This window comes from Rhamphochromis sp. 'chilingali' (genome assembly GCF_963969265.1).
Source record: "Rhamphochromis sp. 'chilingali' genome assembly, chromosome: 11".
NCBI lineage: Eukaryota > Metazoa > Chordata > Actinopteri > Cichliformes > Cichlidae > Rhamphochromis > Rhamphochromis sp. 'chilingali'.
Window position 1 is genome coordinate 792,024 of NC_137938.1, and position 67,084 is coordinate 859,107.

General features: G+C 44.6%; 2 protein-coding genes across 8 annotated transcripts in view; both read right to left on the bottom strand.

Annotated features, from left to right (window-relative positions):
- The window catches only part of ascc3 (activating signal cointegrator 1 complex subunit 3), a 153,694-nt gene extending 132,001 nt beyond the window's left edge, over positions 1–21,693 (bottom strand). Inside the window, exons 1-5 of one of the 7 annotated variants that reach the window (XM_080895958.1) lie at positions 21,586–21,678; positions 21,194–21,252; positions 20,859–21,024; positions 15,609–15,759; positions 12,843–13,420 (exon numbers count right to left, since the gene is read on the bottom strand). In XM_080895958.1, coding sequence (XP_080752084.1) covers positions 12,843–13,420; positions 15,609–15,759; positions 20,859–20,948 — 819 coding nt within the window. In that variant the 5' untranslated portion in view covers positions 20,949–21,024; positions 21,194–21,252; positions 21,586–21,678. Of the gene's footprint in view, positions 1–12,842; positions 13,421–15,608; positions 15,760–20,858; positions 21,025–21,193; positions 21,482–21,506; positions 21,526–21,585 lie in introns of those variants that run through there. The other 6 variants (XM_080895963.1, XM_080895960.1, XM_080895959.1 and 3 more) reach the window with 6 other exon arrangements.
- Positions 21,694–40,816: 19,123 nt separating this feature from the next.
- On the bottom strand, positions 40,817–60,388 carry LOC308405512 (uncharacterized protein; the record flags this gene model as incomplete). Its single annotated transcript, XM_080896184.1, has 3 exons — positions 58,674–60,388; positions 43,491–44,523; positions 40,817–40,883 (listed from the first exon to the last, which is right to left on the bottom strand). Exons 2-3 carry the CDS (start codon positions 44,288–44,290, stop codon positions 40,817–40,819), a joined length of 867 nt encoding a protein of 288 aa, XP_080752310.1. The 5' UTR covers positions 44,291–44,523; positions 58,674–60,388.
- Positions 60,389–67,084: the final 6,696 nt, after the last annotated feature.

The window sequence follows — 67,084 nt, forward strand, 5'->3', positions numbered from 1 at the left end:
GCACATTTACTGAGAAAGGCAAACATCCTAATATGATTGAAAGCTTTTTGAAACTCTCAGATATGCTATGAACGATAGGATGATAGGATGAACGATCAGGTCTGAACACAGGTCAACTGAACAGTCCTCTGACTCTTGTTTTGGACCTGATCACTGCCAGATACACTTCTCAAAACAGATCTGACTGCATCCAACCAGAAATAATAGGAAGTGAGATCATTAGGTTATGGATTAGCACCAGTATCGGTACCAGTACCCGTGCCAGTATCAGTACCAGTGCCAGTGATAGTATCAGTATCAGTACCAGAAAAGCAACATTTAACGAGTATAGTCCAACTGCTTGTGGTAAACACAGAAGGGTTGGTCATGATTTCCAAATTTCCAGATGTAAATAAATAAATAAAGTCATACATAAACACATAGTAGGCATAACATAACAACATAATATTTAATAACTACACCCTTTTTGGCTCCTACCTCAAAGCACACTGTGCGCTGTAAATCTTACGTGCTGCATAATAATAATATTTAGTGTTATATACACAATCACGATGGTGTTGTGTTTATTATATTGCTGGTTTTGTTTGCTTATTTTCTCTTTTTTTCTCTCAACAGGTGATCCAGGTGATATATATAAAAATGTGGTTTTTTTGCCCCCCGTCTTTTCTTTTCCCTTTTCTTTGTCCTTCATCACTATTCCTCTTCCCCGCTGTCTTTGTTTCCCTCCCTCCCCCCTGTCATGTCTGTCCCATCTGTAACAACTGAAAATAAAATAACATAAATAATAACAACATCCAACATGTGGCGGGACTTCTGCTGGAAGAACATTATACGCTATTTCATAACGCCTAAACAGAAGTCTAAATTCAGTGCTACACCTGCGTTTTGCTGGAGGAATTGTGGGGAAGACGTGGCTGATTACGGTCATATATTCTGGTCCTGCCCACTCATACAACCCTTCTGGACGGAAGTTATAAAGATAATTACAGAGGTGTTGGGATTCCACGTGTCTTGTACATTTACCTCATTGTATCTGGGATGTTTTACAGACGATTTAGTTACAGATGATGTTTACCTTCTGAAAGTTCTCTTGGCTTCTGCGAAGAAGGCCATAACAAAACGCTGGCTCTGTAGAGATCCTCCCACTGTAACACTTTTTACCTCTATAGTGGAAGACGTCAAATTGATGGAATGTATGACTTTCACTCTGCGACTGCAGGGAGATTTGGGAAGGAGACGATGGAGAAAATGGCTGGACTTTACAGCTTGTGGCAGCACCCTTTGATGCATAGAATTAGTAATGCAGACTTGTTGACGTATGTATGTGTGGATGTGCAGATGTATGTACAGGTGTATGTTATCTTCCCATGACCTCATACTGTTTCTGTTTTTTCTTTTTTTCTTTTATCTTGCTGCATAAAAATGTTCCTAAACAAATAAAAAGTGTTAAAAAAATAATAATAATAACAACAAAGGTCAATCAAATGGACCAACACAGCAAGGCAGGGATGGTAAAGTAAATCCGTTGGGCTTCTCTCTTTGCCTTCAGACAATAATTCTGATGGCAAAAGAACCAGACGGGACAGGCGGCCAAAAAAACAAAAAAACACAACAACTTTTTTATCAGTAACAGTTTGGATTTATGTTTCTCATTGAATCCTGGCAGCAGAGAATGAATTTGTCCCCCTTAATGAGCTCTGCCTGGTCGGCTGTCACTTCATCGGGACTCCGCGTTTGGACCATCGTGGTGGTGGACGTGGCACCGTTTACTGGGACAGTTTGTCCTGCAGAGTTATGGACTCTGAGACTTTCCCCTCCTTTGAGTCACAACTTCATACGGTTGGTTCATCAAATATACTTTACTGTGTTTTATTTTACCATCCTCTCAACCCTGCTGGTGTTTTTATTCAGGATTTTACAGACTTTTTATCTTCCACTATTCAACTGGAGAAAGTCTTAATGATCAGGGATTTCAGCCTGCACGTGGATGATCAGGATGCGGACGATCAGGATACGGACGATCAGGATACGGATGATGCTTGCTCTGAAATGTTCTGATTTGTTGGACCCTCATGCGATCACTGATGCTGATGTTGCTACTCAGGGTTTTAACAATCATTGTCTGGAGATATTAAATTCGGTGGCACCTATGAAGTCTGTCATTGCTGCCCGGAAAGAGCTCATCCGTGGATAAATGATGACATAAGGAAAGTCAGAAGAATCTGTAGGAAAGTAGAACGCCTTTGGAAAATCAACTAAACCTGAAGTTCACAGGCTCCACCTTAGGAAACTTTGGGTTTCCCTTCACGAAAACATAAAAACAGCCAGATCAGGATATTTCAGCTCAGCTAATCTCATCAAATAAGAGAAATTTGGAGGTGCAATTTGAAACCATAAACTCTATTGTTTTCCCCGTGGTCCACCCAGTACCCGTGACCTCTAAATCTGAGAGTGATGACTTTCTAAATTTCTTCGTGGATAAAGTTAATAATGTCCGTAAGAGCATTGGTTCTTCAATACTGTCTGTTTGTGTCTCTGGTCCACCTCCCCCTCATTTACTGTCAGTGTTTAACCCAATGACCATACATGACCTTTCACTCCTGCTGGATACAATGAAAATCGAATAGTTATGCCTATAACTTCTGTTCCCTGAAGGAGATGAACGAGGTACAACACATAAGTACGGGATATCACGCCCTCGCGTGTCCTGGCTGAAGAAACTTTATTCATGCCTTTAAGGCAGATGACGTGTGATGACACGCGCATGGCCCCGCCTGCACATATAGCCGCTGTCATCACAGTCATCCCTCAGTTCGATAGCCGCTCTTCACCGAGCCAAACTGCTCAGTGGGGCCACCTTGTGTTGTACCTCGTTCCTCTCCTTCAGGGAACAGAAGTAGACATACATGTTCCCTTTCAGTCGATTCACTCAGTACAACACATCACCACATCCTTAGTGAGCGGTAGACCCAGCAGAAAGGACAGCATGAGCCACCAAAGGGGCTGTAACGTCCAACCGATAAAACCGCGCAAAAGTGTCCAGTGATGCTGCACAAATATCAGCTACAGGCACCCCTTTAAAAAGAGCCCATGAGGTTGCCACCCCCCTGGTGGAATGAGCTTTCACCCCGTGGGGCAAAGCAAGACCTCTGGTGCCATATGCCAGTGAGACAGAGCTCTATTTGGATTAGCGAAGCAGACAAACAGCTGGTCACATAAACGCACACTCTGAGTGCGCTCAATGTAGGTGCGTAGCACACGCACTGGACAAAGAGAATGCATCCTCCTCTGCTCCTCAGATGCAAAAGGAGGGGAGCAAAAGCTCAGCAACTCAAACTCCACTGAGCTATAAGACGCAGGCATGATCTTGGGAAAATAGGCAGCATTTGGACGCAATACAACCTTGAGACCATCAGGAGAGAACTGTGTGCAGGAGGGATGCACAGAGAGCGCATGAAGGTCACCCACTCGCTTTGCTGAAGCCAAAGCGAGAAGTAATGCAGTCTTATATGAAATTTCATAGCCACAGACTCAGTGGGTTCAAACGGGGGCTATAAAGGGCCCCCAGCACCAAAGACAAGTCCCAAGCAGGGACACTGGACTTAAGCACAGGTCTCAGCCGGTGAACCCCTTTCAGAAAATGTATGGCAAGGGGATGTGCACGTGGTGTCACCTCATCAAAGCCAATATGACAAGCAGATATAGCTGCTAAATAAACCTTAACTGTCGAAAATGAAAGGCCCTTATCCAGCAGCTCCTGCAGGAATGTCAAAACATCCACAATAGAGCACTGAAATGGGAGAGTGTGGCAGTCCTGGCACCATGTAAAGTGTAAAGTGTGCGTGTTAGTCCCCATAGGGAAATAGTTCCTCTGCATTTAACCCATTCACCCAGTGAAGCAGTGGGCAGCCGCCAGTGCAGCGCCCGGGGAGCAGTGTGTAGGGACGGTACCTTGCTCAGGGGTACCTCAGGGTAGCCGTTCAGTGGAGTCGAACCCCCGACCTTCCGATCATGGGGCCACCACTCTACCTACTGAGCTATCCCTGCCATTGCTCGAAGGCTCACCATTTGTAAGCATACAAGCCTCTAGTAGATGAGGCCCTAGCGCTCTGAATTGTCGCTTTCACACTAGGTGGCAAACCCTTAGCAATCAAGTTTAACCTCTCAGCAGGTAAGCATGAAGGCGCCACAGATCCGGGCGCAAATGAACCACTTCTCCGCCCGCCTGAGAGAGGAGGTCCCTACGGAGAGGAAGCTGCCAAGGACTTGCTGCTACCAGGCTGATTATCTCTGCATACCACGACCGTGTGGGCCACCAAGGGGCCACTAGAATCAGAGAGAGGGAATGCCGACGCACTCTCTCTAGAAGTGGAGATATCATTTCCACTGGGGGAAATGCATACAGGAGCACGTCTGGCCATTGGTGCGCTAGCGCGTCCAAGCCCAAGGGTGCATCGTGGTCGATTATGGAGAAGAACAGGGGGCAGTGAAGCAAAAAGATCTATTTGCCCCTTGCCAAATAGGTCCCAAATCTGAGCCACTATTAAAGGGTGTAACCTCCATTCTCTCACCAGAGGACCCCCTGGAGAGAAGGTCCGGCCCCAGGTTCAGGTGGCCCGGGACATGGGTGGCTCTTAGAGACAGAAAATGAACACCATAACAGCAGAGAGTGAGACAGCTTCAACAGGGGAGGAGAGTGTGTTTCTCCCTGCCTGTTTATGTAAGACACCACTGTTGAATTGTCCGTCCTGACTAAGACATGCTGGCCCTTCAGGACTGGACAGAAATGCTTTAGAGCTAAGAACACTGCTAACAGCTCTAAGTGCGGACCAGATCCCTCGCACCCTTGCACAGCGCTCCCCACCCTCTTAGGGAAGCATCTGTGGACACCACCTTGCGAAACAACACCCTCCCGATCCGAGAGCCCTGATGCAGCAGCCTGGGCTCCCTCCAAGGACGGAGAGCTAGCATGCAAGACGCGGTTACCTGCAGCCTCCTCCGGAGGTGACGCGATGCACACAGGCGGTGAGAGAGAGTCCAGTGTTGAAACGCTCTCATTTTTAACAGTCCAAGTGGCACTACGGCGATCATAGATGCCATCATGCCCAACAAACGTAATAGCGTCTGGAAACGCAGTCTGCGTCCCAACTGAAATTGAGCGAGGCAGCGATGAAACGCGGCCACTCTGTGCTCCGACAAACGTGCGCGACTGGAAAGCGAGCATATTTCCAAACTGAGAAAAGAAATCTGCTGACTCGGGATTAGCGAGCTCTTTTGAACGTTCACAGAGAACCCCAGTGTCTGAATGTGTGACAGAACCAGCGACAGCTGTGTCTCCGCCTGCTCTCTGGAGCAAGCTACGAGAGCCCAGTCGTCTAGGTAGACTAAGATGCGGATGCCTCTCTCTCTGAGGGGCGCTAGCGCTGCTTTGGCACATTTCGCAAAGGTGCAAGGAGCGAGCGACAGCCCGAACGGCAGCACTAGGTATCCGTAGGCTACGCCCTTGAATGCAAACCTCAGAAACTGCCTGTATTTCGGGTGTATAGCCACATGAAAAAAAAGCATCTGTTAGATCGATTGTTGCAAACCAATCTCCCGGGCCGACCGCATTCAAGAGCTGTTAGCATCTTGAACCTGTACGTTTGTAGATACGTGTTCAAGACTCACAGGTCGAGGATGGAACGAAGCCCTCCCCCTTTTTTCGGAACAACAAAATAACGGCTGTACCAACCTTTGTCTGCTTCCGAAGTGGGGACCACTCGTATTGCTCTTTTCTGCAATAGTGCCTTTATTTCCTCTCTGAGTATCATCACCGCCTCGGTGTTGACAGTCGTGTTTACGACTCTCTGGAAACGAGGCGGCTTGACCCGGAACTGGAACCGGTAACCCATGGCAACAGTTCGCAGCACCCACGGAGAGGGGGCGCAAGCACGCAACTGAGGGAAGTGAGCAGCCAGCCGGCTGACCTGCAGCACCGTCGGCAGGGCGTTGTCGCCCCCCAGTGTGTCTGCAGGGGACTGCATCACCTGCCCGACCTGGCTCATTCTGCCTGCAGGCTGAGCATTTGTGATTGTTTGAGAATAAACAACACTCTTTATTGATTGTAACATGGGAACATGTACATTCATACATTTTGTTGGAGGCACCTTTTCTGGGGCACAACAATGAAAAACAGCGGGAACACTCGATGTGGTCGCCTGAACATTTAACACACCTGAACAGGGAGTTACCTGAGGCATTTTGTGTGCAGGGGTTTTGTGCTTGGGAGACAGTGTTAGGAAAGTGCAGCGCCTTCTGGGGCTGACAACCTGAACAAAACTTAAGCGGCACCTCTTGGGTGGCAACAGAGGGGTAAAAGCAGCATCTCCCTGCTGCTGGACCCCTTCTCCACTCGAAACCACAGCTAGGAGGGCTGAGGCTTCTTCCTCCTGGGCGTCGGTTCCCGCCGGGGGCCCGAGGGTGGACCTTTGCTCCAGGCTGACTGGCGTGGAGCTCGGGCCGGAGGATGTGCTCTCGCTGGCGGCACACCCACTTCAGCAGTGGGCACCAGTCTCTTGCCAGTCGGCAGAGGAGCGGCGGGCCTGTGAGAGCTGGCTGCGGGCTTGGGCTGACGTCTGGGGATGATGTCGCGCAGAGCTTCCGTCTGCTTCTTCCTTCAGATCGAATCTAGCCTGAATGGCTTCAAGTGAATGTCTGAATATCCCAGCTGCAGACACTGGTGCGTCCAGATATACAGCCCTGTCCCTATCTGGGACGTCAGAGAGGGTCAGCCACAGGTGCCTCTGCGCCACTACTGTCGAAGCCATCCCTCTGCCAAGGGAGAGTGCTGCACAGCGAGACGCACGGAGGATGTGATCTGTGGCAACTCTGACCTCGTTAAGAAGAGGTGCCAGCGGGCTGTCATCAGGAATCAGCGATCTGAGCTCCGTCAGGCACATCGCCTGGTACATCTGGAGCATGGTGACGGAGCTCATGGCGCGAGTAGTGCCGGCATGAGCCCGATAAATCTTCTCCAGCTGCAAAGCAGAGAATCTGCCGTACTTGGACAGCAGAGTTGCGGGGCCGCCGACACCATGGTTATGGGACGGGGTCAGATAAGCAGCCAGAGACGGCTCCATAAGGAGTGGGTTAGCTAAGCCAGCCCCCTCGGCGCCGTCCAATTCCATGGACTGTCCATAGCCGGGCATAGTGACGCAGGTAGACAGAGGTTTGTCCCATGATGCTGTTAGCTCGCACACAAAGTCTGGGAACATGAGCTGGCGGAGGAGAGGGCCAGTCACATGCAGCTTCTCAGCAGCACGGCGAAACAGGGAGAAAAGAGTGGCATCATCGTGGCCGACCGGCGCAGCAGCAGCGGCACATTGGGCCGACAATGAGCTCTCCTGCTCATCCTCTGACAAACCATGGATGTCCAGGCCGATGTCCAGCACATCATCGTCTTACTGGGGAGCGCTGCAGAGTTCAACCCAGGCTGAAGCCCGTCAGCGCTCCTGCATGGTTCCGGCTCGTCATCGGCTAACCCATCAACATATTCCATGTGGTCAGCCCAGCTAATTGCGGGGACATCAACCAGATAATCCTCGTCTTCAGACTCGGACGAAGCCAGGGCTCCAGACTTGGAAAGGAGAGGGTCATGCTGTGCGACAGCCCAACACTTTTTCCACAAACATCAACCGTCTTTCCAGGGTCGAGATTCTTACTCTGGATGGCATTACCTTGGCCTCCAGTAACGCTGTGAGGAACCTTGGAGTCATTTTTGACCAGGACATGTCCTTCAACGCACATATTAAACAAATATGTAAGACTGCTTTCTTCCATTTGTGCAACATCTCTAAAGTTAGAAATATCCTGTCTCAGAGTGACGCTGAAAAACTAGTTCATGCATTTATTACTTCCAGGCTGGACGACTGTAATTCATTATTATCAGGAAGTCCTAAAAACTCCCTGAAAAGCCTTCAGCTGATCCAAAATGCTGCAGCAAGAGTCCTGACAGGGACTAGAAAGAGAGAGCAGATTTCTCCTGTTTTGGCTTCCTGTTAAATCCAGAATTCAAAATCCTGCTCCTCACATACAAGGTCTTAAATAATCAGGCCCCATCTTATCTTAATGACCTTGTAGTACCATATCACCCTATTAGAGCTCTTCGCTCTCGCTCTGCAGGCCTACTTGTTTTCCATTAGTACCTACTCGGATCGACTGTTCACAGTTTTCGGGGTTTTCATTAGGTCATAGTACTTGGTACCGGGTACTAAAATAGTTCCTGCACAGCCAGGATTCCAAGCGATCCGAGCAGGTACTAAAATGTGATGTTGTCAGACCGCATGCTAGCAACTGGCTCGTCAGTGGCGTCACTCGATGAGACATGAGAGAGTCTCATGCACAAAAATCAAAACCACCATTTTTGAAACCCGGCGATGAGGGAGATGGCTACAAAACCAACGGCGTGGTCCCCGAGTGTGACGAAAAGCCACAGAGCGAGCAGCAGGTGTATCATCGCCTCCACCTCCATCTTTGTTCTATGGTTTGTGTCGTATACCAATTACGTCACAGGACACTCGGCCGCGTTGCTATGACGATGACCACGCATATTAGGTGGTAATCAGCTGTAATGGAAAACCAGTTGATAATGGAAGAAGTCAACATAAGCTTAAAATTATAAAGATGTAAAGTTTCTGAGATATCTCCCTGCTACTGTACTGAACTCCCCTCACTATGAAATGACATGACCAAATCTGTATGTAACTAAATGGCTTTGCAGTCCGCGGTTCCCGCCTGCACTCAGCACCCACCACAAAATGTCAGCAATCCAAGGTCACCAATGAGAAATAATAAGAAGTGAGTTTCTCCATTGTTGGCTTTAATGCCACAGAGTGCAAAGCCTTTAAACTTTAGTGTTGACTTTGGAGTCACACAGAGGTAGATGCATAGAGAGCCTGCAGGTGCACTCTCACAGTGTGTTTCCGTGTGTGTCTCTGCTCACACACACACACACAGCAGTCTACAGCTGAGGATGTCTGTGGGAAAGTTGGCTTCCAAATGTCAACTACATGAGAAACATTGGAAGCAACTGGAACCAGCTGAAGTTGTACAATTCTGACTCTGTGCTAAATTGATAGAAGGGCTGTGGGGTAGGGGCAGATGAAAGCCTGGACATATAAGTGAAGTGTTGAAAATCCACAGGCACAAAATGGTTTCCTGCTTCATATGAGAATGTGAAGAATAGCAAATTAGAGGTTCAAATAGGGTGAGAAACAGACCCGTGCAACGAGCAGCCTAATCTGCTTTACACAGGAAGATGTAGATCCAAACAAACCCCAAAGCTGCACAGCAAATCCCTCACACAAAAACTTACACTCCAGTGTTTGGACATTTAAACAGCTGTCACTCTTCAGGGCTGCTGTTTCACCACGTCATACAACGCTTACGTCAAAAATATAAAATACAAATATAAAAACACGTGCTGGCTAGTCACAGGAGCACGCTCAGTGAGAGACTGAGATTACCCATAATGCACCACAGAATGACACAGCAAATCAGCTCAGTATTCTTGATATTTATTTATAATCACCTCTGTTAGTCCTTGATATTTATTATTGAGTGATCTGTAAATATTGGTGCGATTTCTTACATTTGAAAATTCTGTAACATATTGCATTGTTTAAATAGTTCGTCTGTTACTGTCCTGGAGCAACTGTAACCCACATAATGTGCTTAGAGATTAATAAAGTATTCTGATCCTGGTTCACTGAAGTTCACTGAGAGACAACAGTTCCCACTTAGACTGAGGTGGAGCTGTCTGTCAGCGGCAGAGCTAAAAACTAACTGAGGGCAGTCTTGATGCTCAATCATCCAGGCAAGAAAGCCCACAAAGGTTGATTCTGTTCATCTGGACGTGGAGCTTTCAGACTGCAGAGAGCTGAGGAACCATTCCCCAGCTCTCTGTGATCACTGGTCATGACAGTTATACAATTATTGCATATTATGATCCTGAACCTCACAGCCACTGCTGCTGGTTTCAGTCATTGTTTAAATGTCCTGCTTATAAGGCTGGAAACCTGCAGTCAGCTGGGACTGAAGAAGTCAGCTGAACGTTACTCCAGATGAACAGAATCAACTTTGTGGGTAAATGAAGGTTAAAACAGTTTAGCAGACACAGCTGTGGTGTCGAGCTCAAGTTACTGCACTCACAAACCTCGTGTCCACTCTATGCTTTATGCTGTGCTGCACTTTATGCTTAAAGAACATCAGCTATGCTGATTATTTTGTGACTGTATGCTTTCCAGGATGTGGATAATGTTTCCATGGAGCAGACGTTCAGCACAACAAGCTGCTCGGTCAAAGTCTAAACTCTACACAATAGCACACAAAGTCTTTGCAGTACAAATTTAGTCACATCCAGATGTTACTGGTCTGACAATGAGACTCAGAAAAGAAAGAAGCACATGACTGAGGCGGACACACAGCTCCGCCGCTCACTAACAGCTCCTTCATGTTCATGTTAGGAGGAATTTAAACGTGTCCGTAGAGCTTCAGTTTCATCAACACTGAAGTATTAAACAGTTTTGTCCAAGATAAGCAATGACCTGAGAGCCTCCATCGTTTATCATTAACACAGTGGCTGTAAAATACTGAACCAAGGCAAAGTGGATTACAGACACACAGAGAACCAGATGTGCAGAGCAGAACCAGATGTGCAGAGCAGTGGGTGCACCACAGCTGAGTCCAGAGCATGAGATAAAGTGAACAGCAGACCAACAGGACGGGCTTCAGGCCTGCACAGCACAGCTGAGGATGCAGAGCTGCAGGCTGATGTGTCGTCTGGTTGTAGCCAGCTGCACGGCTGACAGTGACGTTTCTATATTTTAACTTTCTTAACTCTTGTTCTACAATAATGAAAATATGTGCATGTTAGGTATTGTGCTGTTTGCTCACCCATTCATTTATTAGTAGGTTGTAAAATGTATCACCACGATCGATGGTGAAAATGAACAAGTTGACTAAGAAAGGACTTCTTCACCAACACTGGTGTAGCTGCAGAGGTAAACATCTTCCCTGTGATGCAGCCGAGTTTGAAATTCTACTGTGGTGACGACCCTGAGGCAAATATGAAGAGGCGCAGCAGCACGCAGTGATCATTCAGCTGCTGACAGAAGAAACACAGCTGATGGCAGTCACTGCTTTTACACTCATCCTGCTTTTCCCGAGGAACACTTTGCTTTTGTTCCTTAAACTGTGAATATAAGTTCATCACTATCTCTAAATACCTTTGTATTGATGCAACACTTTTCCTTCTCTTGGCTTCAGAATAGACAGCTGATGGCTAACAGCACGGCAACAAGTGCACCCCTGCCACACTGAACACACCAGCACATCATCTGCATCACCGCTGAGCTCAGGTTTCATTTCCACTCTTTGTTTTCATCATCGTTAAATCACAGAATTCCAAAAATATACGTTTGATTTGACAAAGTGAATATTTACAGCCATTTTCACACCTACAGTGTGTTTACTGTGGTCATGTTCACGATATGAAGGAACAGCACTGGAGTTAAACTGGAGCCGACACTACGTCTCCAAAGGGTGTTTGTGTCTGCACTCAACGAAGAGGAAGAACAGACCACACAGCCCTGGTGTGAACACGCGTATTCATTATACTAATCATTTAGATGATTTCACTGCAGAATCTACTAAAAAACAAACACCACCAAACGTGCACTGAATGCATCGTTTCTTTGGCACCACAGTCAAAGATGTGTTCAAATACCTGTGGACAGAGAGGGACTGAAATGTCCTCGACCTGTGACCAAAGAGAACAGCAACACAACGAAAACCTTACAACAACAAACACAATCAAACCTTGAAATCCCTTTGACACCTACAGCTAAAGCTCCGTGTGTTCACAGCTCATATCCAAGCACACACCAGCAGCCCCAGTAAGAGCCTTGATATGGGCAAAGGATCAAAGCAGTTATCAGGAAAATTATGGATACAAGTGAAAGACAAAAGGGTCCACATCCTGTTACCTGGTGAATTTACTGTAACACTGTTGCTATCATTTTCTAATAGTTCTAATCAGTGTCCCAGGTCACACGGTGGGAAAAACAAACCCTAGTCAGGCACTGGCAGCACTGGTACATCTCTCCTTATGGTCTTAACTGTGTGCACATTAGGCTCCTAATATTTCCAGGTCTTTATTGCCACTGAAGGTCAAAATGTACAAGTCTGAAATGTGCAGAGGTAAAGGCCAAGTATGGTTTAACAGCCAGGACATGATAACTCCAGTGCTGCTGAAGGTCAGCGTGATAGAATCAATAGATGTTGCACAACAATAAACATAACAGTGGGAGAGGTCAAACTTCACAGAAATGTAGTGATGAAAGCATCACAACAGTCTGTCAGGTTTATAATCAAGCGTATGGATGACCTCCAAGCCTGCTACGAGCTGAGCACCGTGCAGGACGACATGACACCAGATGGTGCTTTAGAGGTGGGGTTCGTACTAGATGGTCTAGGGCAGGATGATGCATGTCCTATTCCTGAGTGTTTGCAAAGCCAAGTTACCATAACAACCAGTGTAGACGCTGTAGCACTGGTGAATCTGTACAAACAATCTGATTGGTCCACATGAAGAAACAGTGCAGACAGATATTAAATATGACAGAGGCACTGATTTCTGATGATGTGAAGATGATGTGTGAGGATAAAAACAACCCTGAAACACCAACTTCAGTCAACACTTCTGCATAAAATGAGTTCCTTACTTTCCAGTGACTTCTATTAATGCGCATGTTATATATTGACCTAACCTTCAGGGTTAATACGAACAGACCAGTGGTACAGACCTCGTTCTGCAGCTCATCGTTGCTCCTGTGTGAGGCCAGCATTTCAAACAGAGACGTGCACAGCTCCTCTGGGTTGGATGACATCATGTTGCCTCCACACAGATATTTATCTACTTCTGTTCTAAGGATGGAGCCATCCCCCGGGGTCAGGGGGCTTCCTGTACTGGACGGAGCCTCTTCACTGATGCCCTTCTTGCCGCTCTTTTGGTTGTTGAAAAAGTTGATGAAATCCAAGCTGGCACTCTCTTCCTGGATACCGGAGAAGGGCAGCCCCTCCAGTGGGTCGAGTGTGTAACCGTCATGTGAGAAAGCAATGTTGCGCCCAAAAGCGGCGCTTCGGTCCAGGTTGCGGCAGGAGCGTTGGCTCTGGATAAAGTCTTCGACTCGGGAGTCACCGAGCAAAGCCACCAGTCGACCCACAGAGGCGCAGGACGCTTCAGCTGCCGATGATGGAAAGGGACCGAACATGTGTTTGATGGCCCGAGTCTCCTCTGTACCAACGTGGTCTTTGTTGTGGAAGGTTTCAAACAGGAACACGGCTGCGCTTTCACCCACCGCCTGACCGAGTTCAGAAGCCACTGTGGAACAAGCACATGCACACCACAGTTAGCACTGCAGCGTTATGCACAGAATTTACAGTTAGGTCCACACATGTTTGAACAAAAACACACTTTGGTCATTTTATATTTGCAAGAACCAAGAGTTTGTAAAGGCATCGAACTCTGACTGCAACCCAAAATAGGTTTCCAGACTCGAGACGAACTGAAGGTAGAGACACCTGTAAACATGCAACAACTGAAGGCAACTGCAGCAAAGGCGTGGCTGAGCTTCTCGTGGAAGCAAACACTGCACCTGGCTGTAGACGCTCCCAACTGCAACAAACCTGCACATCCAACTATTCGAAGCACAGCTGCCAGTTCTACCCTCAGCCTCCTGCCTGAGTTATGACACTGACAAATGGTAAATATCCTGTATTTCTGTAGCGCTTTTACTAGTCCTTTACACGTCCAGTCATCCACCCAGTCACACACTGGTGACTACAGTGGCAGCTACATTGTAGCCACAGCCACCCTGGGGCGCACTGACAGAGGTGAGGCTGCCGGACACTGGCGCCACCGGGCCCTCTGACCACCACCAGTAGGCAACGGGTGAAGTGTCTCGCCCAAGGACACAACGACCGAGACTGTCCAAGCCGGGGCTCGAACCAGCAACCTTCCGATTACAAGACGAACTCCCAACTCTTGAGCCACGATCGCCCAAGATTGTGGCACAACTACATTTTCAAAAACCCCGACCCGAGGGTTGAAGTCACTGAGATTCGAACTCATCAAAGCTGCCCCGTTCTCGAGTCATTGCATTCACAGACTTGGGTGTCCACGCTGCACTGCAATCAAATCAACTGTTCGAGTATACAGAAGTAAAACTCTAAAAGTGTGTCACTGTCCAGAAACCCATGGATGTTCCTGTACCCGCCCCAGAGAAACACCAAACTCTACCTTCTACATGAACTCTGTTATAATGTCAAGTCATAAAAAGCCAATAATGCCAGGAAAGAAGGACGCAGTCACTAATCAATCGACTCATTTAAATGCATGATGTTGTTCAGCAGTCACATACTGCCAGCAGTATCAGTCGACTGGCTTCAGCTGTTAGCATGACCGGAGCTTCTGTCAGTAACGTCCACGTGAGGTTTATAACCCACAGGATTCATTAAACACTAGCTGCCCTGTGAGGAACGGACCTGGTTTCCTTTTCTTCCTTGAAACCCAGTGTGGCCCAAACACTGGCAGAAAGGAGAATTTCCATCTTAAGGGAAAATGGATGTAATGATTATCATTTTAATGATGACGATTATTAGGATTGCTGCAACAATCACCTTTACCCTTTCTATTACCATTAGCTGTGCCTAGACAGCAGCACTGCTTTATATGGCCATTAAATCTGTGCACAGCACTATTAATAGTGCTAGAAAGAGTCGGCAGCTCTAAGCAGGAAAGGCCAAACACGAGCTAACTGTTCCTGCACCTCATTTAAATATTATTCCAAACAATTCATACTTTAGCAGAACTGCACTTAAAAAAAAAAAAAGAAATGCAGCATAATTGTCCAATTAGAGGAAAAAATGTCAAAAGGACAGAGGCAGACTAGAGCAAAGAAGGCTGGAGAGGCAAAGTGAAAACAGATGAAAAGGATTTAAACCAATTAAAACGGCCTAAAAAAAGCAGCAGCTCGTGGTTGCACGTTACAAACACAATGGCTGCTTTCATCCTCGAGAGCATCCTAAGAACAACTTTTCATTTGGATCTAGTCACACAGTTTGAGGGCAGCTCCAACACACAAACGAGCACACACACTGTTAGTCTGACTGGTGAACGGTGAGCAGCCAATCAGATCCTCGCAGGGTTTCCTCAGAGCTCAGTAACACATGGACAGACTTTAACTCTGCCATCAAACATGCTGTTTGGTTTGAGCTGCTCTGTGTTTGAACCTTCACATGGAAGACGTGTGAACAGTACAATAACCACATGATCACATTAACAGCTGATAGAGTACAGCCATTAAAACTACCTGCAAAATCTTCCATGTTGCTTTTGCAGAGAATTCCCCCAAATATAACCTACCAACACTGCATGATGTCATTTTGGCCCCGCCCTTCTTTATTCAGGGTTTTAATGAGTATAAACAGAAACAGGCATTGTGAGGTTTTCATGAACGCTTCTCCAGCTTCACACAAACACGAGTTACAGCTGAGGTGTGCCTCCTTACCCATCTGTTTGGCTGCCAGGAGCAGGCTCTTCAGCTCCTGACTGGCAGCTTGCTGCTGACTTTTGTCCTGATGCTCGGTGCAGAAATGGACAATCTTCTGCCACGTCAGGCCCTCTCTGGCAAACAGCTCCTGTCTCTTCAGACGCTTGGCCTAATGAGTCACAGAGAGAGATGCAATTACACTTCAAGAAGAGCAGCACTCACTGCTCTGATCACAAGTATCTGGAAATGACCACCTTTAGTTAACAGCACTTAGCCTGTGCATTACTAACAACACTGTATTTCTAAAGTATTTCTATTATATTTCACTGAGCATATGAGAACCTATACTATTAATTACACAGGCCCAGTTTACTGACTGTGGGCAGGGTTCATCAACAGAGACTGAATCATGGGTCCACTCCCACGGTTCACTGTTTGAACCTTTGTCAGTACGAGGTCGACTCACCTAAAAGCCGATGACACTGTGAGTGATATGGAACAGCTCTGTTTGTTTTCATGCTTACTGATCAGTAGAGCTGCCACGATTAGTCGACTAGTCACGATTATGTCGACTATCAAAATCGTCGACGGCTGATTTAATAGTCGGCGCCTCGTTTGAAGCTTTGTAAGATCCCAAAAGACGCAGGAATAAGTAGCAGGATTTAAGAGTGTAATAACGGACTGAAACAGAAGATGGCAGCACTGCATGTACAAGGATGCCAGCTGCCGTTAAACCCAGAAGAAGAAGAAGCTGTGTCCCAGAATTCATAGCGCGGCCCAGCTCAGTTTCCAACAATGGCGGCAGCTAGTTAGTTTTAACTTTACTCTTATTATTCTTTCTGGGTCACAAAATAAACGTTTAACATATTTTCAAAAGCGCTCCGACGTTTTCGGAGACGTCTGTTACCCACTAGCTCGATAGCTAGCCGGGGGCTAGGCTAACTAGAGCCGTGAGAACACCGGACTCCCGGCAAATCGTTTTCAAACCCACCGCCGTCTTTTGCTACTCAGGTTAAACATGATATATGAGTCACTTAGATAACTTAAAATGTTGTTTGGCTTTTTTTTAGTATTTTATTTGTTCCTGAGTAAATCAGTTATAGTTATAGTTTTTACACAGCTGAATAAACATCAAGCAGACAGCTGATCATCAGAAGTGTGAGATGCTCGAGAATTTACTCCGGTGTCCTGTTAAAGTTTAGATAGCAAGGAGTTTATTAAACTTCAAACAATCTGCAGATTTCATTAAAATGTAATAAACTATCATCTTGTCTTTATTTTTAGTTAGCACAAACACTTCAAGCTGTAAGCTAATGATAGTTATATAAGAGCAGATGCTGCTGGTGCAATAAGCTGTACGCTGTACGTCCAATGGATGATGATCTGATTAGTCGACTAATCGCAAAAATAATCGGTGACTAGTCGACTATCAGAATAATCGATTGTGGCAGCCCTACTGGTCAGTGCTGATCTCATTTACTGCTAATATAATGCTCGTTGTTTCTGCTTTTTCACTGACACCAGAACAGTGCAGTTCACACGTGTCGTGGACTCTTCATGCACGCTCAGCGCTCAGGAGGTCAGAACAAGCATTAACATAACGACTCCGTTACAATCAGCATCTGCACGTCTTCCAAAGCTGAGAGATAATGTTGGGCTGCCTTCAGCTTGCTTTTCCACGGAGAAACACTTTCTGCTTAGAGGATTTAACGAGAGCTTAGCTAGCTGAAGATCAGTGGTTGAATAGCATGCTCAGTTTCATTTTAAACACAAGGAGCTGATCTGAGAAACTACTACAAACTGAGAAACATTACAAACAGTAATGCTGACTGGCAGGGAAAAGGAAACATGGACACAAATATATGGAAGTCATCAGTGAGCAGAGGACAGGAAGCTGGCAGGTAAAGGTGAGCGTACAGCACCTCAGCTGACCTCGTTCCTCTAGCAAAGTACTTGATCCTTATTTGTTTCAGTAAGAAAAGATCCCGTATCCTAAATGCAGATGGGAAGTATGAAAATAGCATCTTCACTGCAGAAAAGACGACTTTTGTTTGTAGGTTTAGTTGTTAGAAAAAGAATCTGCAAAAACTGGTTTATGTTTTATTTCCAACAGCAGAAATGACAAACATTTCCCTGCTGTGTCAGTAACTTTGTATTCTTAACCTCTTCTGTCAAGTCTGGGATACATGACTGCTCGCCACCAGCAGCAGGAAACTTTGTATCCATTCAATAAAAATTAGGGTTGCTACTCTGAGCCATCAGCAGCCGCTCAAAGGCCACGGGCCACCTCGTCTGCAGCAGAGCCAACAAACAGAAGCCACAGAAACGTTTGGGTCACAAACAGCCTGTCACAGCACAGCTACAACATTTCTGTCATATGACAAACATGTTGAAATCACATCAGCTGCTTGATATCAAATATGAAACATTCAATTTTCATTACAGATGCTGAGCTTTCGTTTCATTTTACTACAGATATATTCAGCCTCTTGTTTGTCCCAGACTTTTGTCCAGTCTGAGACCACAACAACATGTCAGCTTGTCCTGGGCGATAGTTTCAGCCTGGACTACAAGATACACAGTAGGTGCCGTGTCAAACTTCCACGCCCGTGTAGTTTTACATAGTTTTTCTCCAACAGGGCTAAAAAAAGCAGCAGCTCGTGGTTGCACGTTACAAACACAATGGCTGTTTTCATCCTCGAGAGCATCCTAAGAACAACTTTTCATTTGGATCTAGTCACACAGTTTGAGGGCAGCTCCAACACACAAACGAGCACACACACTGTTAGTCTGACTGGTGAACGGAGAGCAGCCAATCAGATCCTCGCAGGATTTCCTCAGAGCTGATGGACAGACTTTAACTAACACTGGAATACACCATGCTGTCAAACATGGTGTTTGGTTTGAGCTCATACATGTTATACTGTAGTGGAAGGCTGCTCTGTGTTTGAACCATCACATGGAAGTCGTGCTCTAGAGCCCCACAAGCTCTTTTAATGGATTCATTTACTTCTTCTGAGAATTCAAACTCTACAGTTTCAGCCGAGGAAACAACTTCTTCGAGCACAACAAAAGAACAGTAAGATTTTTTTTATGTGAAAATCTAAGTATTAAGAACTGCTTGCATAGATAATCAGAGGGTTAGCAGCAGCTAGGTGATGTTAATCAAATGCACCTGAATAACATCAACGGTGCCTGAATAAAAGCACAGGTGTGGCAGTTCACTGGTCTGAATCATTCAGGTGTGCTCGCACAAAACCAAGAAGAAACACTGATCTTAACTGTTACTGCCCACTGATCTGTGAAGGCATTCCCAAACAATCTGAAGTCCATCAGTGGGAGAAATTATTCATGAGTGGAAATCAGAATCAGATTAATTTAATAATCCCTGAAGAAATTATGTGAATGCTCAAAACAGCTGTCAATCTTTCCCCAGCAAACTCAACCCAAAGTCAGACGCTGCAGGGCTGAGAGAAGCTCAGAGAAACTGTGGGACAGAGCGCAGCACGTGCACACACAGGCTGAACAAGCATGGCTGCTTTGGAGGGAGTGCCGGGAAAAGCCTCCTCTCTCTACATCAACAGCACTTAGATTTGCAAATCTGGGATTTTCTTTCCTCTGTTGCAGCGAGTTTCTCGTCTCAGACTGATAAATCACATGGTGTGTGTGTGTGTGTGTGTGTGTGTGTGTGTGTGTGTGTGTGTGTGTGTGTGTGTGTGTGTGTGTGTGTGTGTGTGTGTGTGAGAGCATCTTTGATGGAAACAATTTGGACAGGTGGCTCGAGCCATCTGCTAACCAGAGGGTTTGTGGGTCGATACCTGGCTTCCAGAGTATCCTTGGGCCAAATACTGAAGCCTAAGTTGCTTCTGATGCGTCCGCTGCACACTAACACACAGGAGCACAAAAGAAGTGCTTGTATGAATGTGTGTGAATTTCTATAAAGTGATCTGGATGGAAATAAGAACACTGGTGCGCATATTTAATGAAGTACTTGTTTTTTACTTAGCAGCGCATTAATGTTACTGTGCAAATATTAATGAATGAGCTCCACCGTGCTCAGACAAGGCCAACGTGGAGATGTCTGGTGAAGACCTAACACAGAATACTTATTTTAACACAACTGTATTTATGTAGGGCCAAATCACAACAACCACCACCTCACGCTGCTTTATACTGTGAGCTAAGACCCAACAATAATACACAGGAAGTCCCAGCAATCAGACAACCTCTATTAGCAAGCATTTGGCGAAAGTGGGAAGGAAAAACTCCTTTTAACAGGAAGAACCCTCCAGCAGAACCAGAAGCAGGGAGGGGCGGGGCCATCTGCCACGACTGGTTAGGGGTGTGGGGAGGAAGACAGAGCAAAACACAAACTGTGGAAGAGAGCCAGAGATTAATAATAACTAATGATTAAATGCAGAGTGGTGTATAAACCCAGTGATTGAAGAAGAAACACCCAGTGCATCATGGGAAGCCCCCCACAGCCTAGGCCTATTGCAACATAACCAAGGGAGGGTTCAGGGACATCTGATCCAGCCATCACGATAAGATTTATCAAAAAGTTTTCAGACTTTCTGACTCGAAGGCTTTAAGATGAAAATGTATCCTACCCCTTCTAATAATACTCTAACACAGCGGTCTCCAACCTTTTTCGACCAGTTTATGCCCGACAATATTTTCGCGGACCGGCCTTTAAGGTGTCGCGGATAAATACAACAAAATAAAACTAGTACCGGTACCGAAAAAAAGGTTTATTCATAACACACGTGAAAAGACCCAGAAAAACCGAGTAAACGATAAAACGATAACAAAATAACGCTGAAAACCGATAAAAACCCTGAAAACCAGACATTTCACACCTGAGCCTCAACTCTCGCGGCCCGGTACCAAACGACTCACGGACCGGTCCGAGGCCCAGGGGTTGGGGACCGCTGGTCTAACAGATACGATGAAGTAATCACTAAAGATACCTCAGAAAAATCAACCAGAAATAAAGAGTAGCACTCATAGTAAGTAGTACACATCGATACATCTGTGAGCTGGTTATGAATAATTTATCTTTAATGATTAAAATGTTATTTGTGAAGAAATTCATTAAGTAATTGCTCGTCAAGAATACAGTAATAGTGGGCTCAACAGAGCTCTGACTCTTTTTATAGAGCAACATGAAGACAGTCTGTTAGTATACCAGCTGCTTTGTCCGGGAAACCTCACTTATACACAAAAGTTATTATCAACACAATTCATTCATAAACGGTTTAGTCTCACCTTTAGATCATAGAGCTGTTCGCTGAAGTCCTCCTTCTTGCTGACACTGGAGAAGGACCGAAGTGCTCCTGTGAGTCGAGGAGGAGACATCGTGTCTGTTTCCCTCCCCACACACCTGGTGTCCTGGATCTAGGTTCTTCTGGCTCTATGGTTCTCCTGGAACCTGCTGACATACAAACACAACAGTAAGATGAACCTTCAGTGTTTCTACTCCACAGCAACTCCACATACAAAGCAGCCAAAGGGCTTTGGACCTATGCGTCGCGACACAACAGCCACTGATGTTGTGAAGCAAACACGCCGTCCGTGTACAGTGGTCATGGTAGTCACGGTACCTGTGAACAGGCTGGCTGCGTTCGTGGGAGAGTGAATGAGACACTTGGGACGAAATGATCTGGAAAATAAAAACTTCTTGGTGAACTGACTGGTTTGGTTTATCTACAGATGCATGTTGTCTCCGGGAACTTGAAAGGTCCCGGATTACAGGAAGTCAGGTGGCTAACACAAACATCTCCAACAGAAGAATAATGCACGCGCCTTAGCTGACTTTTATAAGTTCTCGCGCGACTATTACACACAAAGCTAACGCTAAGTATGCGCGTTGCTAGCTGGCTGTCATGCTGCCTGCTACATCTCTTTAAAACTCACTTTTAACACTGTCGTCACTATTAGTGCAACAGGAACTGCGACAGATGAGTCTATAAACCATTCACAGCGTGAAACTTACGCTTCAACTGCTTCCTAAAGCGCCACGTACAAGTCCAACAGTCAGTGTGTGAGTACGCTACCGGCAGATGTCAACACAAGGTGCATGTAAACTAGGGATTATGGGTATTGTAGTTTAGACGTCAAGCGGCTGTATAGAGGGCATGGATAAAATGACTACATTACCCGCGTAAGCAGAGAAGGTGCGCTTATAGCGAACACCAGCTCACACCGAATTCTGTTTTATGGGCGGAGTTAGTACTTGTAAACGGGACATGCGGTCTCCGCCTGAAAAGAAAAGTAAACTTTAGTATCCTCTCTGCTACAGTACAGGGAGACGAGACGACGAGGCTCCAGTTCATTCAGTGCAAAGGCAGCAATAAATATAAAAAGAGTAAGAAATTAATATACACTTTAAGACTAAGGTAAAAGTAAAAGGAATAAAGATACACTTTAAAATTAAGGTAAAAGCATCAATAACAGTCTGAATTTACATATAAAATTTGAATGATTTAAAGTGACCTTGAAGTGGTTTAAAATAGCTAGCAGCTTTACAAATCAAACCAGTTCAAGGTACGTGTCCATGTTTTTGGAGTCTGCAGACTTTTCCTTTCTTTTGCCATCTACGCTCTATGATTCTGATACTTTTATTCTTTAAAGCCAGCTTATGATTCATGACACGACCTGATGCTGAGCACATTTTAATGAGCACTAAATCACCTGAATTTTTACTTTCCACAATAAGTAGTTACAGTAGTGGTTTTTGATACGGGCGACACGGGCGGTTGGTGGTGGGGGGCGGCATCACGGGCATTGGCAAAATAAATTAATTAATTAATTACTTAATTAATAAATTACTCGTACTCATGCTACCAGAAATACACCTGAGACAAAGTGAATCTGTGAACTAAGGTGTAGGTCTATTAGGTTATGTTGTGGCGATCCTCGGGTTGAGGGATGGGTGTTCATACTGGAGTGCAAAATTAAAACCAATGGAAGATGGACAAGAAAGTTCAAAGCCATCAGGTCCTCTGTTTAGAAAAAAGAGAAAAGAAGAGGAAGAGAAACGAGCAAAAGATGCAGGTAAGCAGATGTGTGATTGGATAATGGCAGGTCATCCTGAAACAATCAGAATCAGAATACTTTATTGATCCTGAAGGAAATGATGTGGGTTACAGTTGCTCCAAGAAGAAATGGTAAAAATAGCAACAGTAACAGACTAAACTCCAAATACTGTGTAATACATTATGTTACAGCAGAGTTACAGATTTAAGAAATAGCACTAATACATACAGATCACTCCATTAAATATCAAGGATTAACAGAGGGGATTATAAATAAATATCAAGAAAATTGACAAGAATATTTCAGAGTAGAAAAGAGTGTGTGTAAAAAGGGTGAAACTATTGCAGTGTTCACAGTGTGTTAGATGGAGGAGTTGTACAGGGAGATGGCCACAGGCAGGAATGATTTCCTGTGTCGGTCAGTGGTGCATCATGGGTAATCTCAGTCTCTCACTGAACGTGCTCCTGTGACGGGCCAGCATGTCATGGAGTGGGTGGGAGGAATTATCCAATATTGTCTTTATCTTGGACAACATCTACCTCTCAGACACCACCCTAACGGAGTCCAGCTCCATCCCCACAACGTTACTGGCCTTGTGCATCAGTTAATTTAGTCTGTTGGCATCTGTGACCCTCAACCTGCTGCCCCAGCATGCAACAGCATAGAGGATAGCACTGACCACAACAGAGATACAACAAGATAACATCAATTAGTATGGATAGTGAAAACGTCTGTTTACGTTTGTTAGGGGGGGCGCCAGAGGGAGTGTTCGCCCAGGGCACCAAACAGGCTAGAACCGCCACTGAGTAGTTAACACAGTCAAACACACCTTTTGTCATGGTCCTGAGTCTGAGGACTCAGTGTTTTGTGTTTCCTTATGCTTTTGTTCATTCCGAGTGTGTATTCTGTTGTGATTTTGCCATTTGCCATGTGATTTTGGGCGACCGTGGCTCAGGGGGTTGGGAATCGCATCTGTAACCGGAAGGTCGCCGGTTCGATCCCTGGGCTCTCTGTCCTGGTCGTTGTGTCCTTGGGCAAGACACTTTACCCTACTTGCCTACTGGTGTTGGCCAGAGGGGCCGATGGCGCGATATGGCAGCCTCGCTTCTGTCAGTCTGCCCCAGGGCAGCTGTGGCTACAACTGTAGCTGCCTCCACCAGTGTGTGAATGAATAGTGGCATTGTAAAGCGCTTTGGGTGCCTTGAAAAGCGCTATATAAATCCAATCTATTATTATTATCATTTGTTAGGTTTCTGTTCTTTGCCTGCCTGCTCCCACTTCTCTGTGTTCCCTCTGTCTGTCCATGGTGTTATTGTGTCTGCTCATGAGTCTGCCTGTCAAGTTCAGTGTCCTGTCTGGTTCTCTGTGTCTGTTAGTTTCCTGTTTTATTCTGAAAGTTCATGTCTCATGTCAGTGTGTTCAGTTTTACCTCTCCCCTGTCTCGTTAGCCTAATTGCTCCCAGCTGTGTCTCCCGCCTGTGGCCCATTCCCTGATTACTCCCCGTGTATTTAAGCCCTGTGTTTTCCTGTGCTCTCTGTCGCGTCGTCTGTTTAGTTCCATGTCAGTCTGTATTATTCTGTTACCCGGTATTCATTCTGCGTCTCTCTGCCATCTCTCTTTGTGCATTTTGCTCCTCCTCCCGTGAGTGTCTGGTTTAAGTTTTGTTCTTTAGTTTTCCCAGTTTAGGTTTGTTTACTCCCCGCTCTACTCTTCCTGTTTTGTCACCTTCTCACCGCTGTAAATAAACACTCACTCGCACCCCAGCCAGTACCTGCATTTTGGATCCTTTTTTCAATACACCACACGACTGCCCCCAGCCGTGACACCTTTCAGCTTTTCATATACAGTGGAACCCCGACTTACGAAATTAATTTGTTCCAGAGGGTCTTTCGTAAGTCAAGTTTTTCGTAAGTCGAAGCACCTTTTTCCATCGGCTTTTGAGTGAGGCGATGCTGGCTGAAGACGAAGTTCTTGGTGGAGGAGGATGTGGCGGAGGTTGAAGAAAGCATACGTATGCATTAGGGGTGCAACGATACTCGTATCGATATTGAACCGTTTGATACAGTGCTTTCGGTTCGGTACGCATATGTATCGAACAATACAACATTTTTAATTTATTTGATCAACTTTTCTTCTGACGATGCTGTCTGTGTTGAGAGCTCAGTGGATCTGCGTTCGACTACTTCACCTAGGCTGCACTGTTGAGCGCAGATCCACTGAGCACAGCGCAAGCTAGTGAGACAGAAGTTAAGCTCTCCTTGCAACATGGCAAACTGAACCTCCCCCACCCTCATTCAGATCTGGCGTTTGGAACTATCTTGGTCTTCATGTGACGTATGACCCTGAAGGTAAGCGCGTCATGGACTAAAGTAAAACAGGATGTCGGATGTATGGGCTCAAAATGTGGTCATAAATATTTTGTACTTGTAAAAAAGATTTGTGTGTGCGTAAAAAAGATTTGTGTGTGGACTTAGAAAAAAAACCCCTGCAAGTTACAAGTATGGATTTTGACCCTATTTTTCTTCCTTTCATCTGATTGGTCAATGTCATGTCAATCACAAATGTAACAATCCAATCAGAGAACAGATGGGTTTGGCTGTCGGAGGGGCGCTTTTTTGAACTGCAGGTCCTTGAAGGGTGATACAGTTTGAAGCAGGAGGATCGCTATATAAATATCCGATAGCAGCTAGGTCCCCTAACTTTCAGTAGCTGTTGAAAGGATAAAGTTGTGGTATATCAGTGGTTAGAAACACATTATTACTTTAGGATTAGTTTAACACAAAGTCAGGGCTGACCCGAGACCATGGCTGTGAGTCACAGTGCGCAGATCCAGAATTTGTTACGCTGGCTGCTGGGCTCTGTGGGTTTTTGCAGCTGCTCTACCTGCACTAGATGCACCTGCTCCTTGTCGTTTCTATCTCTGACTTTATGTACTCTACAAGAGTTTTTTTTTTTTTTTTTTGCTGGTTCTTCAAATGTTCAATAAAAACATGTATGCGAATTCATAACGAAGAAAGCTTTGTAATGAAGACTATCATTTCCAAAACACTGCCCGCCCCCACCCCGCGGTCCGCAGCGCTGTTGAAAAGGCTGTGGAAGTCCCTGTATTAAACACGTAGACCTGTGACACACAAATCACCAAAAAACGCTGGGTTGGCATGTAAAAGGGCATTTATTCCCTTCAAAGACCTTCAGTTCAAAAAAAGCGCCCCTCGACAGCCAAACCCATCTGTTCTCTGATTGGATTGTTACATTTGTGATTGACATGACATTGACCAATCAGATGAAAGGAAGAAAAATAGGGTCAAAATCCGTACTTGTAACTTGCAGGGGTTTTTTTTTCTAAGTCCACACACAAATCTTTTTTACACGTACAAAATATTTATGACCACATTTTGAGCCCATACGGATGTGGCACGCAGAGATGGGCAGTAACGTGTTACTTGACCGTAGGAACGCTGCGTTACTGCATTACCTAAACCGTGATTTTTTTTTTTTTTTTGCGAGAATGTCTCATGACAGTGACGTACGCGAGTGCGCCGTTAGTGACAACAGCTGTGTGCAGATCAACAATGGATCACATATGGAGTGCAGAGAGAGTATGAGCGTGCAGCGTTTAAAGCGTGGAAGTCCTGACCTTACTTTGAGTTTGATTCCATAAAAAGTGACCAAAACATTAGCGTCCTTGGTGCGTGGGAAGAAAACCTCTTTTTACAGCGAAAAAACCCCTAAACTTCCAAGCAAGCACCGAGTAGATACGACGTAATGGGAAACTCACAGAAACTCGCGGATTCTTCCACTGACCGCGGCACACCTGCACCAGGGTAAACCTCCGCCTACCGCAGTCCTGCTTTACAGGTGAAAATAGAGCAACAGGACCGTTGAGTCTTTGATTTTATTTATTTTCTGCTGTGTTTTACTTGCATCTATTTGAAAGACTGAGTGTAAACACAAAAAATATTTTATTTTATGTGCTGGAATGTGCAGAAAATAGGTTTAAATGTTAAACTAATTTATTCAAGTCAGAGAATGTTGCATATAATTAAATTTTTGCTTGATGCATAAAGTTAAAAGATTAAAACTAATAAAACAAGTTTTAAAAAGAGACTTTTCCATTTGATTACATTTTGTATGAAGGATTATGCAGAAAAAGTAGAATTGGGCTGAAAGATCTATCGCTTTATCACCTGTTCAGGTTGTAAATTGTGTTTTCAAAAAGTAACTAAGTAACTAAGTAATTAATTACTTTTGAAAATAAGTAATCAGTAAAGTAACGGATTACTTTTTGGGGGAAGTAATCAGTAATTAGTTACTGATTACTTTTTCAAGTAACTTGACCAACACTGGACATCAGTGCTGGTATTGGTATTTGATCGATACTAGTGCAATAGGATCTATCCAGTATACAGCCCACTGAATTGTGTGATTTAACTAAAATGAAAAAATAGACCTGAAAATGCACTATGACCACTTTTTGTGTGGACTGTGATGTGTGTTTTATTTTAAAGCACATTTAAACAACAGAAGCCGACCAAAGGTGCTGTAGAGACAGGCACACACATTCCAGGTCTCCAGCTTCAAAATACAGTGGAACCCCGGCGTACGAAGACCCCGTTTAACGAAAAATTCAAGTTACAAAGGCACTTAACGGCAATACTTCTGCCCGTGGTACGGCAAAATGCCCGCGTAACGAAATAGATAAAATAGAAAATTTTAATAAATTAAATTCCATAATGTTATGTACATGTACACGTATGTATGCATGCATACTAGGGGTGCAACGATACACAAAATTCACGGTTCGGTTCGATACTTTGGTGTCACGGTTTGATATTTTTTCGATACAAAAAAAATGTTCATGCCTTTTTAATTTGTCATTTATTAAAATTATAAATATATATTTTAACTCAAAAGTACAGTTTTTAAATTGAATGTTGCTGAAATAACTACAGTGACCATCAGAACCATGAAAAAATATTGCCGTAAACAGTTTATTTTGCGACACCACGAAACAAACGATAGCGTAAAATGAAACGACAGACGTTTTTATATTGTCATCCAATATATATCGTTATATCGAACAGCCCTAATAACAAAGACAGATTTCACAGCTGCTCTGTTCCCAACTTCTACTGCGTGACTGACAGCCTGGAGTTTGAAATCCTCTTTGTAACCGTGTCTCTGAACAGGTGCCATTTATGGTCCTTATACACACACAGTACGGTAATATTACGTTGAAGCACAGTACGTATCACTCTGCGAGGCTCCTCGGTAGCTGTAATGCTCCGACAATCCATCAAGTGGTGCAGCATCCCAGACCCCAGTCTGACGGCCAGCACCTCCTCCCAGCCCCCCAGCCCTGACGGCTAACAGAACCGGGGTGAGTGAAGACCTCAAACCTCCCTACGCCCGCTCATATGTAGTGTTGCTGTGTGCTGTTCTAAAGTGCATTTAAAACACAGGAGAGCATGGTACTAGCTTCCTCTCAGAGAGCAGCACAGCTCCTCCCGAAAACCCTTAGTGTCTAAATACATTTAAAATTGAGGAGGGTAGGGCACCAGCGCCAGAGGTGGGTTGGAGTACACCAACCATCCTCTGGATGCTGTAAAACGTGCCCACCCCCAAGGCCCTATATGTATGTGTTATGTGAGAGTGTGAGTAATGTGGATGTCTAGGTTGCAGAATAAAATTGAGGCACAGGCGGCCAGAAGGGGACAGAGGGGGAGTGCCTCCCCTGCACCCTGGTGACATACCTGCACCCCAAGCCCTGCGTGTGTGGGTGGGTGTGGTAGAGCGGGAATAGGGAGGCAGCTGAGGATGGGGAGGGAAGAAAGGGAGGGGCAAGCGGAACCAATGTAATGCTCAGCTCCTGCCAGCATCAACATTGCCAGGGGCCTCCTTGCCTGCTGGTTCTGTGCCGGTCTCCGCTGGAGGGTCCGAGGGGCCGCTTCAGCCATCTGCTGTCTGCGCTGGAGGGTCCGTGGAGCCGTCGAGGGCGGCCTCTGAACGAGTTTGTCCTAGCCACTGCCTTTCACTTGGTTGGCCTCCGGACCGGCTTTGTCGCCGCCACTGCCTTCAGCATGGCCGGCCGCCTGAACTGTTTTCACGCCGCCGTTGCCGTCTGCATGGTTGGCCTCCTGAACTGTGTCCACACAGCTGCTGCTTGAAAACAGCTGCTGATGAAACCTAGAAACATGGCGTGGAGAACAAGGTGTGAACAACAGACGACTTGACCAAGAATGAACAGAAACACACAGACTAAATACACACAAGGGTGATTAGGGGAAGTGGAAACACATGGGGAAACAGCTGACACTAGTCTGACATAACGAGACAAAGGAAGAAAAGCTGACTACACTGACATAGGACACAGACCTTCAAAATAAAACAGGAAACATGAGACGCAGACAAGGCAATATAAACTTGACAACATAAGACGCAGCATGAAACAGGGAGAGGGAAACTTAAATACAGGGGTAGAAAACACAAAGAGAAACTAATAAACAAATGAACTTAGCTACCCTAAAGAACTTAAACATACCATTCAAATAAACTAAAACTCAAAACGCTGGGGCAACAGATCCAGGAATGTGACACCTACTGCTGGATTTAGATTTTTTGGACTGTTTTCCTGGACTCCAGCGTTTTTGACTCATCTGGACCCAAGCTCCGTGTCTTTTGTTTTGTTTCTGTCCCTCCGTAATTTAAAAGAATGGAAGTTGGTCAGAGCTCCTGTAACTGCCAGCCTCTCCCGTGGCGCCATCTTGAACTTTTTCAAATGTGCTGAGGTCCTCTCCCAAAGGCCTCGGAGTTTTAGCGTCATGCCCAGTATCTGAACTTTTCCTGGGACTGGGGTCCTCTGGACGGAGAGCTCTGATGTGCCTGGAATCTGCTCGAGCCACTCTTCAAGTTTTGGGGATACAACTTCCAGTTCTTCCATCACCACTGGGACTACAGTAGACGTTAGCTCCTACATTTGCTCCAGCTGCTCCTTCACCTCCTGGTACTTCTCTATTTTCTCACGCTCTTGTGTTATTGTAGAGTCTTTACCTTACGATATAAAGCACGTTGAGGTAACTGTTGCTGTGATTTGGCAGTACACAAATAAAACTGAATTGATTGAATGTTGTCCATTGCCACACTATCACTTCTTCTACTCCTTGTTAACCACCACTATATCAGGCTGGTTGGCCAACAGCTACCCATCTGTCTGGAACTTTCCACAGGACCACAGGAAGCATTGAAGTCCCACAGGACAGGATTGTTTTTGGTGGTTTCCCATCAGAATTTTGGGACTTTAATTAATTTGCTGCATTGATGTTCCTGTACACTATCCCAGACATCTGGTACATCTCAGTCTAGCGGATAGCAGGAGGATGTAAGAAGCAAGCAGTGCAAGCTAGGACTGTGCATACTGTTTCTGAGGCACTTTTTCACAGTCTGCAACTTGAATCTTGTTGGCTGTGGTAGATTGCTGCATCTGTGGATCTGATCCTGTGCTGCCACGATCAGAGCCTCTGTGCTGTCCTGTTAGCCAGTCATTTCTAGCCACTGGTAGAATCTCTCAATTTCTGCCACTAACATCCAGGATTGTGGTTTTAACACCCACTGTTCCTGGCTCCCCCCCTTTCTGTGGCTTGTAGCGGCTGTGTTTGTCTGAGTGCATTGTGAGGAGTTCTCATGTCTTGACATCAGTGGCATGTATTTCTTCCTGTCATATATTTAGAGCTCAGATCTGCTGAAGGTCATTTCAAAGGGCTCATCCTGTTCCTCCTTGCACAAAGGAGGAGATAAGGGTCTGGCTGATGGGTCGAGGACCTTCTTGGCTTCTTTGCCAGCTTAAATTACAGTCCTGTCATATCTGATTCTTTGTTATGGGAATCCTTATAACCATACAAGACAGGAAATATTTATTATGTAGTAAATGAGGGAAAAATAGGAAGCAAAAATTACATACTCTTACAAATTGTCATACTCAGTATGTTCTAATACTTTTTTGAGAATTTCTGACACATATAAGGACTCTCCTAACAGAACGAACCCACTGGGGGTTTGTTGCAATCACATTTCACTGTATTCACAGCTTTTGGCATGACAGAATACTTAGATGTTTGTCCAACTTGAATTCCACCCAACATAAATTCAGTTGGCTGAAGATCATTTGGGAAGGTCCTATAGGTGACAGTGCATGTAAACAAATGGGTTCAAAGATGGTGTGCACCACATACATGTACCTGCAACAGCGAAAATAGTAACATAGAGGCTATAAGTCACAGAGAAGAAAAAAAGGCAAATTGTGGAGGTAAGCATCAACGACACAGAGCTCTCAGTTCTCACTCCTTCTTTATTCGTCTCCAACATCAACTGCGCATATCGCGCCACAAAACACAGGAACACACTTCCTATACACTGGGTGTGAGTGGAGCCCTCTAGTGGTCCACCACACATGCCCCCCCCGAACACCCAGCAGAACTAGTCCAGGACCCGGGGCTTAAGCAAACGGCTGGAACGGCTGAACTGGGGCGGTGGGGAACTGACAGAGGGCAACCCAGCCCGGGAGCGAGGCTGGCACTGGCGGTCAGAAAAAGCTGCAGACGACTCGGACTCCGTTGATTTTGGGTCGCTCCTGGGGGAAAAAACAGAATCCATCAGCCCGGTGGCAGGTGGGTGGCCGCGGCGAGGGGCCTGGGCCGGGACCACCTGATCCTCTTGCATAACATGTGCAGGCTTAAGTCTGTCAACAGAGACAACTTCCTGCCGACCGCCAAAGTCCAAAACGAAATGTTTGTTGCCTGGTTTAAGAACCCTGTATGGCCCGTCATATGGTGGACGCAGCGGAGTCCTATGGGCATCGTGCCTGACGAAAACGAAACGAGCAGAGTCCAATGAACTCGGAACAAAGGTGTCAGGCAGGCAGTGGTGCACAGGACCAGGAACAGGAAATGAGTCTTTTGGGGGGCGAAAAGGCAACAAAGAGGTATCGAAACATGGGGGAGGGCTCTCAGGTAAGAATTCCCCGGGGACCCGGAGAGGCTGGCCGAGGACCAGTTCAGCCGGGGAAACCCCGAGGTCTTCTTTAACCGCGCTACGCAATCCCAGCAAAACCTACGGAAGACGGTCGACCCAGTCGCCACTTGTTAAGGAAGCCCGGAGCGTGGCCTTAAGTGACCGGTGAAACCGTTCGCACATCCCATTAGCTTGCGGGTGGTATCCTGTGGTGCGGTGGACCTTGACTCCCAGGCCGTCAGCCATAGCAGACCAGAGCTCGGAAACAAACTGGGGGCCCCTGTCCGAGGTAATGTCAGCAGGGGGGCCGAAACGTGAAACCCACGTTGACAAAAATGCCCTGGCCACCGTCGCCGCTGTCGTGGACGCCAGGGGTACCGCCTCCGGCCACCTGGTTGTGCGGTCCACCACAGTCAAAAGGTGCGTGAAACCCTGTGACTGCGGCAAGGGACCAACCAGGTCCACATGAACGTGATCGAAACGCCTACCCGGGACACGGAAAGGTTCGAGGGGTGCCTGTGTGTGCCGGTGGATTTTCGAGCGTTGGCATGGGATACAAACCGCCGCCCATTCTTTCACCGTCTTGCGAAGGCCCGGCCAAACAAACCTGGCGCTGACCAGCTTGACCGAGGCCCGGACGCCGGGATGAGAGATGGCATGCATCGAGTCAAAAACACGACGACGCCACGAAAGGGGAACCACCGGGCGGGGGCGGCCGGTGGAAACGTCGCAAAGAAGGTGTGGATCGCCGTCCCACACCGGGGTGTCCTCCAGCACGAGGCCCGTTTTTGTTGACTGAAGGGCAAGGACGTCCGGGTCAGCATGTTGCTCGGCGGCCATGGCAGCGTAGTCGATGCCGACATACACCGGAGAAACCAACATACGTGAGAGACAGTCAGCGACGTGATTGGACTTACCAGCCACATGCTGAATGTCTGTGGTAAACTCTGAAATGGCCGCCAACTGGCGCTGCTGGCGCTGCTGGCGTGCGCTCCATGGGTCAGAGACCTTGGACATCGCAAACGTCAAAGGTTTGTGGTCAATGTACGCAGTAAAGTTGCAACCCTCGAGGAAAAAACGAAAATGTCATGTCGTGAGGTGCAGGGCCAGCAACTCCCTGTCAAAAACACTGTACTTGCGTTCAGCATCCCGGAGCATACGACTGAAAAAGGCGAGCGGTTGCCAGAGACCTGAAACCCGCTGTTCCAACACCCCACCCACTGCCACGTCAGAGGCGTCGGTGGTCAACGCGATCTCCACCGACGGAAGCGGGTGGGCCAGATAAACAAAAATGAACGGCAGCCCACGCAAAACGGAGTTCATCAGCCGCTGAAAGGTCTGGGCGGCACCTGTCAGGCCAAACGGCATGCGCAAAAACTCGAACAAGCCGAAGGGGGTAATGACAGCGGTTTTAGGAATGTCTTCAGCGCGCACGGGAACCTGGTGATACCTCCGCACCAAGTCAATTTTAGAAACAATCGACGTTCCGGCGAGATTGGCAGAAAAATCCTGAATGTGGGGGATGGGGTAACTGTCATTCTCCGTGGCATTATTTAAATGGCGGAAATCTCCGCATGGCCACCACCGACCGTCCGATTTGGGCACCATGTGAAGCGGAGAGGCCCATGCACTGTTCGAACGCTGTACAATGCCAAGGCGCTCCATGGCTGCAAACTCTTCCCGAGCGATGGACAGTTTCGCGGGGTCGAGGCGGCGTGCGCGCACGAACACCAGGGGCTCGACCGTGGGAATATAATGCTCAACCCCATGCTTCGTTACTGTGCTAGAGAAATTAGGGACAGACAGCGATGGAAATTCTAAAAGCAAACGCTGAAAAGCATCCCCGGAGGTCACTACATTAGCCCGAATCAGGGGCTCGGCGGCCCGAGTAAAACAGGGTAGCGAAGAAAACGAGAGAGCATCGATTAAACGTCTGTTAGCAACATCGACAAGCAGTCCATGAGCACACAGGAAATCAGCACCCAAAATAGTTACAGAGCTAGCGGTAACAACAAAGTTCCACTAGAAATCCCGGCCATGAAAACAAACAGTCACCAACCTTTCCCCAAACTAATGCAATGAGCAGCTAATGGCTGCAATGAGCTGCGGCCCACAGTTCGCTGCTAGTCCGTTGGCAGCGGTAGGGGGAAGGAGGCTCTTCTGGGAGCCGGAGTCCACGAGAAAACGTCTCCCGGAGCGCGAGTCCTCTATGAAGAGCAGCCTTTCTGTATTGCGGCTGCTACGGCGCGCTGGCGGGTTCGTTTCCCTGGGCCGTGAAAGCGCAAGCCGGCAGGCAGCGACGCGCTCTGTCGCCAAAACGCTGATGGTAGAAACAGATGCTCTTTCCGCGGTGCCGGCGTGTAGCAATCCCTGCCGTCAGCAAGGGGGCGGATGCTCCGGGGGAGGCAGGTGGAGGCGTGGAAGGTGCCGCCGGCGTGTCCGTAGCCAGGGCGTGAACGTCGAAAGTGTGGCTAGCCAGGAGAATGCGATCTGCTTCTTCAGCCAGGGAGCGATAATCCTTCGCAGGCAGAAGCGGAGAGTTCGCAAGGACAGCTCTCACGGCGGCCGGTAGTTGGCGGAGGAAGAGGTGCACGAAGAGGAAACCACCGTCATCCGGCCCGAGCAACGATAGCATGTTCTCCATGAGCTCGAGCGCGGTACCACCACCCAAGCCTGACAGGTTGAGGAGCTTTTCGGCTAGTTCAGCGTCGGAGAGGGCATAGCGCCGAAGAAGCAGCTCTTTGAGGGCGGCGTATTTCCCTTGGGCGGGTGGGTCCCGGAGGAGCGCCATCGCGCGACGGGTGGCCAGCGGGTCGAGCGAGGCCACCACATGGTGATACTTCGTGTCGTCAGCCGAGATGCCGCGAAGGGCGAACTGAGCCTCCACGTGTACAAACCATGACGGGGGGTCATGGAGCCAAAAGTCCGGCAGTTTCAGCGCCACAGCGAATGTAGCTGCAACAGGAGGCGGAGGTTCGGCGGCCGCTGATGCATTCATAGCAGAGTCTGCGTTATCTACGGCCCGTTGCATGCTCAAGTCAGGGGTCACCAATGTGGAGGTAAGCATCAACGACACAGAGCTCTCAGTTCTCACTCCTTCTTTATTCGTCTCCAACATCAACTGCGCATATCGCGCCACAAAACACAGGAACACACTTCCTATACACTGGGTGTGAGTGGAGCCCTCTAGTGGTCCACCACAAAATATATATTTGAAGTAAACGATATACGAGGTAACAGAAAATCAAAACTCGAATATTGTCCAACATCAGAAATTGCTTAGCCTGACAATTGTAAACATTTTTTCCAATTAAAAAACAAAATGGGTCGTTTCCTTGATGCGTCACAAAATGTATAAGAATTTTCCAGGTGCGTTCACTTTTGTTTATGTGTGCAGCTCTCTCGTGTCAGGTGTGGACATACAATGTGTGGATATTTTTTATTTTAGTTGTTTCCCATACAACTTTAAGTGTATGAGATAATAACCCCAAATATATGAATCACCTGTAACTGTTTTTTTTTCGGCTTCACTCCACATAAGTGTTGTGCTTTGCGCTGGGCAGAGGGGGGAGGGGCGGTAGTTACACTCACAGTAGCACAGAGAGAGAAAGAGAGCCAGGGACAACAACGTCACATTAGAAAGGTATAGTAATCATCCACAACTATTTTCAGTTGCACATGATAAAGGATTCAGAAAGTTTATTCATGCAGGTCCATATGACAGAGAATGTGCATGTTCTTTTTGTTTTCATATTTTAATTTATATTTAATTGTGTTGTGGTTTGCAGCGTTTTGTGTTGTTTCACTTTAAATTTGTAAAAGGAAAAAGCTGAAAATTTAAATAGTTAAAAGTTGAAATGTGAATAGCTGGTTTTTGTATTATATGATTTATTTATTACATTTTATGTGGAGTGAATAAATAAAAGTATATTTACGGTGGCTCCTAGAGACAAAGCAGCGCCTACAAACTCCAAAACACGTACGAACTCTGAAACACGTACAAAAGACAACAGAAGTGCTCCAGGATGCTAGGGGGCAGTGTTGAGCTTTTGTTACCTAGTGGCTACACAAGCCAGCAAATACCAACGACCGGATTTGGTGTGTGGTAGTAACAAGTAAAGTAACATTTGTTTAAATTATTTGAATATATATGAGTGCTTGTGTATAAATACACAAACAATACACACATGCTTTCAATTGTGTAATTTAAGTGATCTAGGTAGCTGTTTTGAAGTTCAATTAACGCTAGAAATGTGTTTTGGAGTTTGTAAGTGTTTTGTCTCTAGGGGGCCACCACATATATTTATATATAAACATATATAAATAAAACCACTTTTTTTTACATTAGTAATTCCTTTTGTGCATAATTTTATATTATTGTTAATAATAAATTAATTCAAGCAACAAAACAACCTGAAGAGCCGGTTCGGAGCCAAAAGATCTGGCTCTTTTTAGTGAGCCGAACCGAAAGAGCCGGTTCTCTAAAAAGAGCCGGAAATCCCATCACTAATTGTTTCTTCTGGTTTGACATCAGGAAAAACTGAATTCTTCTCACCCTTATAAAAAAGGAGAAAACTCACTGGCAAGGCAAAGGATCTGGTTTCAACTCTGGACCAGTCAATGACAAAAGGTCAGGAGGCTCTCTGCCTCCAGGCCTTAGACCTAGGGTATGATGAGCCTGGTCCAAGGCAGGCCTCTCATCTACCCTGAGGAGGTCCTCTAAAAGTTGTGCTACAAATTTTGTGGGTCTTCTGAGCCCTCCAGCACAGCTATCAGGCAGACACTGTTCCATGTCATCCAGGACTCATCCAGGCTGGAGAAACTGATCAGGAGGGCTAGCTCTGTGGTCGGCATGAAGCTGGACACTCTGGTGACAGTGGCAGAGAAAAGGACATTAAAGAAACTGATGGAATTATGGACAATGCCAGGCATCCTCTGCACACGGCCGTTAACAACCAGAGGAGTCTGTTCAGTGACAGGTTGCTTCTCCCCAAGACAAGAACTAACAGACTTAAAAACTCTTTTGTCCCACACGCCATCAGACTGTTTAACTCCTCTCTGGAGGGGAGAGAGAGGGGAGACAGGAGGACAAAGGAGGGGGGAACAACTAAGCTGTAGTGCCTCTGCACCTCACTGTACAATACCTTGTGCAATACTTTTTGTAAATAGTCAACAGTGCAATAGACCTCAATACTTGAAATGTGCAATTCACTTGTATTTTTATTTTTTATTCCTATTTATTCTATTTATCCCCTTCGTATATATTTTATTTATATTGTCTCTGTATTTATATATATATATGTGTGTGTGTGTGTGTGTGTGTGTGTATATATATATAATATTCTGTAACTCTGTAACTTCTATCTTATCTTATCTTATCTTATCTTATGTGTACCGTCCCTCCAAGTCTTCTTTTTTAGATAGCTATAGATTTAGTCTGCTAACTTTAGTTTGTAGTTCAGTTACTTTATGATCACGTTCAAGTTCAGCTATTATAGCATCCTTTCTGTTTTCCAAAGGCACTACTGCAGCCCTAACTTCCCTCATAACTGTTTTATGATAGCAACAATCACTGCTACACGCCATACAAGCAGGGCTACAAAGCTGTCTCACACCCAGCTTTTGGGAAGTCTGACCACAACGCCATCTTCCTCATTCCCCAGTATAAACAAAACATACGGAGGGAAGAAGTAACCACGAGGGAGGTAAAACAGTGGTCTGCCCAATCAGAAGCTACGCTACAGGACGCACTCAACGACGTTGACTGGGACATGTTCAGAGCATGCGCAGTCGACATCAACGAGTTTACGGAAGAAGCAGTATGCTTCGTCAATATGCTAGCGGAGGAGATTATCCCCACTGCGAGAGTCACCACATTCCCAAACCAGAAACCGTGGATGGACAGATCGATCCACACTGCAGTAAACGCCAGGACCGCCTCCTACAACGCGGATCATACGGCGTGCGGTGAGAGATGCCAAACACCGGTACCGGGAACGTGTGGAGTCCCGCTTCCACCAGGGCGACACACAGAGTATATGGCACGGACTACGCACCATTACGGACTACAAAGCCAGGGATACTGCGCCGATCAACACGCAGTATCCCTGGCTATGCAGTTCTACGCCCGTTTCAAGGTTAGCCAGGCGGCTAATGCTATCTACCGCCTGACTACCGAGGACAGTGACGTCATCAGCGAGAGACCGGTGACCAGCATCGCGGAGCATGACGTCCGAGCGGCACTGAGGAGAGTGAACACAAGGAAAGCGGCGGGGCCAGACGGCATCACCGGCCGTCTGCTGCGCTGCTGTGCTGACCAGCTAGCAGGTGTGTTCACTTACATCTTCAACGAGTCCCTGGCGAAGTCTGTGGTCCCCACATGCTTCAAAAGATCCACCATCATCCCTGTGCCCAAGAACAGCAAACCCTCATCCCTGAACGATTACCGGCCAGTTGCACTGACCTCGGTAGTAATGAAGGTGTTTGAGAGGCTGCTGAAGAACATCATCTCCTCCTCCATCCCAGACACCACAGATCCTCTGCAGTTCGCCTACAGATCCAACAGATCCACAGAGGATGCCATCGCCCACGTCCTACACACCACCCTCTTGCCACGTGGACAAGAAACAGGGTAACTATGTGCGAATGCTGTTTGTTGATTACAGTTCAGCGTTTAACACAATAGTGCCCTGCAGACTGTTCACAAAGCTGAGGGATCTGGGACTTAACAGCCGTCTGTGTGCATGGGTGTTGGACTTCCTCACTGGCAGAACTCAGGTGGTGAGGGTGGGCAGGTGCTTCTCCAACAGCATCACCATCAACACAGGAGCACCTCAGGGATGTGTCCTCTCGCCACTGCTCTACTCCCTCTACACTTCAGACTGTGTGGCCACCCATGGCTCCAACACCATTGTGAAGTTTGCTGACGACACAGTGGTGTTGGGTGCCATCTCCAACAATGATGAGGCGGCCTACATGGATGAAGTGAAGAATCTGGCATCGTGGTGCCAGGACAACCACCTCCAGCTGAACGTCAGCAAGACCAAGGAGCTGGTGGTGGACTTCAGAAGGGGTCAGCACAGAGACTACAAGCCCATTATCATCAATGGAGCTCCAGTGGAGAGGGTGCAGTCCTTCAAGTATCTTGGTGTTCACATCTCCTCAGACCTGACATGGGCTGCCCACATTCAGGTCCAGACCAAAAAGGCTAGGCAGCGCCTGTATCACCTACGACAACTGAGGAAGTTCAGGGTCTCTCCAAAGGTCCTCAGGATTTTCTATACAGGCGCTGTGGAGAGCATCCTCACACAGAACATGACATCGTGGTTTGGGAACAGCTGTGTGAAGGACCAAAAAGCTCTCCAGAGAGTGATCCGTACAGCAGAACGCTGCTGCAGGATTGCTCTCCCCCCGCTTCAGGACACCTACACCAGGAGATGCCGGACTAGAGCAGCGCAGATACTGAAGGACCCGTCCCATCCTGGCAACAAACTGTTCCAACTTCTGCAATCTGGTAGAAGGTTCTGCATCTTCCGGGCAAGGACAGAGAGACTCAAGAGGAGCTTCTATCCCCAAGCCATCCATGCCCTAAACACACACACCCGCCCTCTCACATCATCTATAATTGACTGAGACAGGACTCTTCCAGACACTAAACCAAGGCACAATGTACATTTCAATTCCTTTAATTTTAAATATGTTTATATTGTCTATCCTGTAAAATAGTCAGATGTCTATTCATATTAATGTACAGAATTCACCTGCTTGCTGCTACTACTGCACATTCACCCAGTGTATATACTATATGTCTGTATATATATATATAATGTTCTTCATCTACCCCCCCCCCCCCCCCCCCCAATTTTTGCACATGTCGAGGAGCGTGTCAGGCTACATTTCACTGTGTGTTATACTTGTATAACTATGCATGTGACAAATAAAGAACCTTGAACCTTGAAATACTTTAAATTTACATTATTAATTAAGCTAATTAGTTCTTAGATGTTCCTGCACATATCTTTATGTGAGTTACGTCCATTTTTCAAATTTTTGTTGCCCGTCTCCACTATGCAGTGTTTGTACTGAAGAACATATCAGAATTAAATGAGGCAAAGATTGCAGGCTTATTTCATTAACATTTAACACATCATTCCAGCTTTGTTGAGGCGTGATTTAGGTGATGGTACAAGGTGTCCAGTTAAAGTCTTTTTGTTTGTTTTATTTTTGATTTGTTGAAAATGAAGACGAGGTTTGGTCTCATTGAACTAATGAGCTCTGGATCCCAGCGTCTCACACACAAACAGACAGATTATTGAGTGATAGGCCATCGGTCTAATGGGGCAGCTATTGTTCAGGAGCTAGAACAGGTCGACCACTAATGACATGGGTGTTCATTAGATCCTGTCTCTCTAATGTTCTTGTGTATCCACGGTTAGGACACAGAATCAACACCTGCCATGCTTTTTAAAGCTGTATGAATAGTTTGATGGAGCACTTCTCCCTCTGTATCAGCATGCTCTCTGAGCAACAGAAGAAGGACAGACACATTTGATAGGATGCAAAGTAGCAGCAGTCAGTTTTGCATCCTTTAAGCCCAACGAGGTATACTTTTTTCAGAAAACTAAACACATCCGCTGCCTGGGAGTATGTCATTTACCTCCGAGGTGTTATACTCTTACTGCTGTCCTTTGTGGGTGCCAGAGCCACAGTTATAGGTGCAGCTTAATCATCCCAAGGTTTTCCCAAGGATCACCCCTATCCTTAGCTAAGCTACAGTCTCAATCTGCTTCTTTACACGAGTTTATGAAGCAGCTCCTTTAGTTTTCTTTCCTGCTGCATTTGTGCCTGAGATGCAACATCTAATAGAGCTCTGTTGTTGTTGCTGTCACGTCTTTGTTTTCACCTGAAAACTTTGTTGTTTAACAAAAGCTACATAAAGTGCTGAAGCTGTGTGAGCAGTCCCTGAGACTAGAAGCTAGCGCTACATAAAGTCTAGTGTACTTCTGTCCATATCCTTCCATATTTTGCCAGGAGAGGAGATCAAAAGCAGCCTGCCATGTGCATTCAAACAGACGAGCTCATTCTAATTCATAGCTCACCTACTGTAAGTTAAAACTACAAAGAAGATGTCTCGTGTGGCCTCTCACTTCATTTAATTTATTTAAATGTAGGGTTTCTCCTCTCAGCCGGGCCTCACCTCCCTTCCCCCAGCTGCACGCATGAGTGCTGTCCACTGAAATCTGGCGATGCTGCAGAGAACTGAGAGTGAGAGAGTGATTCACTCATGCTTTCTCTCTTACTGAAACACACACACACATAAAGTACACATGAATAACAACACACACTCTCACACACATCCTGAGACCACACTAAAGGGCACGTCTTGTAAAAACAATGCATCAGTTTGAGTATTATTTATGTGAATATCCCATGTTTGACTTGTCATCTCTGATACTGCTGTAGCCTACGTAAGCCGCATTCCAAGTGAATATTGTGTGGATGACATTACCATGGGCAAAGACAGAGTATTATGGGCCCAACTGCACAGAGGAGCAGCACATCTACAAACAGAGTTCACGTATACATGAACAGGAAACTCATGTGAATCACAGCAGACCCGTGAATGAGCTGAACTGGAAACAAATGGGCACAACTCCATTTATAAATACGTGATGAGGTTTGTTTAAATTACTATTTCTCTGTGATATGACTTCAACAGCTATGCTAAAGCTGCGTGCAACATTTTGTGCAATGTGCCAATCAAATCCCTGAACTGCTTATAAAAATCACTGAAGATTTACATATGAAAAAAACCCAAAACACCCAGCACGCCCCTGTGGGCGGTTTATCCTTCAAGCTCGGGTCCTCTACCAGAGGCCTGGGAGCTTTAGGGTCCTGCGCAGTATCTTAGCTGTTCCCAGGACTGCGCTCTTCTGGACAGAGATCTCCGATGTTATTCCCAGGATCTGCTGGAGCCACTCGCCTAGCTTGGGAGTCACCGCACCTAGTGCTCCGATTACCACGGGGACCACCGTTACCTTCACCCTCCACATCCTCTCGAGCTCTTCTCTGAGCCCTTGGTATTTCTCCAGCTTCTCGTGTTCCTTCTTCCTGATATTGCTGTCATTCGGAACCGCTACATCGATCACTACGGCCGTCTTCTTCTGTTTGTCTACCACCACTATGTCCGGTTGGTTAGCCACCACCATTTTGTCCGTCTGTATCTGGAAGTCCCACAGGATCTTAGCTCGGTCATTCTCCACCACCCTTGGGGGCATCTCCCATTTTGACCTCGGGACTTCCAGGTTATACTCGGCACAGATGTTCCTGTACACTATGCCGGCCACTTGGTTATGGCGTTCCATGTATGCCTTGCCTGCTAGCATCTTGCACCCTGCTGTTATGTGCTGGATTGTCTCTGGGGCATCTTTACACAGCCTGCACCTGGGGTCTTGCCTGGTGTGATAGACCCCAGCCTCTATGGATCTTGTACTCAGAGCTTGTTCTTGTGCTGCCATGATTAGTGCCTCTGTGCTGTCTTTCAGTCCAGCTTTGTCCAGCCACTGGTAGGATTTCTGGATATCAGGCACCCTCCTCTATCTGCCGGTGGTACATACCGTGCAGGGGCCTGTCCTTCCATGATGGTTCCTTGTCTCCCTCCTCTTTTTTGGGTTTCTGCTGCCTGAGGTATTCACTGAGCACTCGGTCAGTTGGGGCCATCTTCCCAATGTATTCTTGGATGTTCGTTGTCTCATCCTGGACTGTGGTGCTGACACTCACCAGTCCCCGGCCCCCTTCCTTCCGCTTAGCGTACAGCCTCAGGGTGCTGGACTTGGGGTGAAACCCTCCATGCATGGTAAGGAGCTTTCTTGTCTTTATGTCAGTGGCTTCTATCTCCTCCTTTGGCCAGCCTATTACCCCAGCAGGGTACCTGATCACGGGCAGGGCGTACGTGTTGATGGCCCGGATCTTGTTCTTACCATTCAGCTGACTCCTCAGGACTTGCTTGACCCTCTGCAGGTACTTGGTGGTTGCAGCTTTTCTAGCGGCCTCTTCATGGTTCCCATTGGCCTGCGGGATCCCCAGGTACTTGTAACTGTCCTCTATGTCTGCAATGTTGCCTTCTGGTAGTTCAATCCCCTCAGTTCTGACTACCTTCCCTCTCTTTGTTACCATCCGACTACACTTCTCCAGTCCGAACGACATTCCAATGTCATTGCTGTATAGCCTGGTAGTGTGGATCAGTGAATCGATGTCTTGTTCACTCTTGGCATACAGCTTGATGTCATCCATGTACAGGAGGTGGCTGACAACTGCTCCGTTCCGTAGTCGGTATCCGTAGCCAGTCTTGTTAATGATCTCACTGAGGGGGTTCAGGCCTATGCAGAACAGCAGTGGGGACAGAGCTTCTCCTTGGTAGATCCCGCACTTGATGGTGACTTGTGCTATGGGCTTGGAGTTGGCCTCTAGTGTTGTACTCCACATCCCCATTGAGTTCCTGCTGAAGGCTCTTAGGGTCCCATTGATCTTGTACAATTCTAGGCATTCCAGTATCCAGCTGTGGGGCATTGAGTCATAGGCCTTCTTGTAATCAATCCAGGCCGTGCACAGGTTGGTCAGTCTGGTCTTGCAGTCTCGGCTGACTGTTCTGTCTACCAGTAGCTGGTGTTTTGCGCCTCTGGTATTCTTGCCAATTCCTTTCTGTGTCCCGCTCATGTATTGACCCATGTGCCTGTTCATCTTAGCCGATATGATGCCTGACAGGAGCTTCTATGTAGTACTGAGGCAGGTTATTGGTCGGTAGTTGGAGGGGACCGGTCCCTTCTTGGGGTCCTTGGGGATCAGGACCGTCCGACCTTCGGTTAGCCATTCCAGGTGTCTCGTTAACTAGCAGCTGGTTCATTTGTGCTGCCAGACGCTCGTGGAGTGCAGTCAGCTTCTTCAGCCAGTAGGCGTGAACCATGTCGGGCCCTGGTGCTGTCCAACTCTTCATACTGGAGACCCTTTCTTGGATATCTGCCACTGTGATGGTTACTTGACCCTGTTCAGGGAGGTCGCTGTGGTCTGCCCTCAGATCCACTAGCCACTGAGCATTGCCGTTATGGGTTGCGTCCTTCTCCCATATGCTCTTCCAGTATTGCTCTGTCTCCAGCCTTGGTGGTGCTGTTCTCTTATTATTATTGTTCCCTTGCCACTGAGAGTACACCTTTGCTGGTTCTGTGGAGAACAGCTGGTTTATTCTCCTGCCTTCTATCTCTCTGGTGTACCTCCTCAAGCGGCTGGCCAAGGCTGTGAGTCTTTGCTTGGCAGTTTCCAAGGCCTCAGGTATGGACAGCTTGCTGTATTTCTTATGCACCTTCTTTGTCGCACCTTTCTGCAACTCCGTTAGTTGGCTAACCTCCCTCCGTGCTACTTTGATCTTGCCCTCTAGCCTCCTTCTCCATGGAGGGTACTGCCCCTTGTGGCTGTTCAACTTGTAGCCAAGCATCTCACTGATCACTGCTGCCATATTGTAGATCAGCTTGTTAGTGTCGGTAATCGTGGTTGTGGGTATTGTCCGTAGTGCTGCATTAACATCATCTAGCAGACCTTCTGAGGGTACTTCACGTAATCTTGGTAACCGGCTACGGGGGATCCAGGTTTCAAGCTTGGCCATGATCCTATTTTTCAGGTCAGTTCCTCTCGCACTCAACGATCCTTCTCCTATCGGACTTGGGGCTATGTACCCAATCTCGGCTTAGGTTACTGTGTCGGACACCGCCTCCAAAGGATCTTATCCAGCACTGGACAGGAAAACAAGCCACTGGTAGGGACGAGAGGGACGGTTGTCTGGCATAGCGAATCCATCGATGATTAATCAATCTGAAGGTCAGCTGGTCACGGGAAACCCTAATAACATACAAAGTTCAAAAAAGAAAAAAAATGAAACAGGAGTGAAGATGACGACGGCCAGCCGTGCACACAGGCGCCATCACGCAGCAAAGACGTCTCCTTATGTCTCCTTACGTCCCGCAGTGTTGGTGAAAATATTTAGAGTTAAAATTAATTTTATTCAAATGACTCTGTACAGTGTAAGCTGTCAAATCTTGCAGGAAATTCACTCTTTCAGAGTTATTATAGCACCATAATCCAGTGTTGATGAAAATTCTCCAAACTCAGTGTAACAAAAGTACTCTGATAAGCTCCGCCCTTGTTTAGGGCCACTGGGGGGAAACAAAGGTGGGCGTCTTTTTTTTCTTTCCCAGAATTCTGAGATTAAGGTCAGAATTCTGACTAATGGACAGATGCAAAGCTGGATATGGTTCTGTGCAGTTCACTGTGGATTTGTGGTGTCACAGATATAAGATACAAAATCAAATTGGTTGAGCAACAAGGTGTGGAATGAGGTTGAGAAGACGTCAGTACAGCTGCAGAGGGCATGCACTGTGGTACACGGATGACTATGACAAATTAAAACCATATGGCATGCTGCATAGACGGTTTTAACTTCTATGTTTTATAGATGGAGGCTCATACCTCAAACAATGACCCTAAATTGATTGCAAGTTATTTTCTGGGCTGGTTTCAGTCATTATGCAAATGTACTGTTTATAAGGTTGGAAACCTGCAGTCAGCTGAGACTGAAGAAGCCACCTGGATGAGTGACGAAACGTTTCTCCCACTGAACAGATTCAACTTTTGGGATTTCATTTTAATACTTTGATGGAATTGTACTCATGTTATCAGTGGAAGTAAGTGCACCAGAGGGGCATGGTTAGTGAGTTATTGCCACTGGTTAGTGAGTCTGTTCCCTAGCGCTGTGGAATCATTGCACACTGAGTATAAAGTGTTGGGCTATGTATTTAACAGTAAGTGTAGCACCATTCTGTGTCCATGTGCTGTTTTGTTGTTGCTGCTTATTTTTTATATTTATTAGAGGTCACTTTATATATCTCTGTTTTAATGACTTCATAAGCCTAAAGTTATTGTTACATGGTGTCAAGGTCATGGGTCGGTGACACAGTGTATTATTATTATTATCATTATTATTATTATATTGTTCCTGGTCAGTCAGGTCTTATGTCTCTCCTGTCTCCATGCTCCGTGTTCTACGGAAGAGGATTAGGGCCACAGGAAAAAAAAAAAAAGAATTCTGACTTTAATCTCAGAATTCTGACTTTATTCTCAGAATTCTGACTTTTTTCTCAGAATTCTGACTTTTTTCTCAGAATTCTGACTTTAATCTCAGAATTCTGACTTTAATCTCAGAATTCTGACTTTTTTCTCAGAATTCTGACTTTATTCTCAGAATTCTGAGATTAAAGTCAGAATTCTGACTTTTTTCTCAGAATTCTGACTTTAATCTCAGAATTCTGACTTTTTTCTCAGAATTCTGACTTTTTTCTCAGAATTCTGACTTTAATCTCAGAATTCTGACTTTTTTCTCAGAATTCTGACTTTATTCTCAGAATTCTGAGATTAAAGTCAGAATTCTGACTTTAATCTCAGAATTTTGAGGTGGGCACCTGCAGGCTTCCAGCTTCGGTGACAGCGATGTGTCCAGTTTGGCAGGTGGAGAACTAATTCACTAAATATGGTGGATATAAGTGACTTTTTGCGTGGCCGAGGGGTCCCCGAAGATGCTATTTTATTAATGGAAGAGCAGAAGGTGAGTAACAAAAAAGAGAAATAGTTTGGTGTCTCCTATTTTTACAGGAAAACAGTTACGGTACAGTTACGGTTAGCTGTTAGCATGCTTGTTAGCTTATAATGTTATATAGGAATGAACGTGTTTCACGATGTTACAGTATACTAGGTGAATTGACGTTTTAACTGTTGTTGATCGCAGGATCATCCCAGATGGGTTCGTTGCATTTTATTTTATTGTTCTACTATTTCAGAGTTTTTCAAGGCAGTTAAGCGGAGCTGTGTTACAGATGCTAGCCGCCTGCCAATATCACTGATATATTTGATGTGTACAAGTAAGTTACACTTAGTACAGCGGAGGAGAGAAGCTGTAATGAATGTTTATGCGGATATTTCACTCAGAAAAATGGGTGGCGTTCATACACAGCCACCGACACAGCCCCGGTTGTTGTTCTGACGGTGGCCGACTGACGATCCCCTCACAACATGTTAGCTAACACAAACTAATGTAGTGCATGTAACTGTGTATACGTTAGTGGTACAGTGTCGGAAGAAATGAGCAAACTGTTTATAATGTCAGAATGACATCATCTTTCTCCTATATATAAAAGTGCTGGCTGAGGAGCGCTGCCGGGTTGAACTTTGACCTCGGAGTGACGTGACGTTTGTTCGCACAACCAATAGAAGTGCAGAAAGTCGCAAATCAGGCATATTGTTCGCATAAACACAAAAATAAATAACGAAATAATCCCGATATTGTGCCAAAGACTGATTTACAATGTTACTTTGTGTTCTATGTGTAATACCTTTGCTTAAATGACTAAATGGACTGTGTATTTATGACTCTGCGTTATAGTCTTACATACATAAGTAACATTCATATGTACAGATAAAAATGTACAGAGCTATGTACACAAGCGTGTACACAAAAGTCTACTGTTGATCGAGCTGCTCAGTGGTCGTACAGTCTCATGCAGAGAGCGTGGAGGTGTTGTCCATGGTGGATGTTAGCTTAGACAACATCCTCTCCTCCCCAGTCTGCTCAGTGGACTTTAGCAGACCGCTAAAGCTGGCCCTCCCGACCAGTTTGTTAAGTTTCCCCCGTCCCTCTCTGCCATTCCACCACTCCAGCAGACCACAACATAAAAGACAGCAGACGCCACCACAGTGTCGTAGAACATCCTTAGAAGACGTACTACCTACATCATAACCAATCAAGTCCCGCTTTTTTTTAAATACAGAAGAGGATTTATTATTTACTGAAAGGCTATGCCTTAGTTTGCTTCTTTCATTATTGTGTTTCGCCCTGCATAAAATAGATAGCTTTTCTGATAACTACAGTCAATACTCTCCTACTGGCATTAGCGGTGACCTAAGAGGCTTAACTTTAATATTGCTTTGCAGTGTAAATGTTGCAGAAAATGACTGTCTTTTCTTTCTTCCTGTGTGCAGATTGACTGTGACGTCATAGCGCTGATGGATGACGCAACTTTGGCAAACTACATTCCCTCGTACGGAGACCGAATTGCCGTCTTCAATTTCTGCAAAAGCAAGCAACCACTGTCAAAAAGAAAACTAGGACTTCTGCAAAAAGTTCACCTCTCAAAGTGAGAGAAACAGTGGCTGACATGTCAGATTTGGATGACTTAATAAGACTGTATTTCAGACTTTCTTTCAGTAACAAAGAAATACTTTCAATTTTAGCACATAGTCATCAGACAATTATAAGTGTTCGAACTCTAAAGAGAATTTGTAAAAGACTTGGGCTTTTTAGAAGGAAGAATCAATCAAACTTGGAGGAAGTGCTAGCCTTTGTCCAACAAGAGATCATGACAAATGGACAGATGCAAGGTTATCGTTGGCTACATCTACGTGCAATTCAACATGGATTTGTGGTGTCACAAGATACTGTAAGATGCATAATCAAATTGCTTGACCCTCAAGGTGTGGAACTGAGACGAGCTCGACGGTTGAGAAGACGACAGTACAGCTGCAGAGGGCCAAATGCTCTCTGGCACATGGATGGCTATGACAAGTTGAAACCATATGGTATTGCTATCAGTGGCTGCATAGATGGTTTTAGCCGCTATGTTTTATGGATGGAGGCTTATACTACAAACAGTGACCCTAAATTGATTGCAAGTTATTTTCTGAAAACAGTTTCATGCATCAGCGGATGTCCAGAAAGGTTACGTGCTGACCGAGGTACCGAAAATGGTTGTGTCGAACAAATGCAGATGTTTTTACGGAGAAACCACACAGACAGTTTTGCAGGTGAGAAAAGTTTCCTTTACGGAAGAAGTACGGCCAACCAACGTATAGAAGGATGGTGGGCTACCCTACGCAAACAGAGTGCACAATTTTGGATGAACTTATTTCAAACTTTTCAGGATGATGGCCACTTCACAGGGGATTTTTTGGACAAAAGTCTTATCCAATTCTGCTTTCTCAATCTTATTCAGGTAAAAGCATGTGCTCATGCTATGTAATGTCTTAGCTGCATAAATAGAAAATATAAATATGGTTAGAACATTTTTTTTCTTTAAATTAAATATGAATTTTATTTCCATTTTAATATGTCTTGATGCATGCTCAATCAGCCAGGTAAGGAATGTTTTTTGACAGAACATTTCTCACACTGAAAACGCTACATCCAGATGAACAGAATCAACTTTTTGGGATTCCATTTTAATACTTTGATGGAATTGTATTCATGTTATCAGTGGAAGTAACTGCACCTTTCTCAGCACAGGTGCATGGAGCATTTTTTTTTTTTATTGCCACATGGTTTAAATTACTATGGAGTCTGTTACCTAGTGGTCCTTTGGGCACGGTTTCAGAAAGCAATCCTATCATTTGGTTAATTCTCTATTGAAAATATATTGTAGAATCATTGCACACTGAGTATAAAGTGTTGGGCTATCTATTCAACAGCAGAATCATGCAGCACCATTCTGTGTCCATGTGCTGTTTAGTGAAAGTGCTCTTTTGTTGTTGCTGCTTGGTTTTACATTAATTAGAGGTCAGTTTCTATGTCTGTTGATTAATGAGTTAATAAGCCTCAACTTTGGCTAAATCTACTGGTACATGGTCTGTTTCATATACCGGTACTTATATTGTGTTGTTTTTCATGTAGGATGAACTTGATGAAGTTGTGAACACATGGAACTCGCACAAAATCCGGCCAAGTGGTAGTGCAGCATCGGGTCGACCAGTAGTAATGTACTCATTTCCAGAGCTGCACAGTGCTGAGGATAGACTGAAGCCTATTTCTATGGAGGATATCACTTTGTGTATGGAAGAGTGTAGCCCAAAAGGTCAACACCCCTGTGATGAAACAGTCTTTGAACTGTGTTGTCTGCTTATGGTAGAAAATGAATGGGATGCCCCAGGAGATCCACTTGGTGCTGCGGATCTGTACATTAGGTTAAGAGAAGAAATACTGCAAAGTATTTAAGGAACTTCAGTGTGTAAATGTACAAATAAATACAAAATATTTCTCTTTATCTTGATAACGTGATTTGATAGTAGGTGCCATGTCTTACAGGTACCTTTTATGCAGGTATTTCTGCACTGCATTAAATGAAAAATGTTTTTCTACATTCACACTACCATTAAACAGAAATGTTTATATATTACTTGAAAAAGCTGAATATTGTGATATTATCAATCAGTTATGAAACACATGTCAATCCTTTTAAAAGGCCATACATTAAACTGCATTTACAAATGTTATATTTTTGATTGAATCATAAGTGGTGTAAACCTGCCTACCAGTAAATTGCAATATAAATTTCTGTGTTTTGTTGCCAGACATGTGCATAGTATATAAAATATAAACTGACCAGCTCCCTGCTCATTGTTTTCTGTATCAACCTTTACTCTTAATATTCATGGCTGGAAACCCAGGCACCAGCATATGATATGCTAAGTGCCCGGGTTATCTGTGGTATGTTTCAGCAAACCATAGTAGCATTAACAATTCTAGGTCTTGACAACAGCACGTTTCTATAAACGTATCATTGTTAATATTTAAAGTCGTTATGCCTTTTGGGGAGCTTTTAGTGCAATTATATTAAAGCAAAGCTATTATAATCATTTACCCATATGAAGATCCATCACTTAATTATTAATGTATTTCACTTCTGTTAGTTGTAAGATATTTTAGCTGGTTTTTCATGTAAAATGACCACGAATCATTGCTATACTGATTCAGTGTTAGCTGTTGTATACAAGGCTCCTTCATGATATGAAACCTAAAATTATAAGAAACATACCAAAAATATTTTGACTTTTATTTGTAGTATCCCAGCAACAATGCAACAAAACAGTTCCTGCAAGGGGAACCAAGTTATTGTCCCATTAAGTGCAACATGTTTTACATTTATATTTGTGTATCTTTATGAAATGTTTGAAATTAAAAATAAATGGTATTCTTCCATGTTACTGAGCTCATGTGTGGCAGTCTCTTGAATTCTGGCATGTTCAAATAGATATGGAGTTTGATGAACATATTCAAAACAACAATACAAATGTACTGTGTACAGTAACATTTTATTGGAAAAAGTTTACAAGAAACCTGTTCTTGCCAACGCCAATAACATGGCTAAAACTCATAACCGTATAAGCTGCCCTGTAACAAGAATGACTCAACTTTTAAAACAAACTTATAGATCTCATATAGTCTTGTTATGCATCAGTATACATCAGTGACTTACTGTAAAGACCATGAACACTGGCTATTGTGGTATCACATATTCCTTCAGTGTCATCTATGGTATAGAAATAAAAACAAGTGTGAATGACTGAGAACATACATGCATACAAATAAAAATGCATAATTTCTGGCAGTAACAAGACATTTTTTCAGGTGTTAAGATTAATACTATATCTGAGAACATGACAATTTGGCATTACAAAAGGATGCCTGAATAATCACAGTACTTGACCACTGCACTGAAGTGTACAGTGTTTATTTATGATCTCAGTAATCAATAACCATCTTCAAAACAGACTGAATCCTTTAAGCAGCTTGAATCAATTTGATGGATGAATAACAGGTATGCTTAGAAACAATATGACATTAAGAAAATACTGGAATTTAAAAAAATATTTTCACCAACTTTATATGGAACCTTTGTAATCAACAACAAATGCCAAACTTTGATACCTTAACCTACCTTAACTAAAAATTGCATATACTGTAAAGCAAAATGTTTTCAGACATGACAAATGCTAAAGTATAAAATTGTACTTATTCCTTTTACAATACAGTGTTGCATAACAGCATTACTTTTACGTTATAACTATGTTCAGTTTTAGCCCTGACCTAATAAGAAAATACCATCTGAATGAATTAGTCTTTCTACTAATTACTTACAAAAGTATTTGACTGTGCTGAGCTCTCACACCACACATGGTGCATTAAAGAACGTTTAAGAGCAGTTTAATTATAGTTTATAGATCTTAAGTAATCTTTCTTCATGCTTTTGCTGAAGGTTTCTGTCTTACAGCTGGAAAGCTTGGATTTGGTGAAGACAGCTCTGGATATGGTAGTAAACAGTGTACCTGTTCGTTTTGTTTTGTGACTGTATTATGTAAAACTCAAAATGATAAAAGAAAATGAAATATTAGCCAAAACTAGACTTCTAACAGAGATGAGAAACTTCTCTCTAATTAAAAAAAGTATACTGTATAAGTTCAAAATACATAAAAATACATATTCCTAACATCTCTTTACAGTTATGCTCTAGTGTGCATGAGCAGTTCAAATGTAGCGCATTGCTGTGAGAGTCTAAACAATGTCCATCACCCAGACATTACTTTCAAGAACTGCATTAAATTCAGAACGAAAATCTGGGAAGTTTTCATAGCTGTTAGCTAGCTGCAGAACATTCCCACACGTGCGTCCGACTGGTCTTCTTGTAAACTCTGTCATATCTTAAAATTCCACATAAATACTGTTTGTTACTATAAGGTCAAATCCGGTGCAGAAACGCATAAATTTCTGAAGTTTAATGTTATCCAGCTCTCTGATGAATCTTTTGAGATGATTTTTCACTTCTTTTTGTTGTGGAGTCAAATCCACAGCAAATTTCAGCAGCTGGCACACTTTTTTTGAAGTTGGTTGCAGTTCAGAGAATAACTTGGTCAGTCCCTCCGGACTGAGGGAGATATGGGGGTCGATGATCTCCCGCCAGCAGTCAATAACAAACATTGGTTTTTGGACAAGCTCTTTTTGTGCTATTTCATCAAGGATTGTAGGAAGAGTCTCAGCAGTGATTCTTTTTCTACAGCCATAACTGTCAAGAATTTCCACAAGATCATCCAAGTCAACTGCAGAGAAATCTTTTACTGCTTCCATCAAAACATCACATTCTTGGCTGCTGACAAACTGTAGAAAGTGTGCTTTAAGATCACTGTAAACACCACTGAAAAGCACTTGTTCCATAAAAGGGATTGCAAGTTTATTTGGAAAATACTGACATTCTTGGTAACCTTTCAGGAGTATTCGCCCAACTGCCTTCCATTTTTCAGCAGGAAAATCATGGCGAATGAATGGCACTTTAATGGTTGCACCTAGGGTGCATCGCTCATAAAATTCATGCCAGAAGCATGTGAGTACATCTCTTAGTATTCCTGATCCAGTGCCTGGTTCTTCTGTGTTGTCTGGAAGTATGCACTTCACATTCAGTGTTTTGGTCAAAATCTCCTCATCAGAGAAAGCAGTAATCATGTCATGTAAAGTGTCAGTATGACGTATGGTGATTGTTATTATGTTCTCTGAATTAGGTGGACTGAGGGGTACAAGAAAACCCTCATAGACTAATGTGTCTTCTGTATCTTCTTCAGCATCAAAAAATTGGACCAAAAGTAATTTCTGGATCATCTAAAATTTCTGAACCAGCGATGACTTCATCAAAATTACCCCTGACTTCCCCCACTTGCAATGGATTAATATCACTGCCACTGCTTTCTGAGACAAACACCACTTCAGATGTCTCGCTGGCATCTTCTTCAGGATCTTTTGGTTTTGTTGCAATGTAGAAGCGTAACATTGTCAGTCTCGCTGCCTCATACATATTGCCAATAGACTGGCAGGTATCATCAGTAAGGTGGTTCTGTTTAAAGTCCCAAACCTCAAACTCAAAATCTGTTTCACATCCCTTAGGAGATATGCCATTAGGAAAAAAAAGTTTCTTTCCTTCCTGAAGAATATCTTTTAATCCAGCATCAGTGGCCATTTGAATTTTTCTAGTGCCACCTCCCTGCTTCGCTCTCACCTGTTTGGCTATTTTTCCATCACAATGTATCCATCCTATCTCAACATTGCGTGTTGCTTTTTGCTTCTTTGTCTGTCTTATTCCTGCATCTGTATGTGAAGTGTTCTCCTTTGGACTTTCTTTTCTGGTTTTCATTTTCTCACGAAGTTTTTGCAGAAGTCCTAGTTTTCTTTTTGACAGTGGTTGCTTGCTTTTGCAGAAATTGAAGACGGCAATTCGGTCTCCGTACGAGGGAATGTAGTTTGCCAAAGTTGCGTCATCCATCAGCGCTATGACGTCACAGTCAATCTGCACACAGGAAGAAAGAAAAGACAGTCATTTTCTGCAACATTTACACTGCAAAGCAATATTAAAGTTAAGCCTCTTAGGCCTCGTTAATGCCAGTAGGAGAGTATTGACTGTAGTTATCAGAAAAGCTATCTATTTTATGCAGGGCGAAACACAATAATGAAAGAAGCAAACTAAGGCATAGCCTTTCAGTAAATAATAAATCCTCTTCTGTATTTAAAAAAAAGCGGGACTTGATTGGTTATGATGTAGGTAGTACGTCTTCTAAGGATGTTCTACGACACTGTGGTGGCGTCTGCTGTCTTTTATGTTGTGGTCTGCTGGAGTGGTGGAATGGCAGAGAGGGACGGGGGAAACTTAACAAACTGGTCGGGAGGGCCAGCTTTAGCGGTCTGCTAAAGTCCACTGAGCAGACTGGGGAGGAGAGGATGTTGTCTAAGCTAACATCCACCATGGACAACACCTCCACGCTCTCTGCATGAGACTGTACGACCACTGAGCAGCTCGATCAGCAGTAGACTTTTGTGTACACGCTTGTGTACATAGCTCTGTACATTTTTATCTGTACATATGAATGTTACTTATGTATGTAAGACTATAACGCAGAGTCATAAATACACAGTCCATTTAGTCATTTAAGCAAAGGTATTACACATAGAACACAAAGTAACATTGTAAATCAGTCTTTGGCACAATATCGGGATTATTTCGTTATTTATTTTTGTGTTTATGCGAACAATATGCCTGATTTGCGACTTTCTGCACTTCTATTGGTTGTGCGAACAAACGTCACGTCACTCCGAGGTCAAAGTTCAACCCGGCAGCGCTCCTCAGCCAGCACTTTTATATATAGGAGAAAGATGATGTCATTCTGACATTATAAACAGTTTGCTCATTTCTTCCGACACTGTACCACTAACGTATACACAGTTACATGCACTACATTAGTTTGTGTTAGCTAACATGTTGTGAGGGGATCGTCAGTCGGCCACCGTCAGAACAACAACCGGGGCTGTGTCGGTGGCTGTGTATGAACGCCACCCATTTTTCTGAGTGAAATATCCGCATAAACATTCATTACAGCTTCTCTCCTCCGCTGTACTAAGTGTAACTTACTTGTACACATCAAATATATCAGTGATATTGGCAGGCGGCTAGCATCTGTAACACAGCTCCGCTTAACTGCCTTGAAAAACTCTGAAATAGTAGAACAATAAAATAAAATGCAACGAACCCATCTGGGATGATCCTGCGATCAACAACAGTTAAAACGTCAATTCACCTAGTATACTGTAACATCGTGAAACACGTTCATTCCTATATAACATTATAAGCTAACAAGCATGCTAACAGCTAACCGTAACTGTACCGTAACTGTTTTCCTGTAAAAATAGGAGACACCAAACTATTTCTCTTTTTTGTTACTCACCTTCTGCTCTTCCATTAATAAAATAGCATCTTCGGGGACCCCTCGGCCACGCAAAAAGTCACTTATATCCACCATATTTAGTGAATTAGTTCTCCACCTGCCAAACTGGACACATCGCTGTCACCGAAGCTGGAAGCCTGCAGGTGCCCACCTCAAAATTCTGAGATTAAAGTCAGAATTCTGACTTTAATCTCAGAATTCTGAGAATAAAGTCAGAATTCTGAGAAAAAAGTCAGAATTCTGAGATTAAAGTCAGAATTCTGAGAAAAAAGTCAGAATTCTGAGAATAAAGTCAGAATTCTGAGATTAAAGTCAGAATTCTGAGAAAAAAGTCAGAATTCTGAGAAAAAAGTCAGAATTCTGACTTTAATCTCAGAATTCTGAGAAAAAAGTCAGAATTCTGAGAAAAAAGTCAGAATTCTGAGAATAAAGTCAGAATTCTGAGATTAAAGTCAGAATTCTGAGAAAAAAGTCAGAATTCTGACTTTAATCTCAGAATTCTGAGAAAAAAGTCAGAATTCTGAGAATAAAGTCAGAATTCTGAGAAAAAAGTCAGAATTCTGACTTTAATCTCAGAATTCTGAGAAAAAAGTCAGAATTCTGAGAATAAAGTCAGAATTCTTTTTTTTTTTTTTTCCAGTGGCCCTAATCCTCTTCCGTAGTGTTCCTTTTCCTCAGTGTCAAGTCTCTGTGTTATACTTCCTGTTTTACTTTGATGGTCCCTGTCTAATGTCATGAGCTGTGTCCCAAAACGTTGGCTGCATCCTTTGGAGAACCCGGCCTTCGTGGTCTACGTGGGCCGGGTCCTTCAAAGACCGAGAAGGCCGGAAGTGCGAGGCTGTGAAATGGGACGGTCTAGCCTTCAGATTTGTGTCACCGCTGTCTCGGTGGAGTTTAATAAACTCGGCCGTCTGCTCCTTGCTATCTAAAATATAACAGGACACTGGCGTAAATTCTCGACCGTCTCACACTTCTGTTTAATCAGTTTTCTGTTTGACGTTTATTCAGCTGTGTGAAAATCCCGGAGGAACCCACCCGATGGATTAATAAAGTTTTATTTAATCTAATAACTTTGATCTCAGCCAAACCGATTTACTTCGGAACAAATAAAACACAGAAAAAAGCCCAACAATTACATTTTTAAGTTATCCGAGTGACTTATATATCATGTTTAACCTGAGTAGCAAAAGAGCGGGGTCTGAAAATGATGAAGCCGGGAGTCCGCTGCTCTCGCCGGCTGTGTGACCATTGAACCCCCCGGCTTGCTATCGAGCTGGTGGGTAACAGACGTCTCCGAAAACGTCGGCACACTTTTGCAAATATGTGATGTCTTGATAAACCAAGCAGATATTTGTAATTTACACAGCTACATTCTCGCCTGAATATATGTTAAAAGTTTATTTTGTGGCCCAGAAAGAATAATAAGACTAATTTTAAAACTCAGTAGCGGCCGCCATTGTTGGCAGCTAAAATTTGGCTGGGCTGCGCTATGAATTCTGGGATATGGTGGGCCACGAAGGACACACCCGACCCATCCTTCAAATTCGGGGAAATGAAGGACGCATTTGTCGGCCGCATTTGAAGGAGTCGACGAATTGGGACAGCCTTCGTCGCCTGGCTGTGACGTAATCGGCCTTTAAATGCGGCCTCCGGAGGATGAAGCCGACGTTTTGGGACACAGCTAGTGTGTCTAGTTTTGCTTCACCCTGGTCTCGTCATGTTTCATTGCTCCCAGCCGTGTCTTGTTCCCTCGTTTCCCTCAGTGTATTGTAGCCCTGTGTTTCTCTTTCCGTGCTCCCTGAGATCTCTGTCCATGGTTTGCAGGTTACGTTACTATTTCCCTGTTTCTAGTTTTGGTTTGTTTTTGTAGGTTTATTTTTGTGGAGTTTATGCAACTGCAATAAAGCATCCTCTTTAAGTTTATTTCTGCAATTGAGTGTCTTGGGTCCTACATCCTGCCTGCCACACAGCCGTACCATGACTCATGGTCCATGTCATACATTTATACTCTTTTCCATGCAGGAGGAACTTGATCAGCCCAGTGCTGAGGATGGACTGAAACCTATTTCCATGGAGGAGATGACTGTGCGTATGGGAGAGTGTACGCCAAAAGGTCAGTATGCCTGTGATGGAACAGTCTTTGAAGTCTAGTCTGCTTGTGGTAGAAAATGAATGGGATGCCCCAGGAGATCCACTTTGTGCAGTACATCTGTATATTAGGTTAAGAGAAGAAATACTGCAAATATACAAATAAATACAAAATATTTCTCTTTATGTTGATCACATTATTTGAAAGTTGGTGCCATGTCTTACAGGTACTCTATCCGGTTGTTCAGTCTGACGTCACTAGCCGTGTCTGGGCCTAAACTCTGCTGCAGGTCCATATATCAAACGATCACTGTGGCATTACTGAGAGTTGAAAAACTGTCTAAAGTCTTTCATCTTTAATAAAATGATCAGCGTTCTGCTCTACCAGGTGTAACAATTGAGTTTAACATCCAGGCATCCATGAAAACGGAATTTATGACATTTAACGGAGTTAGAAGTTAGCAGGGAGTTAGCTCGCTAGCTTCTATCTAAATACAATATAGCATGTCCTGACTGCGGGGCTTTGGAAACAAATTCAAACGTACAGCTCTGTTATCACTTCCAGCATAAATGAAGACAGAAAACTAAACAGCAGTGACGTTTGTAGGGTTACTGAAGTTGGGCTAGCTGGTATATAATGATGTGCTACGTGACTAGGGTTGCCAACTCCCTGAAAAATAAATAAGGGACACCTCGTGGCCAGGGCCGGGCAACCCAGTTCACCCTTCACAGTGTGGTGAATTTTGTAGCTCTTTTTTTGTGTGTGAAATTATTTTTTAACCATTTGACTTGAATTTGATTTAAGCAGATGCATATTCTTTGTGATATGACCATGTGGGAAACAAATGATCATTTAGCCATTTATTTTTAGCTCAAAATGACAACATTAACACAGTAAAACAGGTCTCTTTCTTAAACAGAAGCCTGTCATGCTTAACTTTTGAGAATATAAGTAAATCTTTCTTTAAAAGAACTCTGTCCTGCTTAACTTAAAATTATATAAATTAATAGAAAACAATAGAACGAAAAATATTCATGTAACAGTGCACATATAGTGCATTTAGTACAACTGGCTTCAGCTGAGGTATTATTTCAAACCCGCTTGTTCCCATGATTACGCATCATAACTCATCATCATTATTCATCTATGTATTACTTTTATGTATTAGTGATCTATTTGTTGTAATCATCTATCCTTGCAGTTGTTTATTACACAAAATAAGTTATATTATCACACTTCTGGCCACATAGCGCTGATATTCACTGCACATGCCCATATTAACCTTAACCAGAGGGTTTAAAAAAACAAACCAGTGTTTACATACCATATCTGCTTCTGCCGTGGCCTGGTGGACAAGAAATTGGTTAAGGGTTCCCCGAGCTTTCAGGCCCCTCATGTTCTTCATGTGCCCACCATTAGAAGCATGCCTATGGAAAAAGTGCTCCGGCACACAGTGCAGTGCGCTTTAAAGGTGTTATCGTGCATTTTCCCAGCCCAGTGTTTTCTTTTTCCCATTCCTCCCTGTGCTTTTGCAGCCTTTTTTTCTTTCTCTGGGCGAACAAACATTGCTGCTCTAATGCTGGGCTCACACTGTGCGGTTTTTGGCCCATTTTGAGACGATTTATGAGTCGTGCGACCGTTTTGGTGATCGGCCCGATTTTGGCCTTCATCGTGCGTCGTGTAGTATACGTGGGGTAACGAGAAGCGATTAACACCTCACGACCAGCTCCCGATCATCAATCGCTCGTGAGCCGCTCACACTGCTCACGCGCAAACACGTAAACGTCGGTGAAAAAGACGGAGCAGCACGGCTGTGCAGCGTGTGATCTGGACACAAGCGATGGAGGCACAACTTGTAGAACTTTGAAAAGCTCATCCGAGCCTTTTCGATGTGGCCTCACAAAATTTTCACGACACAACAACCGTGAAAATAGTTGGATTTACATGCTGCTCAATCACAGCTGCCTGATCATGTTTTTCATTAGCAATTTAACAAAGTTGATGGTGGTGGTGTGTCTGTGTGAGTGAAAGACAGAGAGAGAGGGGGAGCGACAGATTTTCTGTTATAACCTTCATTTTATGGAGGCACAGTGTGAGCTCTCAGGTCGCATCAGAGCATCGGGCGTATAGTGTGAGACCTGCATCGTGACCTACCAACTTCTAACCCCTGCGAGTCAATCGTGCAGTTTGAGCAGGAGCTGAATAACGTGACTGAAAAAATCGCACAGTGTCTGCCCAGCTTTAGGTGTACTGTCGTCCGAGACTTGCACCGCAGTGTCGGCGTTTGTTTCCCTGTCGGCCATGCTTCTTGTTGTGGTCATCTGTTGTCTTCCGGTATTTTCTCCGTAAGCGACCTTTCCTTGACCAATGAGATGAGCGGTAATCTGAATTGTCATACTCGAATTGTCATAAGTGTGCTGTCAGCTCATTGGTCACAAAGCAGGAGAGGGGCTGGGAATTATGTTTTCAAACAAAGCGTTAATTCCATAAACATTTATAGACTACTTTTGATTCTCACTGTATTACGGGACAAAGTGCGTCCCTTATTAGCTCAATATGGGACGTGAACTTTTGTTTCGAAATACGGGACGATTCCGTATTTTAAGGGACGGTTGGCAACCCTATACGTGACCGCTAGCGACACAGCTATGTTAGCATAATATAAACAAGCTAACTTTTTTTCCACTCGATAAAAGTTAACGTGAGTGTTCTCGGTGGTCAGGAACAAATGTAATCGCATGGCAGGATGCTGTAAAAGGACCAAACTTCAGCCAGGAGAACAACTGAGATAATCCATCCACAATACAAGGTTAGTCATTCATATACTGCTGCATGGGCTGGGCTGTAGCTACATCCTAAGGTTTTAAAAACTGAGCTTAAATAAATGATTAGCGGTAATAAAAGCCGAGGGAGGTCAACAGTGATCACTGACTGTTTTAGGAGCTTTTTGAGATCAAATAGAAGAAAATACAAAACATTAAACATGTTAACAACACAAAAGCCATATTAAACGCAGACTACTTTAGACCCGGAAGTAGGATTCGTCGTGTCATCACTGAACAACCGGATATACAGGCTTTTAGTTCAATTATATTAAATTATGTTATTATGGTATTATTAGGTATTATGTTCCTCATCACCTTTTCATTATTGTATTTCACTTCTGTAATGCTGTAAGATATTTTAACTGGTTTTCATTCAAATGACCATGAGTCACTGTCACACTGATGCAGTGTGAGCTCCTTTATCATATGATTCCTAAAATTATAAGAAGCATAACAAAAATATTTTGACTTGTATTTGTAGTATCGCAGCACTAATGCAACAGAACAGAGACGCAAGTAGAACCAAGTTATCGTCCCATCACGTGTGACGTGTTTGACATCATTAAAAGCTTGAAATGAAAAATAAATGGCCTTCTTCCATGTCACTGAGCTCATGTGTGGCAGTCTATTTAACTCTGACAATGCATGCTTTACCTTGTGGTCCAACAATATGTGTTCTCAGTGAAATTAGCTGATCGTAGGCTTTAATTTGGTTGATGTAAGCCAAGCCAAACGTAAATATTTCTCGCCAAAATAAGTAGTGAAGGTCAGAGGTTAGGTCATGGATTTCCGGCCTGTTCAGATGGACAAGGAGCTTAATCAACATGCTCAAAACCACAATAGAAATGTACTGTGTAACATTGTACTGCACTGGGCGACCGTGGCTCAGGGGGTTGGGAATCGCCTCTGTAACCGGAAGGTCGCCGGTTCGATCCCTGGGCTCTCTGTTCTGGTCGTTGTGTCCCTGGGCAAGACACTTTACCCTACTTGTCTACTGGTGTTGGCCAGAGGGGCCGATGGCGCGATATGGCAGCCTCGCTTCTGTCAGTCTGCCCCAGGGCAGCTGTGGCTACAACCGTAGCTGCCTCCACCAGTGTGTGAATGTGAGAGTGAATGAATAGTGGTATTGTAAAGCGCTTTGGGTGCCTTGAAAAGCGCTATATAAATCCATTATTATTATTATTATTGTATTGGTAAATTTACATTGTCTAAAGCCAATAACATGTTCACACTGAACGCGATGGACGCGAACAAAACGCCCCAAACACCCCTAATTTGACGCGTGCACATTCGCGCCTCAATGCGTGTCCAAGAAAACGCGCGTGAACCGGAAATGTGGGAGGGAGTTGTGCCAGACGGTATCGTTGCTAGATGGCAGCTGTCGAGCTAGCGCTTGAAGAGAGAGTCTCCCTTCTCTATGTACTGTGGAGAGCAGAGCAGCAGCGTTAAGGATGTCCTCGCCGTACCTGGGTCCATCAGGTCCTCCAGACGCGTGAGCAGTTTGGTGAGTTTCACCATTTGCTCCAGGAGCTGCGCCTGGATGACGGCCGATTCCAGCGATATCACCGTCTCTCACTCGGCCAGTTTGAGGACCTGCTTTCCCGCGTCGGTCCCAGCATCGCCCGCCTAGACACCAGCTACAGGCGCTCAATCCCACCTGCAGAGCGCCTGTCCATCTGCCTGAGGTTAGTAAAAGTGTTTAATACGGTAGTCCTTTATTGATACCTGTGCTAATATATGCTAAACCATCCATTTATACACTGCTAACATGGATGTGCTATGCTAACAGTGAATGCTCTCGGTGTTTACTGATAGCAAGCTGTGGTACGGAGACGACTGTTTATAATATTTCTAGTGATACTCAGAAGCTCTCATCAAGTCCCGATTTAATTCGATTTATGCTGTTATCAGTGTTTGCGATGATAGCATGGCTGTGGTGTCACATCAATGTATGCGCTCGGTGTTTGCTGATATCAAACTGTAGCATTAGGACCACTGAGTTAACCTTTGTAGTGATACTCACTCCTTTTTATTTAGACCTGGTTTAATTCTGGGATAGTTGAATATTTGTATATAAACACCGCAGACTGTTTTAGATTATATCTAATATATATCATGTAATTATCCTTATAATTACAAAATGTTTTATGTAAGATTTATGTTTTGTAATTAGTAATTTTGTAATTTGAATAATGTATTTTGTAACTGCAGTACACATAATACTGATTTTGAACAATTTTGTCCAGGTTCCTTGCCACCGGGGACTCCTTCAGGACCATCGCGTTCAGTTTTCGAGTCGGTGTTTCCATGGTGAGCCAGATCATCCCCCAGGTAGCGACGTCCATCTGGGACTGTCTAGTGGACGACTTCATGGCTGTGCCTTCACCTGGAGACTGGCGGTCCATCACAGAGGGATTCCAGGAGCGCTGGAACTTTCCTCTGTGCTGTGCAGCTCTGGATGAGAAGCACATCCAGACAAAGGCACCCCATATATCATATAGGAGACACACACATTGATATACACTAAATACTTATTTCATTTCTTTTTTTGTGGTGCCCAAATTTATGCACCTGCTTGATTTTGTTTAAACAATTATTGCACACTTTCTGTAAATCCAGTAAACTTCTTTTCACTTCTCAAATATCACTGTGTGTGTCTCCTGTATGATATTTAACTGACATTTTTTATTGTAACAACGATTTATACAGGAAAATAATGTCTATTAACAAGGTTGCCCAAACCTTTGCATCCCACTGTATCAGTATATTTTGTCATTAGTATAATATGAAATAAATTCTACATGTGTCAAGTCGTGTGCCAACATTTGCTGTGTAGTAGAACTGAGACATTAGTCATTATAAAAATTTATTGAAATAATATTAAAATTCTCAAACGGAAATACATTAAACATAAATATATAAAATATAAGAATTTACAGAGAGACAGGAATAAAAAGGACCAGCTGCTCTCCAGAGCAGGAACAAGGCTGAGGAGGAAATGCTCCATTGGAGACTGGTGTGGACTCTTCAGGGACTCCAGGATGGCCAGCTCCAGCGCCGATGGACCGTCCTGGGACCCGTCCCTCATCTGCCTCGGAGCCGTCCTCCCCTGTGGGCCTGTAAAACAGCACAAAACACAAAGAAATGAGAAGGCTGCTACTAGATTTTAATTTCAACATTGAGAAAACAAACAAACCAAAAACAGGATATAATCAGATTGGTTGTAGATATTTAGTAAAGGTGATCACAAGGGAATCCCACCGACTAAAAAGGTATCAGTGCTTGCTGTACATATCTGTGGGTGCAGCAGCAGGAGCTCAGGGACTGGGGATGCTCTGCTGCAGAATCAGTTGGTTCTATCAATACAGTATTAAATGTTAACAGGTTGGATATAATAATCGTAGAGTAGACAGTGGTCCCTCATTTATTGCAGGGGTTCTCAGAATAACTAGCCCCTGGCCACGCACTTTATACACTGTTTTCCACACACTCATGAACATTGGTCACAGTTCTCACAATTGATTCTCAAAGTGCAAACCTTTGTAGATTGCAAAACGTAAAAGTATTATTATGCCGTGTTTTGTCTTCATCTGCCTGCCACTTTCGTGCGCCTTTTTCCCTCACGGTGCAGGTGTCTATTTCCGAATGAGGCTCATAGTTATGGGTGTTTTTGTGCTGTTTTTTCTATTGGACGTGATGGTTATCAAAACCAAACGTGATAAATTTGGCAAGCGCAGGAGACACAGCACGGAGCAGATTTGTCAATCAGGCTGCAGAATGCAATGCTGTACTGTGCAAAAAAAAAGAAAACGAAAAAAAAAAAAAAGAGGCAGTGACGGATGAACAGCGGGACCACTGTGTGCTGTTTATTAATAAACAATAAAATATATTCCTAAATGATAACATGCATAAAAGCAGAACGGTATTTGTACGTCAGTGGGAAAATAGTGGTGGCTTGCTAGCTTTTGTGCGGCTTCCCCGGGTCAGTGAAAACTTTCAAAAGAGAAATGAATGAACTTACCAGGTTGCCCGATCTCTTCACATATCTTCCTCCAAGCTCGGTCCTTTTTATTCCTGTCTCGGTACTGAAAGCAGCTGGTGTTGTACAGCTCCGAGTTGTTTGCTACCGCATTGATTAGCCTTCCCTCCATTGAAGTATGAAAGGCTTTGGCTGGATCTGCCCCTTTGACCTAGGTCACAGCCACGTCACCAGGCTCCTGATTGGTTGTTGCGGCGCGATTTGACGCTGGAGTTCAGATTTTTCCAACTCGAGCGGTAGACGCGAAACGCGTGTATGCACAAAATGCAACACAAAAACTCACGCGCGTTGTTTTATTCGCGAGTCAAACGCGCCAGTGTAGCGTTTTGGCGTTTTGGCGACGCAAATCTGCTTCCGAATTTTCGCGGGACCTGCAATCGTGTGTCATCGCGCTTTTCCATTGACTTTACATGTAAACCTGACGCTCTATTCGCGTCCATCGCGTTCGGTGTGAACACACCGTAAAACTCACAGCCATGTAAGCTGCTCTGTAACAAGAATGACTCAACTTATAGATGTCACACAGTCTTGTGTTACACATCAGCGACTTGCTGAAAACATCATGAACACTGGCTACTGGTTAAGAAAATGCATGCATACCAATACATAATTTCTGTCAGTAACAGGACATTTTTTCAGGTGTTAAGATTAATCCTACATCCACCACTGAACTGCACTGTACAGTGTCTGTTTATGATGTCAGTATTCAGTAACTGTCTTCCAAACAGACTGAATCCTTTATGCAGCTTGAGTCACTTTGTTGGATACATAACACATATGCTTAGAAACAATACAACACTAAGAAAATACTGGAATTTTAATGTTTTCCCTAACCTTAAATAGTAGCTTTGAAATCAACAGCAAATACCAAAGTTTGATAACGTAACCTACCTTTAGTAACAATTGCATATACTGTAAAGCAACATGTTTCCAGACATGACCAATGCAAATGTGTAACATTGTACAGATTTATTTTACAACACAGTTTTGAACACGCACAACTTTTACATTATAACAATGTTCATCTGGATGAGTTAGTCTTACTGGATACTTACAAAGGTATTTGACTGCTAAACTCTCACACCACACATGGTGCATTAAAGAAAGCTTAAAAGAGCAGCCGAATTATTTATTAGATCTTTAGTATTGATTCTTCTTGCTGTTGCTGAAGCTTCCTGTCATACAGCTGGAGAGCTTGGAGCTGGTGTAGACGGCTCTGGATAACTATCAGTGTTTTCGTTTTGTTATGTGACTGTATCATGTAAATTATGTAAATGATAAAAGAAACTGAAATATTTTGACCAAAGCTCGACTTCTGACACAGATGAGTAACTTTTCTCTAATTTAAAAAAAAGTATTTTGTATGAGTTCAAAATACATAAAAACAAATATTCCTAATATCTGCTCCAGTGTGCACGAACAGTTCAAATGCAGCGCATTGCTGTGAGAGTCTCGACAACGTCCAATGTCTCGTTCACTCTTGGCATACAACTTGATGTCATCCATGTACAGGAGGTGTCTGACAACTGCTCCGTTCCGTAGTCGGTATCCGTAGCCAGTCTTGTTAATGATCTCACTGAGGGGGTTCAGGCCTATGCAGAACAGCAGTGGGGACAGAGCATCTCCTTGGTAGATCCCGCACTTGATGGTGACTTGTGCTATGGGCTTGAGGTTGGCCTCTAGTGTTGTCCGCCACATCCCCATTGAGTTCCTGATGAAGGCTCTTAGGATCCTGTTGATCTTATATAGTTCTAGGCCAGTGGTTCTTAACCTTGTTGGAGGTACTAAACCCCACCAGTTTCATATGCGCATTCACTGAACCCCTCTTTAGTGAAAAATAAAATATTTTTTTCAAATTCAAGACATATGTTTTTTATTGGTGCACAAAATGAGCCGTGCATGTCACAGTGGAGGCTCTGCCGAACCCCTGAGACCGACTCACCGAGCCCCTAGGGTTCGATCGAACCCAGGTTAAGAATCACTGTTCTAGGCATTCCAGTATCCAGCTGTGGGGCATTGAGTCATAGGCCTTCTTGTAATCAATCCAGGCAGTGCACAGGTTGGTCAGTCTGGTCCTGCAGTCTCGGCTGACTGCTTGGTCTGCCAGTAGCTGGTGTTTTGCGCCTCAGGTATTCTTGCCTATCCCTTTCTGTGCCCCGCTCATGTATTGACCCATGTGCCTGTTCATCTTAGCCGATATGATGCCTGACAGGAGCTTCCACGTGGTGCTGAGGCAGGTTATTGGTCGGTAGTTGGAGGGGACCGGTCCCTTCTTGGGGTCCTTGAGGATCAGGATTGTCCGGCCTTCGGTTAGCCATAGAGATTGAAAATGTGACGTCACTCAGGGGTAAAACCGCAAAGGATTCTGGGAACTCGTGGCAAGAGGTACTAGCTCACGCAGGCTTTCAATTGAAATCAGTCACACAGCGATAAAAAGAAACACAAAAATGTCAAGAAGCTGTTGTATTATTAACTGCAATAGCCGGTCGCATGACAGCCACGGGAAGCCGACGGGTAAAGAGATCGGTTGTTATCGGATTACGTCGTTGAAGAGAAATTGTTCGAGCCATGTTTCCGAAGTAACAAAGAGGAGACGGATGGCCTGGATTGCAGCCATTCAAAGACCAAATATAACGTCCCAGAACACTCCAGCTCACAGGTTAGTCTGCTCCAAGCATTTACACAGAGGTCAGTCTGCTGTTGTAGTTAATGCGTCATTTTTCTTAACATAACTGGTGATATAGGTTACAAGCAAGTCTGGCGCTGAACAGAAATTGTCGCTCCTTTATTTATTGTGCATAAATAGTGAATTGTCCTGACACAATATTGCGTTTCGCTTCTGTTATTATGGTACACTGACAAAAACATATA